The following is a 71433-nucleotide window of genomic DNA, read 5'->3' on the forward strand; positions in this document are numbered from 1 at the left end:
TGGCTCGTGCTTGTCTTCTACCCTCATGGTGTAAGGGGTGCATGTTTTTGGGGAGTGGTTTGATTAGTAGGGCCGTCCTATAGGCGCGGGGTAAGTCTACTTTAGCATCGTTATTCGTAGGTTGAAAGTTAATTCCGAGCCTGGTAAGAATACTCCTGCCAGTTCTGGAATTGGCTAATCGCGCTGTTTGAGCCATTAAATGGGCTTCTTTCAGTTCATTGTAGGTGTTATGTATTCCTAACCTCATAAGCCTTTCGGTTGAGGCATTTAGTGGGAGTCCTAACGCAGCCTTATAGGCCTGCCGTATCATGCTATCCAATTTGTCCTTTTCTGCTTTCGAAAATTTCAGATAAGGGGTGGGTGGCATAGAGTATCCTGCTCAGCGCAAAGGCCTGCACTAGGCGGCATAAATCTCTTTCCCTCACCCCTTGTCTGCGGTTAGCTATGCGGCGGAGTAATCGCGCCGTCGCTTCTACCGTGCGTTTTAGCTTAGTGAGTGTGTCAGTATTTTTTCCATTTGTTTGTAAATACAACCCCAGTTCTCATGGTCTGTACCTCTTTGACAGATCGTCCATTAACATAGACGTTTATATGCGGGGGGGATGTCGTGGTACGCCTACCTCTTTGTTTACGACGGATCACGAAGAGTTCAGATTTTTGCTCAGAACAAGTGAGGCCGGAATCCCATGCGCATGCCTCGATGATGTCCACTGCTGCTTGGAGTGTGTCTTCTATGTAGCCTTCGCATCCTTTGGTTACCCAAAGTGTGATGTCATCTGCATAGAACGTGTGATGTAGGTCTGGTATTTGTGCCAGTTTGGGGGGAATTTTGATGAGGGAGAGGTTAAAAAGGAAAGGGGACAGGACGGAGCCCTGTGGTGTTCCTTTACTTCCTAGTTTGATTGGGGCAGACTCTATTGTTCCGACCGTTATCACTGCTGTTCTGTTAGTGAGGAAGGATCGGATGTAGTTGTACGTCCTTTCTCCGGGGTTGATTTCTGACAAGTTTGTCAAGATGGCTTTGTGGGTGACGTTGTCGAAAGCTTTAACAAGGTCTAAACCCAATATTGCTTTCGTTCCTGTTCCCTCGTCAGCTTCAATTATGTCCTTGTTAAGCTGCAAGAGAATGTCCTGGGTAGATAGTTGGGCCCTGAATCCTAACATTGTTTCAGGTAGGAGGTTCATGTCCTCCGCATAGTTTTGGAGCCTATTGAGGATGACATGCTCCATGAGTTTGCCTAGGCATGATGTTAATGAAATTGGGCGTAGATTCTCAGTGCTGAGTTTCTTACCCGCTTTAGGAATAAAAGTGATTTTCGCGTGTTTCCACTCTGGTGGTATGTTGCCTGCATGCCAGTATTTGTTCATAAGGTCAGTAACCGCCGCGATCGACGTTGCGTCTAAGTTCCTGAGAGTCTTATTTGTTACTTTGTCTGGTCCTGCCGCAGATGTTGTCCGCAGTTTTCCAATTGCGTACCAGACCTCTGCGTCTGTGATGTCTGCGTCTAAATTTGGATTAGGAGTCCCCCGGTAGGCTGGTTGTGTGGTACTATCATCCGTGTTTAGTTAACGTTCTGCTAGCTCTTTGATTAGGTCTTCAGTTGTACCCTCATATTTATGTATGAGTCTGTACAGTTGACTTTGTTGCACGGGACGTGTTTGTTCTGGATCGAGCAGGTGTCTTAGAAGATGCCATGTCTTCTTATTTCCGAGCTGTCCATTGACGCTTTCACATATTTGGTTCCATTGTTGTGTTTGGAGAGTAAGTGTATGTTCCTCGATTCGCCTCTCGATTTCAGCGATCTTTTTGCGTAGTCGCTTGTTGTGTTTTTGCTGTTTCCAGCGTTTTTGGAGGCCTTTTTGTGCCTGCCACAGGTGTAACAGTTTTGAGTCTGCAATCTGCTCCTCCTTTTCAACTGGCACCACAACGCTAGTGGAGCTGACATCCTCATTCAGGGAGATAACGCAGTCGCTAAGGTTAGAGATCTCCTTTGGAGCTGTTTTGTCGCGAAGTTGCCTGAACTTGTCCCAATCCGTGGTTCGTATTTCTTTTGCTTTGTTTTTAAGTTTTGTCGTGGGGAAGGTGATGCTAAGGATGAAGTGATCACTACCAAGGTTTTGCCCGGTGTTGACCCACTTTGCGTCCCTGACGTTTTTAGAGAGGGTAAGTCTGGAGATGTGTCTACACATACACTGTTACCCATGCGTGTGTGGTCGCTCGGGTTGTTTAGCGTCGTGAGCCCTAGTGACTGTATGATTTACCAGAGCAGGTTCCCTTTCGGAGTTGCTTTGGTATATCCCCATGCTTGGTGTTGAGCGTTGAAGTCTCCCACAATTAATAGTTGAGCCCTAGCAGCCAGCTTTACTGTGTTTATCAACAAGTGTGGGAGTCCATTGCGTTTGTTTCTGGGAGGGTTGTATACATTAAGGATGAAGAGATTTGAGCCTCCTTTTTGCCTTGGTACTATTTCAAGTAGGGTGTAATCTTCTTCCGAATCATTTATAAAATGTTGAATTGCGGTGATATTTATATGCACCAGAGTGGCTGTGAAGGAGCCGGCTGCGTTACTAGTATCATAATGAGGTGGCAGATATGCTTTATAGCCTGGCAGTGTAGCCCTGCCGCTAGCTTCTTGCAATGCAATCACGTCTTGGGTTGGAACAGATGATTGATTGTAAAACATTTTATTCGCCGGGAAGAGCTTGGCAAGAAGTCGCGTTAAGTGGTCGAGAGTACATAGCCCTCGACGACTTTGTCAGCCCACTCCACCGCCAAAACTTGCGTTCTGGGGTCAGAGCTAGCCAGCACGGTCTCCCACCGCTCGAGAGAAGGGGCTGTAACTAGATCACCCGGAGGTGGCTCTATTTTGCAGTCCCACAGGATGTGATCGTAGGTAGCACGTTGGCCACAGTGTTGGCAGTTTGGGTTGTAAAGATCTGGATAAATGTGCGCGAGGAGTGATGGGGTGCGTATCGATCTCGTCTGTAGACGACGCCACGTAACCTCTTGTTCTTTAGTAAGGCTTTTGTCTGGAGGGGGGAAAATTCTCCTCTCTAGTTTAAAATGATTGGTGAGATCATGATATGTGATCATTGAGTCCTTCGTGAAATTCAGGGAGCCAGACTCATCCACTGCCCGGTCGACGAAACCTCGGGCTTTATTGTGGGCTGCCTCGTTCCCCGGATTCCCCGAATGGGCTGGGATTCCCCGAATGAAGCAAATGCCGAACGGCATATTCAAACGGCCCGCGCTCCTTGCAACGCTCGCCACGGCGGCCTAGTCGTGACGCTTTCCGCTGCCGAAAACAGATGGCGCCACTGCCGGTTCTCAGCGAAAAAGCGTCGTCTGCGGGTTCAGGTGTCCAACGATATATGAGACAGATACTGCGCCATTTCCTTCCCCCCCCCCCCCCCCAAGAAAAAAAACAATCGCCGATCTCTCGTAGACGCTTACGTTTTCGCATCATGTGCACCTGAACTAAGTAAGTACCATTGTCAAACTTGCTACGATACAAAAGTTACCATAATACGCAAGCTCTGTGTGCAGTTTCACCCCAAAAGAGCAAGCGGTTGAGGCGGGAAAATTTTTGAATGTGTCAGCGATAAAAACGCACAGCACTGTATAAGACATACGGCGCCATTTCCTTTCCCCCAAAAACCAATTGTTATTATTATTATTATCCCAGGCGGAGGAGACGTTGGTTGGCTGTTGCAATGGGTAGGTCGAGAGCTCTAATAGATTCTGCGGAGAATCACTTCGAGAGCTTTCTCGTAGCATTTGCAGCCGAATACAGGATTCGGCTGGTTACGAATGCATTGGCCAGCCGCCGGGCGTCATTGCATCGCAGCCCCCCCCCCCCCCCCCCCCCCGGCGTTTGTTTGATACCCGGCGGACCATTCGGCCCACCTGATCTTCCACCTTGTGGAGATTTTTCAGCGTGGTGTCAATCTTGCGGTTCCTCTATATGTAGGGTCCCAATACTCTGATTTCCTCGTGTTCAAGTATCGGGCCGCTAAGCATGGAGAGGGCATTTTTGGTTGTGCACTTTGGATTGGGGCGTATGTGCACGAATTCCGATTTTCTCGCGGAGCAATCAAGGCCGCAGCGGCGTGCATAATCGTCCACAATATCCGCCGCTTGCTGCAGGTTGGCCTCGATTTCTCCAACCGATCCGTGCGTTGCCCAGAGGGGGATGTCGTCTGCGTACAGGGCATGCTACACACCAGGGACTTTACCCACCAGGGTAGGGTGTATCATCATGCCCAGATTGAGGACAAGAGGCGAGAGGACTGCCACATGTGGAATCCCTCGCGTACCAAGTTGATGCGAGCCATTTTCAGTCTTGGAGGCGGATATATGAATGCCGATCTGTGAGGAATTGCTTAACGTATTGGAATGTGTTGCACTCACAGTCCACTTGGAACAGGTGGAAGAGGATGATATGCGTCACATTGTCGAAAGCACCCCGCAAGCCCAGTACGAGGACCACCTTGTCGTCGCTAGGGTGCTCGACAGGATCAAGAATCTGTCTATGAAGTTGCAGCAGCTCATCTTGTGCGGACCGGTGCAGGCGGAACCCATACGTGGTGTCTGCAAAGGCGTTGGGCTTTTCTAGGTCGGTGGACAGTCTTTCACGGATCATGGCCTCCACAACTTCCCCACACAAGTGAGAGAGATGAGCCGGAGGTTGTCGGTGTTGAGAGCTTTGCCTAGTTTAGGTATCAATGTGACGAGAGCAGTCTTCCAATCCACCGGGAAGGCGTACCTCTCGTCCAGATGGTAGTGAAATATTCGAGCAGCCGCTCGTAGGCCGGTTCGTGGAGGTTAGCGAGAAGTTTCACCGTCACCTTGTCCCTGCTCGGGCCTGTCCGTCGTTTCATTTTGGCCAGGGCCGCTTTGAGGTCGTGAAACTGGAACGTTTGATCCAGCTCTGCGTTCTCAGAACCTGCATACGAGTACGCCAGACCACGCGAATCCTGATCTGTATACAGATATTTATCTCGAAGCGCGTCAGCCAGCTTGGCTGTGTCTTCGTTGAAGGTGTGAATTGTTCGTTGCAGATGTTTTTGGGTTTCGGTGCGGGTTTGGGTCGGACCAATGCACGTTCTCCGGTTCGAAATTTGTCGAGCAGCGGTCTACAAAGTTCGAGTCGGCAGTTGGGCCGCGTATCTGCCGCTTGTTGGGTGAGTCCCGCGAAGCGGATTTTGAGTTGCCGATTATGCTTCGGCCGGCGTCATCACGGACGAGGCTGTACTGGGCCTCTCAGAGGTGAAGAAGGTGGTTCTCTACCGCCTGGTTCTCCTCAGAGAGCTGAACGTGCTGTTCGGTAATCTTTGAGTTGGCAGATGAGGTGTTGTGACCAGGTAGCGTAACGTTGATCCACTATAGGGGTAGGGTAAGTGTAGTTTGATCTGAATTTGGGCCAGTCAGGAAGGGTTGCTTTATTGCGAGGTCCTAGGGGTTTGGTGCGGATTGTGGCCGCAAGAATGCAGTGGTCGCTGCCCAAGGTTTCCTCGCTGTTGTGCCTTCTGCATATCTAATACTTTTGGCAAAGGTGAGATCTCGGCACGTGTCGCGTGCCACGGGGCTCCCAATGCGAGTGCGCTGTGCAGGGCCCATGGGAGAGTAAGGCCCAACGTTGACGCAAGTTCCGACAGTTTGCGTCCTCGTTTTTCTTCACGTATGTACCCCCCTAAGGGGCTGGATCATTAAAGTCCCCAATGATTATGAGCGGGTCCCTGTTCGCCGCCTTTACGCGCGACTGAATAAGTCTGCAAGTGTGACGCTTGGAAGTTTGGGAGAGCTGTAAAGGTTGAGTACGTGTGATGGGGGGTCCTGTTTGAATAGCGGAAGGACCGTCACCATCACATGCGAGAAAATCGCTTTGTAATCCAGGGCCGCGATTACGGATCAGTCTCAATCGAAACTGTCTCAAAAAGTGTATCATTTGCCTCTCTCCTATTGGTCGGTGGCCATTTTGATTTTTTTCGTCACTGACTGACGTCGTAAATGGCGCAGAAGTGGTGACGTTGGCCATCTAATTATGCGGGCAGATTGAGACGATTTTTTGAGACTGGAAAAGGTAGTATCAACACGCTTGAGACAGAAAATGGCGGCTGTTTACATCGTCGTATACGCGGGTGACCGCGCGAGCAACGGTGTCGGAGGGTGCATGAAGACGACTTTGACGCGCGGGAGAGTTATTTCGAGGAGACTGCGCAGTGTCTGTGCGACGAACTCGCCGTTGAACTGGGAAGTGCGCGAGTGAGTGCGCTGTCAGTGGAGCGGCAGGTGCTGTGCGCGCTGCGCTTCTTCGCCTCCGGTGGGTTTCAAGGCGCCGTTGGAAATGAAGAAAACGTCGGCGCAGCCCAACCGACTGTGAACGAGCCTTTGCGGCGGGCAGCGGAGACCAATGTCAACGTTGGGTCAGAGAAGGGGTGTGTTCGCTTTCCAAGGAGACCCGAGGAGAAGGCGGCGGCGAAGGAGGGTGTCCTTTGCCTAAACGTTCGCCGCGGCAGCATCTCCGGCGTCGTCGGGTGTGTCGATTGGGCACTCATCACTATCAAGGAGTCTGGAGGCAGTGCTGCGAACGAGCCGCAAGCGGTTCTACGCTGCGGACGTAATAGTGAGTATACCTCGGCCACTGTTTTTGACCGCATGAGTTCAAGTGCTACAATTGCATGAGCTACAAGTGCGGGCCTCGGCAGCGAGAGTGAGTACGGGCTGTGCTTGTTTTTTCTCAGATCTGTGGCGTGAACATGTGCATCCTGGCCGTGGACTAGCGCTGACCCGGATCCTTCCGCGACGCGTTTGTCTGGCGGCATTCCGAGGCGGAGGAAGGCCTGCTGGACGACGGTGATTTTTTTTCTGGGTAAGCAGTAAAATAGCCGTGTCACACGTCGGGCGAACTCAGTGACATCTATTGAGCTCCAGCACTATGCATTTGGCCGGATCTGCTAAAGCTACAAGAATCAGTCTGGACAGTTACACAAATGCAGACACTTTACAGTATGATACAGTGTATTGCCACCCTTTGCTTTTGTTAAATATAATTGCAGCAGAAACACAGGACACATATTACATTGTTGAAATGCATATCCTTTCCTGTTGAAGAAACCAAAGCAAAATGCACCTGACAGCGCTTGTGTTTTGTAGGCAATCATAGCGCATCATTTATATGAATATGGTGGTGAAAGACTGACCTTACAGTAGTGCTCACTTATACATATAAATCCTGCATGTATGTATGCTCTTGAATGTCATATTCAGCAAAGCCTGGATGTGGGCTACTTGGCGTGAGTCTTCTACTGTATAGCAGAGTGTCCTGTAATGCTGTTGAGATCACTGAGAAAGGACATGCTTAGCTGCATCATTTTTTGTTATGCAGGAGACTATGTCTACCCACTGGAGCCATGGCTGCCTGCACCAGTTGCATGACATTACAGACCTGACTCAGCAGAAGGCCTGTACAACACGCCACATGCTTTCACACAATTTGTGGCTGAGCGCTGTATTGGTGTGCCGAAGAGCTGCTTCCGTTGCTTTCAAGGGCACCGGATGCACCAGTGCCAGTGGAAGTGGACAGTGCGCATCATCACCGCACGTGCCGCACTTCACAGCCTCTGTTTGGATGTGCCCATATCAGCAGAGGGTGCAGGCGACACTGCCTCTGACCCAGATAACAACGGGCCACCTCTAAATGGTGGCTGCCTCGTACATACAGGATCCCTCCTCACCTGCCTCCTGAGAAGAGCATGCGGTGCTGTACTTTTGGCCTCTCTAGGACGACCCGTCTCCAGAGGAAGGTGTACCGAGGGATGGTGCAGCGGCAGTTGCGATGGAAAATCTAGCGTCCAGAGACGACTCACCGTGCTGGCATAGAGAGTCATATCAGGCACTCTTCCCCTGTTGCCACTGTCATTTCCTTGTGTCATTGCACAACACACATCTGCAAGTGTGTGAGCAATTGTGTGATGTGGTTGTGCCCTAGGCCAACCTGTGTGCAGCGAGAAGCCAGCAGTGACAAACAAGTGCCCCCCACCGGCTGCCACTTCATTTTCAGTGTGTTTGCTAGCATATCTTCCAGTCCCTCAGCAGCGTGTTGCACAGTCTCTTCCTGAAGACGGAAAAGGTGTTGAAGCAACTCGCCCAATTTCTGAAAAGCATCATTTTGAACTCTCTTTTGTCAATGCTTATGTCAGCCCACGTGCCCCTTCTCTGCTGTCTCCTTCCAGCTTGGTGGAGTGCCTGTGGTCATTACCTGTGTGATGAACATGCATGAACCAAACGTGTAGTGCTGGAATAAGGCATGAAATATTTGTGGTGCTTGTTGGAATCAAAAAGCTGTTTTTTATTGCATCATACATTCAGTAAGCGTGTTTATTTTTTTAGGCACAGAATTTGACACGAGTGTTTCTATTGCAGAAAAGGCAGTGTACATACAAGCATACTTTACCTTGATGTACAATTACCGTATGGCATTTCTGAGTGCAGTTAAGAAAAAAAATCTGAAAAATTGAGTTCAAAGTGGATGTTTTCTTTCATACAGAGGCTACCTGTACAATAAATATGGCATAGTACAGTGTACATGATGCATTTCCCGGACTACAAAACATTTTGGCACATATAAGTAGTGTAAATACCAAAGCTAAGCTTTTAGCGTAATGGTGTGTGGCTAGGGGTTTCGCTCTGTGCTAAAAGCTGTACCTACTGCAAGGAAACCGCTGTACAACAATGCATAATAAAGATTGTAAGGTGCAGTGGCTACAATGACTGCTGAATGACTAGAACATCTTCACTGATAGACAAAGATGTGTGACAGACACATCATCAAGGAGATGGTCTGTGATTAGAGGTTAGTTTACAATCACAAATCATGCAACACCGTTACTGGAAATGCTCTACAGCTCTAAGAATATACAGGCAGCTCCATTGTGGGAAATTTTGAGCACTCGGTTATTGCCCCATAACTGACACCTAGCTTGGTTTGCGTAACACAGGGCTATGAAGTCTTGTCCATGATGACACGAAACGGTGACAATGCCGAATGGCCGGACAAGCTCCTTGTGCTATCATATATGTGTGATAAGTGCAACTGCTTTCAAGCTACTGGAGTGGCCTGTATACAGGGTGTCTCAGATATGATGGACCATAATTTAAAAAAAAAAAACAAGTGGTCTTCCGACCTGAAAGGAAGTGCATGTTAGAAGCTATGCAAAGTATTTAAAGCCCTTCAAACACTGCCCTCACCAAACCCAGTTATACCAACATCACTCCGCCTGCTGAGCAAAATACAATATTACACATCACTGCCCTGTCCTACCTACCTCACTGCCCTGGATCATATGCAATTCTAGCGCTGTGTACCAGCAAACATGAACAAACTTGCTCAACTTTCTGCCCAGTTGCAATTAGCCTCTATACAAGCAAACTACTTCTTTCCTGGTTGACCCTGGATCTACTACATGATCAGTAAATAACGTTAATAGAACAAGCTCGTTCTCTCCTCGGTGACAATAGCAAAGTTATCAAGTCAAGTGCTTCCTTTCTCTCTAAACAAAGTGGAGCATAAACATCACAATTTCTGCATCTTGCACAGGAAAAAAAAGAAACTACGGCAACAACTGAACATAAACCGAACGGAGCTACAAAAATACAAACGGAACATCAAGTGCTTAGCCCGATGTGGGCGGCAACACTTGGTTACGAGGCAGAAGAGTGCTGCCACAGAGGCAGGCCGTGTCGGCTCTCATTTCCCGCACCGAGATTGCAAGCTATCAGCAGCTGCACCTGTCTGTCGGCAGTTGCTTCTATGTGATGATTCATGGTTTTCTGGTATTTTCTAAAGAAAATAAACAGAACCACACGTCACTCGGTGATCGATAGGCGCCGACCGAGAACACAGACTAAAGTTGTCTTCGTCGATTTTCGAGCCGAGCGCTGCTTGTAAGTTGATCTCGGCAGGCCCGTAGCATTCACTGCCTTCAATTAGATTTTTCTGCGCACTTAAGACATCCGCAAAGTACCTTGATTTTAGACGACACGCGAAAAAACAGGAACTATCCATGGAATCAGCTGTTTTCTTGCAGGCCGCCATGTTCATGTTATGCCACTGCCAGCGCGCCCTCATGGCAAGAGAAGTTAACCTGCAGCAAATTTAATTGCAAAACTGAGAATGCTTCTAATTTTCCCTCGTGTTGTTGAAATTGCAACGCAGTTTACTACCAAAATAAAACATTACTTGTTTTCTTCATTGCGTTTTTGTTCATTTTCAGACTAACATGTTCACGCTATACCGCTGACAGCACACCTTCGCGGCAAAAAAAGTGACTGAACAGCAAACTTAATTGCAAAAATGAAAACACTGCTTCTTTTTCTTGGTGCTGTTGGGTTTGAAATACAGTTTCTTAGCAAAATAAAACATTACTCGTTTTTATTCACTGCGTCTTTAATGCAAAACATTAGTCTACGGTCCCTTGTCGTGCGAATAGTGGTTTGGAGGCGGAGCCCACCGCCTCCTTGCTCCGCATTGGCCGATTCGGCGGTCGGCATTTCTCGGTGTCGTCATTTTGACGTCACTGTCTCAATATTGAGACAGTTTTTTGAGACTGATCCGTAATCGCGCCCCAGGTCCACGGAGGAGGCCGTATAATTTTATGTACGCAGAGGCAGCTCTGCGCATCCTGCTGATATACTGAGTAATTTTTTAGAGTGGCTGCGTCCCCTGCTCTTGGAAGGCCACGACAGCAGGAAGAGTTAGGAACGTTGTTAGGAAAAGCCGGAGGTCAGACCGCTTAGTGCGGGCCTTGAAACCTTTGCAGCTCCAATGTAAAGTTTGTACGAGGGCCGAATTGCTGCGTGAGTACCATCGCGGTTCAGGAGTACCCGCCATGATTATAACTAGATTTTATGCTTACTAGGAAGGGGCCTAGCTCTGACTCGGGTGCCCCAATGACAGCAGGTTCCGTCACGCTGGGCAGGTTGAGGGCAGGCTCCTGTTCCTTATGTGCGACTTTTGGTCTACCAGCCTTAATATTGTGGCTCCTTATACGATTGAGTGGGCCAGTGCACCTGGTAGTTAGAGTTTGCTTGGTCATGTGTGCGGCTATAAAGGTCAGAATTATGTCTAGAGCCGCCATGATGGTGGCTTTGATTTGATTTGAATTTCTAAGGCGCAGGATGCGGAGTTCATCTGGGGCTCCAGTGCGGGAGCCCTCGCCTCAAGCGCACACTGCACCGTTGCAGTCTGCGCGTTCGCCGGTGTGTCGTTGTGCATTTCCTCCGCCGCGGGGGGAGTGGGCCTCAAGCAGAAAAATTTTTGGCGCGCCTCAGTCAGGGCAAGACGCTTCTGTAGGCTAGTGATTTCGTCTTTGAAGGTGGAACTTTCGGCTTGCTCGGCCGCTTCCATCGACGGTTTGGAACGGGGGTTGGATGAGGAGGATCTGCCCTGCTCTTGCCGCTCACCTGGGATCCCTGGATCATGGTTCCGCCCACGTCCGCGAAGACCCTCGTGGGGGAGCACCCGTTCGTTTCTCCACGTCGGCTCGGGGTGGCGGCGGTACTGTCTGAAGCAACTCCGTCTTACCTGTAGATGGACCGCCTGGCTTGTTCGGGGGCTGGACAGCTGGCTCCCTTGTCGTTCGTTTGGCGGGGTCGCTGGTTCCGACATTTACGGCGGCCCTTCATTGGCCTCGGTGCCTGCTCCGGGCGCAGGGGCTGAGGGTTTGGTACTTTGCAACGCACGCGCTGGCCCTCGTAGGATGGGCTCCACCGCACAGAGAGCATTTCGGAACACACTCGTGAGGGACCCGTACCGCCTCAGCGAGCTGGGCTTGCTGGCCGCACACTCCACCTGTGTCCGGTCTTGGGCCGGGGCAGGAGTCCATGCGGTGACCGACAACACCGCAATGACCGCAGGCCGGGATGGTGCGCTGATATTCATGGACATGAACGAGCATCAACTCGTAGTGGACGTAGCGCGGCTTCTGCTTCCCAGAAAAGGTGATTTGCGCTTAATTCAACGTCCCGAACTTATGTACCTCCAGAATTTCGCCATGGCGCCGCTAGAGAGTTCAGCGGAGGGATTCCGCTGTGTCTGAGTTGCGTACGGTGATTACGCCGCAGCAGACGTTGCCTCCGCTTGCCCCAGGTGGCCCGTAAGTGGCACTATATTATTCTGTATACTGGTGTCGAAGTTCCCGATAATCTTGTCTGCAATTTCGACTTTTGTGTTTGGATGAGAATCAAGTTCTGCTCCCGTACCGGGAGAACTGTGTTGAATTGCGAAGAGTGCGGTCCGAGGTAGACTATGAACGCCGGCCCATATCCGTTCTCCTGAAATACCTCGTGCAAGGATACTCGAGTTCTCGGTTTGATGACAACCGCTAAGTCTTCGGGTGCCGGTTTGGGTAATGACCGAGGCATCCGCGTCGTAAGAGGCCGGTCTGTGCGGCCCGCTGTGCGTTGAGAGGACGCCGGCGATTTGGCGGACCGAGCGCCGGCGGCGGGAGCGGCAGAGGAGGCCGCGTCGACGGACGCCGTTGTTAGGGCATAGCCCTGCGCTCGGCGACCTAACGCGGCAGCGAGCGCGGCGCTCTTGAAGCTTACTGCTATCGGCTCACTCACATTCTAGGGATGAACGGTGCCATCGCCTCCGGGTCATATCCCTGGCGGGCCGCAAGGCCATATCGTCGCAGAGCTGGAGGGGCTCCGCCGCCCAGCGTGGTCGAAACTTCGTAAAAGGGTGATCCCAACTCTTAAAAAGTTATCCGCTGATCCCCCGTGACATCCGGCGCACGGTGGTGCCGGTCTTGTTGGCCTGGGGTGGAAAAAATCCGCGGCTCCAGCACACAATCGGCAGAGCCGATGCGCACCTGCTGAACGCTCCCCAGGAACTTTTCCACTCGCGCGCGCTGCAGCAATAGGCCGCAGCGCTCATTGGGTGACCTACCACTCGCAATCAACCATTAACTGCCAGGGAAAACGCGCTGCCTAGCCAGTGTGCGGAATGCACTCAACTTTAGAGACGCCAATTCGCCTCTACATGCCCCATACACCACAGCTATCGCTCTCTATCTACGTTCAGCAGTAAACTCGCAGTGTGTCACCTAATCTGTTTTTTTTTTGGTCAATAGCGAAGTGGGTGTCCCGGCTGGCACCCGTTGTGGTGGGTAAGTGGTGAGAGCTCTCGGCTACTGATGCGGAGCTCCCAGGTTTGCCTGCATTTCTGTGGAGGGGAAACGCAAAGGAGCCTGTTTGTTGTGCAGTGTCAGTGCACGTTAAAGACCTTCAGGTGGCCGAAATTTTTCCGGAGCCCTCCACTACGGCACCTCTTTCTTCCTTTATCCCTTCCCTTAGGGCGCGGTTCAGATGTCCCTCGAGATGTGATGCGGATACTGCGCTATTTCCTTTCATCAAAAACCAATTTCCTTATTTTTCTGCCCGGTGAGAACGTGTTGCGCGACCGCAGTAATGACGAACTGCTTGCTGACATATCATCTTTCATTGTTCATAGGCTCGATATGGCTGGTCGTAGAGGTGGTGGGTTTCTCGTGCTTACAAAATCGGGTTCACCTTCCCTCCCTCTTGATATAGGCGATCACCGTGAAATCCTGTGTGTAAATTTTCGCCTCCCGCAAGCAAAAATATACTGACTGCCCGGTACCGCCCACCGGATTGTGATACCTCTTTTACCCGCGATCTGCACTAGGTCCCTCTTGAATTTAATTTTCGCCTTCCCCACACCGATTATAAAATTTGTGGCGATTTTAGCTTTCCTGATGTTGATTGGACCAGCTTATCTGCATCCTCCTGCCCCTCCAAAGAATTTATTGACCTGTCTGTGATGCTTAACATGCCAACACAGTCAGCATGCCAACTCGCAATTATCACAAACTGAATTCATTTTTTTCCACCGATGCATATTTGATACAGTCAGTGCAAATGGTCAGTAGTGTGAGCGATCACAAAATGCTGTTATCCGACTTTTCTTTCCCCACCCCTGTTCGAACACCATCCATCAAATATATACGAGACTGCAAACCGGCAGGCATTTTGGTTTCAACAAACAGAAATATTTTATTATTCCTTTCGCGAATCTCGCACTTCAAAATCTGTGAACAAAAACTGGTTTTATATGCACAAACTTTTATCTCTGATTAAGAAGTAGGTTCCTCTGGTTTCTTTCGTGGCAATACTGGAAAACACTGGTATTCAAACGCTTTGAGAAAGCTATCTCGAAAGAAAAAAATGCCTTTTTCTTGCATCTAGGACATCACATTCTGAACTTAAATGGAAAAAATACTTTACTTGCCTGAGGCAGTACACAAAACTTTTGAGACGCTCAAAGAAAAAGTTTCATCAGCAGGACCTACTCTGCATCCTCCGTGCCAACCCCCAAAAATTTTAGAATATATTTACTCCTCGCGAAGTAAAATCCACAAAATTTCCTTATTTAATTTGGACAGGTCCCCTGTGCCGACTGATCAGCGTTCCGATGTCATGAATTCATATTTTTATTCTATTTTCACATGTGTACCTGCCTTCAGCACACATACCCTGCCTCCTGTAAACATGTCCAGATGCCCCCCATTCATATCAGTTCTGAAGCAGTCGTAAAACTCATTTAGAACCTTAAACTCTCAAGAAGCCCTGGCCCCGACAATATCCCTGCAAAGGTACTTCAGTCCACTAATATTATTTCCAGCCTTATCTTAAAGATCATATCCACCCTGTCCTTGCCTAGCAGTTCGTTTCCGGATTACTGGAAAATAGGCAGGGTAGGCTCAGTGTTCTAATCTGGACACCACTCCAATCCATCCAATCATCACTCTGTTTCATTAAATTGTCTGTAATATCATGGAACACGTCATTTACTCCGAAGTTGCAAGCCACCTTGATAGTTTTTTAACGAGTCAGCATGGTTTCAATCCTGGCCTTTTATGCGAGACCCAACTTATTAAATTCACTTCTGACCTTCGCTTTAACCTTGACTCGTCTTTCCAGCATGGCGTCATTTTTCTCGATTTCTCCAAAGCATTCGATCACGTCCTCCACCAAAGAATAATGTTTAAATTGCCTGTGTATTATTTAAATGTCTGTGTATTGGTCCGCTGATTTTATCCTGGATTAACTGTTTCCTCACAAGCTACTTTCAATACACAGTCATCCAAGGGTATCATTCCGCCACTCACCAAGTAATCTCGGGCCGTGGATTTTCCTAATCTTCGTAAATGACCCTTCTGGCATAGCATCATCCAGTAGTCTGTTCGCCGAAAGCTGCATGCTATAGTGCCGCATTTCTTCTCACGTTCACCAGCTAACCCTTTAGAACGATTTACGCAGAATTGAAAATTGGTGCTCAGATTGGATGATGAAACAGAGCATAACTAAATGCAAATTCATGCACGTCTCAAGTAAAGGTTCCAACATTTCCAATGCATATTCCCTCAACTCAACTATCATATCACAACTTGAGTCCAGGCGAAGTGCTGATTAGTTAACTAACATGGCATTAATGTGCATGTTACACGCTAGCTGCTGACACTTCAAGAACGCTGGGCTTCATTAGAACGTCACTTTCACTATCACCCCATCCATTGGTAAACTTGCGTACGAAACTCTCATTCTCCCGAAGCTCGAATACGCATCGGCAATTTCGTCCCCTCATCAGGCGCACCTAGTTAACGAATTTGAATCCATACAGATACCCGCTGTCTGTTTTATGTTTTCAAATTATGACTTTCGCTACAGCATCAGCAGTATTAAGACATCTCTCGGTATCAGCCCACTAGCCCTTAGATGCATAATTTCCTGCCTTTGTCTGTTCCATAAACATTACCAGACTGCGCAAATCTCCATGATTCTGTACTGTAGTGCCACCAGTTCACACATCATCTTGTCTGTTCAACTTGAACACCATCCGGCGCTTACATGGATCTACTAATGCATTTAACGGATATTTTTAACAGCCGCAATTGGCGAGTGGAAAGAGATTTCTGAAAATGTAATCGAGCATGACCCTGATAGATTTAAACAATGTCTGACATGTCGTCTGACTTCATAGTTTGTTACTTCCTCTTTCTTTTCATCGTGGCGCCTGTATCATTCAGTGTGATTTTGTACAGACAAGAAGATGGTCACTTCGATGACCAGGTTTCCGCTGTAGGCGAAAAGCTGGGCCATGCTGCTGTCAAAGACGAGGCAGTCGCTGTTCACGATGACAGCCTGGACACCCGTTCGGATGATGCGTGGCGGGGCCTCCCAGGTGAGCCGCCGTTTGTGGCCGTTGAGCTCGAGCCGGTAGATGAATTTGTCTGCCTGTGCTTGGGACCCCATGAGCTGGACCATGGCGAAGAACTGCTGGTAGCCGTCGTACTTCTGCTTCTTCAGCACCACCATGAAGTGGTGGCCAAAGCAAGACTGTACCATTACCCAGTTGAGGGCGTCCGGCACGTTGATGTCTGTCGCCTGGAGCACAATGTGCTCACCTGGCAGAAAGATGGACAGGAGAACACATTGTGGTGCATCATATTCTCTTAATTTCTGACTTGCTAGCACATGCTTCAGATCTTATGGGTGTTCGCAGACTGAAGCCCAACTTCTAGAGCAAGACATTTGTCAATGTCCACATTAGAGCACTGCACGGGCCACATTGCGAGGCCCGAGGTCGCGACTAAAAGCTTGAGCCCTGCCCGAGCCCGTGGCATCAAGCCCGGGCCCGGGACGGGCCCGCTACATTAACACTTTACTGAGCCTAGGCCCGGGTCGCCAGGCTCGATGCAAAGCCTGGGCCAACCCGGTCCCGTTCCCTGAGCAATCGTAAATTGTTCACCTAGTGGGGATAGTAGACAGTGGTAGCGTAGTTAGACAGCCGTCCGGTGAATTCAGCAAAGCGTTGACGTTGCCCAGCCACAATTTGCGTACGGCAGCAGTTGCCGTGTTTACGGTACGGTGGTGTTAAACTTCGCCTATCTCAGGCTTCGCGAGTAAAAAAGCGGCGAGCAAGGGCGCTAAAAACGCTGTGACCCTGAATAATAATGTCTAGGCAAATACAAAAAGAGAACATAAAGGCGGGCTCGCCCGCTTTGTCTTGTGAACAGTAGTTTTTTTTTCTGTGGATAGCGCCGAACTTAAGAGAGTCAAATGAAAAAGTTTGCATAAACGCGCAGTTAATTTTGCATTATGTCCACATTTTTCATCAGTCATTTTTAATTGCCCGGAACGTCTAAATAATAAAACGATCTCAAAGTCGTAGCAATGACATTTCCTTTTTAATGAGCACGATTTCGTGTGCTGAATAAAGACCACGCTGGGCGCTTTTCTATCATGAAGAAAAAGTAATAAAATCGCCTCTTTATTGGGTAGTAGGTTTGTATAGCCGATGTTCCCTAAACCAATATACTCTCCTCAATGGCGTTTCTCGTAGGCTAGAGATGTGGTTTTTGGGAGGCGACAATCGAAGATCATCTTGGGACAGCCACCCGTCGACTGTCGAACGAAAGCCCTTTCCAGCGCTTCTTATGAGACTTGAATTGCTCAAACGTGAGCAATAACACAAAAATGAACCGACGGAGAGCACCTTCTGACAGATCTGATGGCGTCTGGTACTGGTAGCTGAAAGAGCCAAGTCAGCGGTATTCGGAACTTCAGTAGGCGAGCGCATTCGTGCGATGAGCTGTCAGTCACGCGTTAGAAAGCTTCGACAAGAACGCCGCTTAGTGCAGCCCACTGCTGGGTTTTGTAATTTGTATTCTTATCTTTTGTATCGTTCAATGTGGCAAGACATGCGCGTCCGAAATTCTTTAGGCATAGCACAGTGAGTGACGCTGATAAAAGTCTACATACGAGCTGAGCTTTCTCTCCTTCCGCGTGGGCAAAAGAAAAAAGGAATAGCAATAGAACAGCACTCGGCAGCTTGATATATCCGTTTTACGGCAAAACCGCGTCCGATATATAAAGAAAGAATTGAATATGTTTGTTACATCGAGGTTTGACTATACCTGGCGGCTGCTTTTATTGGAAAAGAAGGAAAGGCTACAGGGGTGAAGCATCCGAACTGTGTCATTCCATCCAACAGTTCGGCCACAGAAAGGTGCGTGTAGCTGCCTGGCGCGTTGTTCTCTCCTCCACACAACTTTAGCATTATCGGTGGGGCAGCTGGCGCCATCAACGGAGGCTTTTTGTAACTATTGTGCGTAGCAAAATTCCTAAGATATCAAAAACATCTTTCTTCCTTGGCTTTCAGCATTGAAAGCTGGCAGTTGCATAAGCAATATTGTAGAAACGCATGTAAAGGCCGGAACCTGTATTCCCGAAGGAAATATTTAAAAAAAATATCCCTGTAAGCGCCACACCCAAACTTTTCACAACCCACACGGAAATAGCCTTTGAATTGCACAGGCAATGGCTTCAGCGATCAGCTCCGGCTGCGAGGAACGGTCCGCCCGCATTCTGGCCGCGAGCTCCCCCTATCTACAATGGCATTGGTATCACCAGATCAAGCTTTTTGTGGTTGCCAAAGGCACGGGAGTTGTGGTAACATGTTAGTTCAACGTAGTTGCGCCTTTTGCATGCTGCCGCCGAGCGTCACAATTTAACATAAAAGGCAAGCCCATCAATAGCTACACGGCTGGAAATTTGCTCTCGAAGACGGCAAGCGTGAGGCGGGCAGAAAATTTGACGTGGCCGAGAAGTGCGTCCGACGATGGTGCAATCAAAAGGATGCATTGAGGAACACAAAATGCTAAGAATGCACGTTCCGAGGCAAGCCGTGCAAGTTTCCCTAAATGGAAGAAACAGCTACGCGTTGACAACAGACATGCTGCGCGACTTCTCGTGGGATGAGCGTACACCAGAGTTCAGCGCCAGCTCAGGGTCTGAAGACTCCGCGAGCGACGACTGAACGTATAATAAATGCCGCTCATTCCCCGAGTGGTGTGTTTTTACTTTAAAAAAGTTCTGAACATCGCGTGTATGGTTCGCGCCTCGAAATTGGCCCTCGAATCTGGGGAAAAAAATTGCGGCCCTTACACTCCTTTGTACGGCAAGCCTTAAATAATGAACATTGAAAATACAAAGCAATCCACTTATAACGATACCAGATATAACTATATATCACTTCAAGAGAAAAGTAGCGCGAACACAAGACGATGGACGAAGACAGAACACACTGCACGAGCGCTCGCGGTGTGTGTTCTGTGCTCATCCATCGTCTTGTGCTCGCGCTCTTTTTCTCATGAATCGATACCGCCTCGCCCAACTTTCCGCCCTTTTTCAGATATACCACCTATAGCGATCAAATTCTTTAGATTTATCAATTCTCCCATTGCGCTGGTGTAAAAATAAATCTATATAAAGATACAATTACTGGCGACATAATGGATACAAAGATAGGATTCTGGCCGCACGGATAGTGTTTACCGGCAAAATTTGTCTGAATTAATGCTTGATAAAAATCGTCTACAGTGAAGCAAATGAGGTAAAAACTGCCCGTAGGAACCGGCGTGGCGAAATCCGTGCGGGAGGGTTAAAAACAGCCTTGGGTACCAAGCGCTGTCGTAGTCACAATTGCTTTAGGGAGCAGCTTGCTTGGCCACTGCTGAGCAGCCGTCTAACACAAACGTACTAGTTTATGACCGACATGGCTGAGAATTTACTTTCTTTTAAGTGTTCGCTTTTGCGCGTTCCCGCGTTTCGCTCAGTCCGCATCGCAGTCCTTGGCAGCGCGCCAAGATGCTCTAGGCCGATAACATCGCGGCCTATTTATCTGTTGATGGGAGCTTCGGGGGAGGTGGAGGTGGCTCGCTCACCGAACTTGGCAGAGCGCCAAGACGCTGTGCGCCCTTGACAGGAGCACAGGGGGTGGTGGCTACATGCATGGGCCAATGTCTACATGCATGGGCGAATACAAGGGTGTGTTCCTTTTGCTTTTTTTCTGCTGGTCCAGATAAAACGATAATCGGTTACAACGATCGGATTTTCCGGTTTTCTCAATATCGTTACAAGTGTATTGCACTATATACCGTGTTTTAAGAGGAGAGCAATAAGCAAGGATTATATTTCGCTCCGTAGGAAGAGAAAATGAATTTTGTGCTCAGTGGTTCCCACTTCACAACCAAAAAAAGTTGTCGTGGAGCATAGCTGCCGATGATTTCCACTAAAGTGACAAACCTAGTCAACAGTTTCTAGCCATGCAGGCATGATGAATGTAGCTGGTTCTACTCACTCACCTTCACATATCGTGGCCTCGTGCCAGTGGACGAGGTGTGACGTCACTTGGTCGAGCGAGCCTTGCCACTTACATGATCCACCGGGGAAAGGGCACACGTACGGCCTGCGTCCGCATAAGGACAGAAACAGTAGAAGAAAGAACATGATCAGTTTAATGTCAAAGATGAGCCTTTGCAAGTTGTGACTGGTTCGTCATGTGCTGCTTCATGGTCATATGCAGCTCAGCCATAGTGATGCAGAGAAAGCAGACTATAAAACGAATTCCGCAGAGAAGGAAACAGAAGTGCCTTGCCTTTAGGCAAATTTTATTTTGTGTGTTCAACAGTGAAATAGTATGAGGCCACTAATGAATTCAAAAAGTCTGACATTTCAAATTACATACCGGTACCTACTTTGCAATAACAAAAAATGAAAAAAACTCAATCCTCAATGTTGACAAAGTAGAAAATGTAAACGTTCTCCTCTGTGAACATATAAAAAAACATATGCAGGTTTACAAACATCAAGCAAATTGCTGGCTTCGTGATGTCAGATTTTACTAGCATGTTAGCATCTGACCAGGCTGAAAAAGAGAAGGATAATCAAAATACATTTGAGTGATGTGATTGGATGAGGTCCCTTTGCAGCAGCTTTTGGAGCAAGCAAAAGTGCCTTTTGGAGCAGAAAATTGAGCATTTGGTGCAGATATATGCAGAATTTTCTGGTGTATAAGTTGCGTTATTTGTTAGCTATTGCATCGGTGCGACTCACGTACAGAGAAAAATAACACGCACAGTTTTTCGCCGTTCAGTATCTGTGTTTGAAAAGAAAATCGGTCTGTACAAGAGAAGAAGCTTGTTTAGGTTTAAGGGGGTTTAACGCCCCAAAGCGAATCAGGCTATGAGGGACGCCGTAGTGAAGGGCTCCGGAAATATCGACCGCCTGGGGTTCTTTAACGTGCACTGCCATCGCACGGTACACGGGCCTCTAGAATTTCGCCTCCATCGAAATTCGACCGCCGCGGCCGAGATCGAGCTCGCGTCTTTCAGGTCAGCAGCCGAGCGCCATAACCACTGAGCCACCGCGGCGGCTAAAAAAGAGAAGCATCGAGTTAGTTTTAGCACAGCGTAATCCGTTACCGTGATCCGAATCGACGGTGAGTTGAGGACCCAACTACGTTTGTGCAATGGTCGGTGTGTGTTCCTCAGCGCCATCTGCGCATGTGCATATAGCTAACCGTGGATGCTGTTAACAGTAGTGGAACGTATATTGCGCTATGCTAAAAGATTTTTAGGTATTATCCTTCGGCTAGAATCACATAATTTCGCAAACTCCGGGCGGAATTTGGCAGCGTAACAAAGTGCAAGGCAGTAATTACTCATGGGTATCTACCGAAGTGCAGCCTTACGGCTACAAAGGAAAGCTAGGCAGCTTTCTCAGGAACTTATAGTTAAAAAAATTTGTCCTGGTCCAGGATTCGAACCTGGGGCCACCATTTCACCGGAGCATTCGCTCTACCAACTGAGCTAACCGGGACAGCAAGCCTATGGTAGGGCGAGAGAGAATTGATCAATAACTCGAATTCGGAACAGAGTTACAAATCTACTCCACCTAGGGGTATTTCCTTAAACAATTGACCAGAACAAAGTGTGTGCTGCTGCTGTATCTAGTCCAGTTAGAGTCTCAAAAGTTTCGAATTCAGCGTCGCATCCGTATGGCTTCGCGCACATTAGGAGTTGTTCTTACTAACACGATGCTGCCTGTGAGGCAAGGAAACTCCGATGTAAAACTGAAGTTGAGTGCCGTTGATTAAGAGAACAACGCAGCAGGGATACAGTTTGAGGTGAGTGAGAAAAAACTTACCCGGACTATCCACCTCTATTTTATAGAGCAACAAAGCGAACCCCAGAATCGGCGCCCACTGACAACTCCGCGGTAGCGTGCTGTTTCCCCACTTCAGCCAAGCGTGGAAGTCAAGACCGGCGCTGTTTGTACATGTCTCTGGAATGCGCATTTTGAGCACGGCCTCCACAACAGAGGATAACCATACTAAATTCTTGCGAGCAGCAAGCCTATTTCACTTCTCTGTTGGTCTGGCCAGCATGACATGCAGCATGAGTACGTACGTTCACGTAGGGTCACACGTGGCGCCCGATAAGTTTGTTCTTAAGGAAATACAGAACATTGGCAAAGGCAACGCGCAGATTACTCGTAGTTTGTCATAATGTAGAAGCATGTAGCAGGCTTTGTCTTCCAGCACAATGGGCACAGCAATAACGGCACTGAAGGCATGCCTACCAGCTGTTGGCTACCTGAGCTCTTTAACAGATGCCGTGAAGCCTGGCAGCTGTTTGCGCCACTCGAACCCTGACCAGCCACCTGGTTGCACCATGAGAGCACAAGTCAAGGCAAACATCTACTGGAGAACAATGGCGGCCACAAGAACAAAAAGTTGGAGGTGAAACAGACCTGAACTCGCAGGCCTGCTCGTGTTCGGGCTTGTCGACGTATGAGAGCAGGGCAGCGCAGCCCTTCAGGGAGAATTTGCAAGGAAAGACCTCTCTTGCCAATCTGTCCATGGCCAGGTTGGGAATGTTGCCTGCACAGAAAACAGTTATACAGAAAAAGGGGGACAATTTTATTTTATTTATTTATTTTCGGCCCTCGTCACGAGGGTATTACATAGGGGGCGGTAAAACTTCGAACATGAAGATACACGAAGGAACATATAACATGAGGAACAGAACAAAAAACGAAAAACGCAATACCTGATAGTCAGAAAGTACCAAAATTTGGCAGAACAACAAAACGAAAAATGGCCGACCCCAATGGCCGACAAATGATGCTAGTGACAAGTCACGGCGAAGCACTTGCTTTTCTCCTGCAATAACAACGGTGCGCACACAGCAAAACATACACCATGTGCAGTCTTTGTCAAAAGTAAACGGGCAATGATGTAAAAAAGAACCAACCGTTTCAGCATGTTACAATGGGCCTCCTACTGCATTTCAGTGGGTCTCCTGTTACAGTGGGTCTCGTACTTCTCCACGCACACAAATGGCGGCCACCAAAAGTAGACAGGGCACATGGTATACGAGCAAAATCAATGCTATCACTATGCCTAGCAGTGGGTGTGCGGCTGCGTTTCTGCACTGCACAGACAGCGAACAGTCCCTGTATATAGCGCTGCAGCATGCAAGCAGCAACACTTCCCAGCTGAACAATCCTGCCATGCTTACTAAACATGCATGCTGTTTATGTGGCGGCCAGAGTGGCTGTAGTTCTCGTCGCCATGCTTTCAGCCGAGAAGCAGCAGTAAGACCACACTGGTTTGTAATGCAGAGCATTACCTGACAACTTTCAAAGCACTGCTACATGACTGAAAAAGGCAGTCAGTGTCTCCTGCACGATTCCATACTTTAAAAGGCATCAGAAAAGGAGGCCATAATTGCGTATCTACTGCTTATGGTCATTAAACCCATCGTTACTAAGAAAAACACATTTCCACGCACAGTTTCCAGTTGACATCTATCAATAAATACAATTACTGGCGTTCTCTGTGGCAGGCAGCGTAGGTAAAAATGCGATTGGATTGGTATATTAGCACCTTCAGTCGAACGGATGTTTAGCCTTTACTAAAGCACTACACATCATCACGTGCAGATGAAACTAGTCAGAAGAAGTAAATGCAGAACTATTTTTGACATACAAGCTCACAAAAAAAAAAACCAGCTTCGCCAACATTTCAAGACATTAACATAAGTAACAAAGAAAAAGATGACTTGGCACCACGGACTATATTTTTGAAGTTGTTTCTCAGCTGCTTGTGAGGATTTATACATAAAAAAAGTTAATACGAAACATAATCTAGTCACTTTACAAGAAATATTTTATAGTCGTAGCGGTATTAGGGACTGTCTTTGGGGTTGGAAACGATGTAGCGAGTATTAACTGAAAACACAAATGCTGCGTTTCACCCAGGGGCATTATTGTGCAGGCTAGAGACAGATACAGATTACTGATAGAAGTGCCTAGAGATAGATACAAGACTAGAGATAGAAGAAAGATCGACCCGACAGCGGCGGCCACCTGTGCGTCTGGACTTGTAAGAGGGGGAGAGTTGATATATCTACAACTTCATCAACTCCTTCGTGCCTTCATCGGCAATATCACTGTGCCACGTCAGTGGCCGGGTAGTATAAAATCCAGCCCGCAATAAGGCGTTCGTTCTGTAGTCAGGCTGATGATGATTTCCTGATAATCTGCCCAAGCATTTCAATGTATTCATGAAAAATGCTCCTACTTTTAGGTCAGCTGACGTCTTTTTATTGACTTCACGTGTAAGAGCAGTAAGCTCAATGTCAATACCTGCAAACATATTTGAGTCTACTGAATCATGTCAACTTGAATGCTAATAGCGTCTCAGGCCCTTTCGCAAAGGAATGAATCGTCATCTGCAGTTGTGTTCAGTAATGTGGCTTACCAAAGCTAATGTTCGGTTATGAGGCTTACCAAAGTGAATCTGGCTATGTGAGACGCGGATAGGGCCTCTGATAATTATTATCCAAGGGGTTTTTGACGTGCACGCGCATCGCACAGCCCTTAGGCATAACGGCATTGCATCATCCATCGAAATGCAGTACCCTCTCGCCGATCAGCAACCTCAGTTTCGGGGACTGCTGGCTTCGCTCTTTTATATTATCCGGAATCAGAGCGGATCCAGCACCAGAAAATGCGACCAGCCTGGCAGGCTATTACAACGCTCTACGAATAGGGTCCTGTGAGTGATCGCATGAGCTTCCAAATGCACCGTCACACAGCCCGCTTAATGCTGGAGTCAATGACATCGATATAAACCAAAATTTCGTGATGAGTTAAACATATTCTGATTTCTTTCTAACTTATGTCAAGTGTTGATGATGTTTATCGGTTTTTTAATAAAAATGGATGTAGAGTGGCGCAGTCTGCGAACAGTTTCGCGCGAGGCTCATTATGAGAGAACTGTGGCCAAGAAGAATGACATTGAATTTATCGGTCTCCGCATAGATTAGCAGCTGCAGCAAAGTATCTCATCCGCCTCACACCGCACGCACATAAAATGAAGTCGTTCTCCGCTATCCACGTCAGTTACATGGTGTCATTGCATGCCAAACATCCCTGACTTTGCGCTCGACCATCTCCAATTTGTTCAAAAAAATCATGGATACTTATCCTAATGTGCGTAATGAAACTATGAAACACTTTTGCCGAAAAAAAATTTTCTTGAGGTGAGGGCGGTGTGAATATTTAGAAAAGGCGACAAACCAGGCACTGCTCAATAATTACTAAAAAATTGAAATTTTTATAAAACACTTCACAATTGTTTTCATTGACATTTGCACAGATCCTGGCTTTCGAAGTTCGAACAGACCTGTTTTTGTACGGGGCTGTCAAGAAAAAAAAATGCTGGTAGTTCAGGTCCGGTTAACCCTGGTCGAAAGCGCAAAGCTGCATCTCCCTGGCTACGTTTGTGGACGAGCGATTGGCGGTTTCCACATTTTTTTTTATTTGTTAAGCATCTTCTTTTCATCCAAACGACATTGAAGGCGCTCACACAAGACAGCATAAATATTTAATATAGCTTCGGTGATATTTACAACTGTATTAGTGCTCGTTGTATGCGGAGATATGGAACCAAATCTGATTGCAAACGACGCCCAAAGCCTGCCGAAAATTTCAGAAAGCTAAATTGAAAAATTCGCTTTTTTTTGGTGGGGGGAGGGGGGGGAGACGTGGCGCAATGTGAGGCAGGCGTCATTTTCTTTTCTTAAAACCAACCTTGATTTTACTTCGCTTACGGCGCAGTTCGCGTGCCCACCAGGATAAGTGAAACAGGCGTAAATTCCTTGTTTGACCTCAAGCTACAATCAAGGTCATGTTTTCGGCCCCGCTGGCGTCTCAAAAATCGGGCTTAGTGAAGCTTTTCGCTTCAAAACAGGGATATTCCGCGTGCTGTTTCGCATGGAAAACGTGGAGGGATGGCCAGCTGGCATTGCAGCCGTATCACAAGTCCTTTAGTTATACCCGAAAAATATCGCCAAGAGCGCGCTCCTCGGTCGGCACGTGAAGGAGCGAAGTGCAAAGCTGTGGCGAGTAAAGCCCCCACTCGATGCACGCATCCTAGGCGTACGGCCTAGCGCCTGCGCGCCCTGCGCCGCTCCGCGACGGACGTCGAAGAAGGCATGCACCTCCATGCTCCCTCTGCTGGCGCGTTCACCATCTCGAGCCGACCGAAGGAGTTTAAAGCGTGAAGAAAGGGGATTTGGGGGGCGATGAAGGGAGCACTTAAACCGCGAAGAAAAGTTCGGCGAACCTGGAAGAGCTTCAAGCCATGAAGAAAAGAGTCACCGAGAGCCTCGCTATCCTCCTTTTGCTGTAAAAATTGAAAATTTGTTTTTGTGGAACCCGCCGCGGTGGCTCAGTGGTTAGTGTGCTCGACTACTGATCCGGAGTTCCCGGGTTCGAACCCGACCGCGGCGGCTGCGTTTTTATGGAGGAAAAACTCTAAGGCGCCCGTGTTCTGTGCGATGTCAGTGCACGTTAAAGATCCCCAGGTGGTCGAAATTGTTCCGGAGCCCTCTAATACGGCACGTCTTCCTTTCTTCTTTCACTCCCTCCTTTATCCCTTCCCTTACGGCGCGGTTCAGGTGTCCAACGATATATGAGAGAGATACTGCGCCATTTCCTTTCTCCAAAAAACCAATTATTATTATTATTATTATTTTGTGGAATGGAAATGGCGCAGTATCTGTCTCTGATAACTCGGTGGACACTGGAACCGCGCCGTAAGAGAAGGGATAAAGGAGGGAGTGAAAGAAGAAAGGAAAAAAGAGGTACCGCAATAGAGGGCTCCGTAATAATTTCAACCTCCCGGGGATCCTCAACATCCACTGACATTGCACAGCACACGCGCGCCTTAGCGTTTGGCCTGCATCGAAATGCTGCCGCGTTCCACTACTACCTTTTCGCTTGCTCACCTCATGCTCCGCCTCAATTTGTCTCCCCTTTGTAGACGGAGAGAGGGAATAACTTTTATCGAAGAAAAAAAGAAAGTGGGGGAAGCGGGGGCTAACCCTAAAAGGGAGGGAGACAAAGCTCACTGGTCGAGTGGTAGAAAAGAGAACGCTTATTAGGCGAAGGCACCCATATTTTTAGCATTTAGTCTCATGAAACCTATATAGGCCAATTACAAAGTGCACACCTAAAAAGGCAAAACAATCCACTCAACTTAATCAAGAATGGAAACCATCTAAACCACACATACTGATTTGGTTGCAGTTGTTCTGTTGCCTTGACTATGTCTGCTGACTTCTCGCCAGACGCACTTCTGATGCGGACGGCGTTGCATATGTCCTCTCAACAAGATTGTACTACTGAGTCAAACACCGGAGCGTCCGCCACTGTTTATACTGCGTCGCAATGCGGACACCCGTCTATAACATCACTGATTATCCCGGTACCAATAGTGTTTCACGGACTCTCAAAGACGCCACTCCCATAATGAACTGGTCGCAAGGTCAGACGCGGCATAGTATCACGCGTTCACTAAGTCCCGCAGAGCTGTAACATACTCAGAAATTGCCCCCCCCCCCCCGGTTCTTGCCATCTGCGTTGAAAACGGTGGCACTCATGATGAAATGTGACGATAGGGAACATATCTGCTTCAGTATGGTGATCGTAGCTCTTCGTCTGTGGCGTCCGGGCTTGTTGCGTTAGTCGTCGTTACAGGTGGCTGAGTAGCTTTTCGTGCATAATAATTGACACCACCCTAATCATTGAGGGGATAAATGAGGAGTGCACCTTAGTGCTCTGCTGGCAGTCGTGACCCTCCTTACAGCGACGTTTGGTACCAAATGATGAGAAGGCCGGTCCCGCTTCAGTATGAACGCAGGTGGCGGCTACTTGTTGAGTTTCGGTTTTACCGCGTGGTGAAACATTTCCAGGAAACTCTGGAGTATTCCTCGAAGAAAAAAAAAGTGAAAAGTTACGGTTTTTATGAACGCTGACTTCCCAGTCTACTATGAAGCGTAAAACTCTTCTGGTTCCGTTAGGCCTCGCGTCTGACCGTTGCCGAAATGCGCTCTCTGCCCGTCGGGGAAGTGGACGCCGCTGTCGTGGACTTGCGATTCATGTCACTAAAGATATTTTTTGTTCCCCACATAACTACTACGTTCTTGGCCCTATCCTTCTACTTGTCCCTCCATTATGCCACGAATTAAGACCGCTTGGCTGTATTTTGTGTCGATGAGAATGGATTGTAGAACTGGGATATCGCAAGCCCGTTCTAATGAGACACCATATTGTGCGCAGTGAAGAAAACGTGTCCACGGACGACAGCTATTGGAATGAAGCACTCAACATTAATTTCGAGGTTTTCATTCAAAATACTCGTAGCTAGACAGTATAGGCTTTCTATATATTCATTAGATTATTCAATTTATGCTGTAATTCGGATCTACTTCCCGATGTTCATCGATTTCGAAGTGATGCCTTCGCACCGTGGTTATCACCGAGTACGAACTGTGCTCGCCAAGGCAACCATGAAAATTTGAAGACAAAAAAACTCCATCAAAAGAACAATGCCGATGAGCATGCCACATGAAACGGAACATCGCTGTAATGAATCATTTTGATTCCTGCTGGAGGGCGACGCTCAGTCCAGTCGAACAAAGGAAATAGACGTTAAGGACTCACATTTGCTGGAGTTGTGTCGACGAAGCTTGAAGTGGCACCCCAAGACTACGGACCCAAGGAATACGTTGCCATTATTTTGCAGCGGCTTGTGCAGTACGACCAAATTATATAATTCGGGGCCAACGACGAGATTTTGAACGCAGGCCTTCGTGGTTAACGCGCTTTAGATGTGCGCTGCGTTGTTCGCCACTCACTGCCTGATTACTGCGTGCCCCGCCATCCGCAGACAAAATTTAATTTCAAAATTGGTTTTTGTGGAAAGGAAATGACGCAGTAACTGTCTCTCATAACTCAGTGGACACCGGAACCGCGCCGTAATGGAAGGGATAAAGGAGGGACTAATAAAGGAAGAAAGGTGCCGTGGTGGAGGGCTCCGGGATAATTTCAACCACCTGGGGATCATTAAAGTGCATTGAAATCGCACAGCACGTGGCGCATTTGCGTTTCGCCTATATCGAAATGCGCCCGCCGCGGTCGGGTTTAAACCCGGGTACTCCGGCTCAGTATAGCCGCGCCTTAACCACTGAGCTACCGCGGCGGGTGGCAAAATTTAGAAACTAATAAAAAATAAGTGCTAAGCGTTCTACAGCGGTCATCGAATATGATGAGCTGAGCCGCGTCCGCGTGTATTTTTCGAGCGGCGCGTTTCTCCAACGGCCGCTCCTCAAGAACACGTTAAGCATTCGCGGAAAGCGTTTGTAACTGAACAAACCTTGAGCGCTTCTGCTATAAACGCCGAACCAGCGCCTCCTTTATCCTTTCAGAGGAGGCGCTGGCCGAGCACGATAAGGTTAACAGACAAGAGAAACGGCGATAAAATCCACAGCACGCGTTGCTTTTGCTCAACACGCTCACCGGAAGCGTTCCCTAGAGCAACAACATCGTTGGAAAAGAAAAACACTGTGAATTCAATCATGGGGTTTTAAGGTTTTAATATCCCCAGCGACACATGGGCTACAAAGGATCCACGTGAAAGGCTCCGGATTAATTTAGACCATGCACCTAGGGTTACGTGCACCGACATACGTGCCTTGCGCGTTTCGGCCACCACGGCACGTAGTGACCCTGTTCCTCCAGCTAAAAAAATAACAAGTAAAAAATTCATGTGGATTAGCTCAGCTAATCCAGGATATACGAAGCGAAAGATGTCTGCGTTCACTGTGTTCATTGGCGTTGACAATGTTCTAGACGGCGATGTCTTTGAGGAAAGGAAGGGCGCATAACTGGCTCACTGGATATGCGGACTCCTCATTCGTGCTTTGATACAAGGTCGAGCTCACTCACCAGTAGTAGTTGTCTATCAGCGGCAGACTAACATCCCTGCGGGAAGAATATGAACCTAGGAAGGGACGCATTGAAGGACCCGAGCCAATGGCACAATGACGGGACACGCGCGGGCTGTGGCTCCTATTTTTGCGGGAAAATATTACAAGAAGCCGATAAATAAACCTGGAACTGATTTCGCAGCAATCGCTGTAGCAGAAAGTCAATCTGTTAATTTGCGGGTGAAATGTGCTAATAGTTATCGAGGCAAACAGGTCAAGCTCACTCACCAGTAGTTGCTGTCTGTCGGCGGGACACCAGCATGGCTGCCGGGAGAACCCGAACGTAAGACAGATGGATGCATTCGAAGGACCCAAGACGGCACGGTTCGGGTGTGCACCGAGGTATGTGAGACAGTTACTGTGCCATTTCCTTTCCTCAAAAACCAAACAAAACAAGTGACCCGACGGCGTTCATTGGCGTTGACAACTATGCAAAGGCCGTTAATTTTCACGAAAGGATAGGCGCACAACCGGCACCGTGAGTACGTGAAAACCTCAATCACGCTTTTATGTACATGGCGTTGGTGTCCACCTGCAACAGCCTGCTTTGATTGCTTTCCGTACACATTGGACAGGCAGCGCGCCCTCCCTGCCACCCTGGGAGTAGGCTTGCAGTTAATGGTTGATCGCGAGAGATTGATCACTAAATGAACGCCGCGGCCTAGCTATTGCTGCAGTGCCGTATGTCAGCCACAACGCAGTCAGTGCTAATGTATTCAGGCCACAGCTCGCTCTCACCACCGCCACATGTTTCAAAGCACGAATGGGGCGTCCGCATATCCAGGGTACAGCTATGTGCCTTTCCTTTCCTCAAAGACATCGCCGTCTAGAACATTGTCAACGCCAACGCCAATGAACACAGTGAACGCTGACATCTTTCGCTTTGTATATCCTGGATTGGGTGAGCTAATACACATTATTTTTTTTATTTTTGCCGATGTGACCAGGGACGCAAGCTGCATGGTAGCTCCCGAACGCAGCCATCGAAGGCAAGCCGCTAGCACTTTGACGTCGTTTTTTTTGCGAGGAGCAATATTGGCGCTTGGTAATATTGTTTAAACTAAGGTTATACAGCTAGTGGATTTTCGCCTCGCTATCGGTGAAGTACCTATCTGTCCATCACCAAAACAGTGCAGGTCTGGTAGTGGTGACGGAGATTGACTTGATGACGCGCACGCTGACAAAGCCATCAGTGTACGTAGCAGCAATTAATTCCTGGAGTTGACAAGCATACAGATGGTTTTGACCACTTTCTGGAAAAAATGGTTGACACCATCTAGAAAGCTAGGTGTTGCAGGCTGCCAGGAAACTTGTGAGGAAGTCGCACGCGCTGTATCGCTGTCTGACAAGCGATAGCAATTGCTTTAAAGCTTTCCATACCAGAGTTTAGGGGGTGCAAATTCGCATGCACTCATTTCTTTTACTGTACTGCAAGTCGTACTAATAAGAGCCCAGACCACACATATGTGTGGGTTCAGGTTGAACATAACGAAGTAAATATTTTCATTCTTTGATCATGGAGGTTAGTTCCGAGGCCCACACAAAAAAAATACTCCCAGGAAAAAAATGTCATTTCTCCGGCTGTTTTTGCACCAGCAGGAAAGGGTTATAAGTTTCCAGCAACACATATATTTCACCAGCATCGTGGCACTGAGAAAACAGGCCACTGAGTTGCAGGCCGAAGCGAAGACAACGCGCTGCAATGAGATAAGTGCGCTTTCCCTCAACGCCGTATCGGTGGGCTCGGACGCTGTCTCCACACAGTCTGGTGCGCTTCACTGCAATGCAAGCACAGTGCTCTTCTTCACCGTCGCAGACGACACGAAGCACTCATCAGGGCCACTGAGCGCCTGCACCGCTTTGTTTAGATGCTCTGACGCTCCGCAGAGCGCGGCCACGCGGGGCCGCATTCGCAAATATGTTTGACGACCCTGTGCAACACATGCACACCTTGTGCCGGCTTCTCTACTACCGCACATTATTACAACCTCTTGACACAAAACCCTTAGGGCCTTTTTGCACAAGATGAAAATTACGTTGATTATAGCTTACCTTCTAGAAGGAGGGAACTTGAGCTTGATGACGTGTATCCTCGGCCACGTTGTGACAGCTCGCACACAGATCGAGGGGTCGGACAGTACTAACACCAAACGCTACCTTCACGGCCTTTTTATAAGCACGGGCAAGGGGGGAGAAGGTTGCACCGAACGCCATCAGCAACGCGGTCTGAAACGCGAGCGCTGCAACCGGCGTCGCATAGAACGCTCAGTAGCGTTCCACCGAAAGCGTGTACACCGCAAAGCGCGGAGGCAGCATATGTACCTCAGCACAAACTCGTGGGGCAGCTCGTGGTTCTGCAATAGGCCACCACGGTGGAGAAGCGGAACATTAGAGCACACGCCATATCCCAGTAAACCTTGAATATTCAGAGGATATCAACAAATGGTCCTAACGTCCATTGTCCATGTATCGCTATCCTCTGCAACTTAAGGCGACTATTGGACTCAAATATCCTCTGCATGCTAAGTGGAGAGGATATTCAAATATGCATGATGTTCTTACAGCCCATTGCAAGTTTGGGAAATGTGCTAACAAATTACCAGAAACAGATATGTTTGTTTTTGAGGGTATGAACAAACTGAAATTCTTACCTTTGGATTTTATTTATTCCTGCGTTCGCAGTCCTGCATTTTCAGGAAGGAATTATTTCAAGCAGTCAACTATTACACGCTTTCATCCCATTTTATATGTGTGCGAATGCATGTAAGACACGATTATTTGAATAATTTTCTTAATTTAGACCCACAGCCACAAGCGCGGCGATTTCAAAGCCAGAACAATAAAACACTAGAACATCTGCTCCTTCGCTGTTCAGCGTTCGCCGATGCTCGTCGCGATATGCTCGCGGCCTATAGGGCGCAGGGCATACTACCAGACTCCATCAAGACGCTATTGTGGCCGCAGGGCAGTGCGCGCACTCGTGAGCGAACTTTGGTGAGCCTCTGTGCATTCCTCGAACACACGGGCTTGACGTCCCGTCTGTTCTCCGTCAGGTAGTTACACGCAGTGACCGAACGCTCCGCGACTTCTACCTTGAACGATTAATAACTGGACGCCCCACTCTAGTTGTAACCAACACAGTGCTGTGTGCGTGTGTGATTTAATTCCTCTAAAATGAACTAATCACGCGCACAACCTGGACACATTTCTTATTGTGTAAATAGTTTGTACATATTACTTCTCCCCTTATCCTCTATTCCTGTCCCCTCACCTTATTCATTTCATTTCTCCATTCAGCCTGCTGTCCTTTATTTCCGCTGCCCCAGCTCAGGTGCTTCAGTATCGATGGCAGATGCAGGGGCTAGCAAAACTCTTTTCCTTCCTTTTTACTATTATATTTAATAAAACCACTACCACCACCGCCAGAACAATAATTAGAACTCTCTTGACTCTGGGCAGCCTAACGGCCACTAGCATCGCCATTACTCGCGTCATGAATCGTTAGTCCTACATCCAAATCAATCCAAGCGCCGCTACCAGGGGCCCTATTCTCGATATACGCCGATCCGCCCTGAGCGAGGCGTACCCGTGACGCGTACATCGCGGAGGTGGCAAGGTTCGTAAACGCAGAATCGCATGACGAAAGTGGAAAAGAAAGAAAAAAATGTGTATTAGCTCAGCTAATCGAGGATATACAAAGCAAAGGATGTCGGCGTTCACTGTGTTGTTTGGCGTTGGTGTTGACAATGTTCTAAACGGCGGTGATTTTGAGCAAAGTAAAGGCGCAAAACTGGCTCTCTGGATATGCGGACGCCTCATTCTTTGATACATGTGGCGGTGGTGAGAGAGAGAGAGATGTGGCCTGAGTGCATTAGCGCTGACAGCATTCCGGCTGACATGCGGCACTGCAGCAATAGCTAGGCCGGAGCGTTCGTTTGGTGAATCTCTAGCGATCAACCATTAACTGCATGCCCCCTCGCAGGGTGGCAGGGAGGGAGCGCTGCCTATCCATTGTGCGGAACGCAATCAAAGCAGGCTTGTGCAGTTGGGCACCAACGCCACGTACATGAAAGCGATATTGAGCTCTGCACTGACCCACGGAGCCGGTTGTGCGCTTTTCCTTTCGAGAAAATGAACGGCCCTTGCAAAGTTGTCAACGGCAATGAACTCTATAAACGTCGTCGGCTAACTTGTTTCGTTTGGGTTTTGGGGAAATGAAATGGCACAGTAACCGTGGCACATATATCGATGGATACCCGAAACGCGCCGTAAAGGAAGAGATAAAGGAGGGAGGGAAAGAAGAAAGAGAAAATTGAAAATTGAAAGTTGGATTTTGAGGAAAGTCGCGCAGCGGCAGAACACCTTTGGCTTGTTGCTACTAGTGGCGCCTGCGCAGTAAGGTGCAGGGAGCGAGAGAGAGAAACAGCAGCGAAAGGTCAGGCGACGGAGTCGGCGGGGGTCACCTGCACCGTGCGCAACGTCACTCGTGCTCCGACATACGCCGGCTCGCGCTAAGCGCGGTGTTGACTAGCGTAGTGAAGCTTTTCGCTTCAAAAGTATGACAACAATCTCTACTTTCGTCTGCTACTTGGCGCCAAGTTGAAAAACACCGATGCCATAAAGCGTGCATGAAACCGAGCATCTCCGGCGCGTACGCGTCGTGCGTTACAGCCACTGAGCGAATCAGTGAAATGCGCTGCGGTCTCAGCGTATCAGCCCATACGGTTGCGTTGGCCAGCGAAGGAATATATGGATCTGGCGTTGGTTCTTAACGCGACGCGAATAGTCGCTAAAATGATGAGGATAGTTGAGCAGCAACTGCGTGAAGCGATGTTCTTCGCGACGCTGCCGCTGCTATACCCGCAGGAAGTGACGAAACTTGGCGGCAGAGCGCGAAAAACGCTATGACTGAGAATTATTTGGCGGTCCCTGACTGTCGCTTCGCCAGCACATGCGGCGACTAGGGGGAGAGTCTTCGTGCGCCCATAAAATGAAGGCAAAACAAGTATATATATTGAAAATTTACCCCTTTATAACTTAACTTCGTCGCATAAAAAAACTGTAATAAAGACAACTTAACTGAAAATTCTGTACCTCTGTCCATTCACAGAAGCACGAAATCGCGCCAGAATGAAAATGGACTCTCCAGACGGAAGCAGTGAAGGCGATAGCGGCACGGCGCTGCGGCGCTCTTCAACTGGAAGCTCTGTTCAACTTTATGCTGAATCACCGAGCGTTGGCCCTCACGCCCGATGATAGTATATCGGCCGAGAAAAAGCGGGCGCTGTAGGTGCAGCTGGCAAAGGAGAAGTTTAATGGATACACATGGTAGAGGCCCTTGCCCTGCATTGGGCGTATTCAGGCTGATGATGATGATGACTGGTCGTTTTGATGGAAGTTAACACCACAATGCAGAATGAGAAACAAAACTTCTCACGCAGAGCCCAGTGATTCATTTATTATAAGGATACCGTTATGCACCTGCTGCAGCAACAGCAAGCTCCTTTTAATGCAGCAACATTCCTAGTAAGAGAGAAAAGTTTAATGTCTGGAAAGGTGAAGAGGTCACATGGAAAAAAAGTATTCACATATGCTACTCAACCGTAGAAAACGGGACGAATACAGAGGTGGAGAGTGAAGGTGGAGGGCTGTGCCATATTACAAACAGCTTCATGCAGTGTGCAAGACACTTGCTTTATTCGCTTCATACTAGTTGATATCTTAATGTGCACATACACACGCATTATCTAGTGCACGTGGCACATTAAGCATGAAAATGTGTCAGGGTGAGGCGAAGGAATCAAAGCAGAATAAAGAGAACTGTGAAGTTGCAAGCACCACAATTAAGAAGGAAGAAGAGCAACACGACAATAAAAAAGCACAAGCATGACAGCCGCAAGATAACACACAAAGAATGCAAGAAATGCAAGGCTAACGTGGCCTTTAGCACAATATTTCAGAGAGGCATCATCACACACAAGCAGTGGTATTCTGGCAAAAGGTTCATAAATGCTGCATGATAACACTGGATGTGTATTGGTTTTGGCAAGCCCTGTGCACTCCACTGTGAACAGGGCGGCAGTCAGTGAAGAACAGCGTTTTCTGCCGATAGAAAACGTGTTTGTGAAGAGACTGGAGGGTGACGTAATAGGTGACAATGCTAGGTCGCTGTCAGCGTGACGTCAGAGTCACTCAGCTCTGCTACATCTTTGTTTTCCTAAACAAATAGTTTAACGTCTCTCCGGCAGAGGGTAACGGCATGGCTGTAGACGTTGTCGTGTACTTCGCCGTAGCTCTGAGGGGTCGAGTGCGACGTCTCGGTCGCCAGACTCTGGAGGATCGTCTGGCCGAGGGGTTACGTCGCGTATGTGCTTCCGGGTCCTCCTGATCTCCCGGCCGTCTTCCGTTTTCAGGATTGCGGAACGCGGTGTCTCCGCTGGCCTCAGGAAGATAGCAGGTGCCCAGGTCCGATGAAGCGTGTCGTACGCAGTTACCTGCTGTCCCTGCGATAGGGGAGGCAAGTGTCTGGAGCCACGGTTGCAGTAGCTTCTCTGGCATTGGCGAGTTTCCTGGAGTCTGCTGTGCACGGTTCTGCTGGGCACCATCTCTGGAACCATGTGTTGTGCCGGTACCGGGAGCAGAGTTATCGTCTGCCTTCCCATAAGCCTCTGCACAGGAGACTTCACCACAGTATCCCTGGCGGCATTGCGCCACTCGAATAAAGGCATTTGGAAGTCTGGCATCCCACACGAGCACTTATTCAGCACCTTCTTAGCTTCTTGGACTGCCCTCTCAGCCATTCCGTTAGAGCGCGGATGATAAGAGCTCGAGGTGACGTGTGCAACACCTAGCGTGGCTAGAAATGCTTGGAATTCTGCGCTGTTGAACGGTGGGTCGTTATCACTGCAAAGCTTTAAGGGCAGTCCATGAACAGCGAAAATTTCCGCACACCATGATTTGAGCAGTTTCGCTGTCACATGTTGGAATTCGCGTATTTCAAAGAAGAATGCATAGAAGTCAACGACTATGGCATACTGCCTGCCACCGTAAAAGAACAAGTCCATTCCCACGGCTTCCCACGGCAAGATAAGTACTTCGTGGCTCAAAAGTGGCATCCGCGCAATGCGTGGTTGATGCGTTTGGCAGATTTTGGAAGCTTTGGAGTACTGGTCGATATCTGCATAGATGCTTGACCAAAACATGACACTTCTCGCCCGCTCTTTCATTTTATCCGCTCCCGAATGTGCGGCGTGAAGAGGACACAAAATTTCTGCTCTCTTCAAATGTGGTATGATTACCTTGTTACTGCGAAATAAGAGGCCGTCCTGGGTGTGTATCTCCTCCCGGTATGACCAGTATGGGCGGACGGCTTCGGGGACATCACGCTTGTCGTCCAGCCAGCTTGTTTCCGCATATACACGTAGCTGGAGCAGAGAAGGATCGCCATCGGTTGCAGTAAGGAGGTCCCCGAGACGTTCATTTGAAACAGAAACGAAATCTAGCACATTCACTTGAATTTGCTCTTTCTCTTCCGCCATGCACTCTTTGCTGGGAAACTGCGACAAACCTTCTGCGAGAAATAGTTATTTGCCCGGTTTGTAGATAACATTGATAGGATAGCGTTGCAGGGTTACTCTCGTGCGTTGCAATCGAAGAGGACACTGATGCCACTGCTTCTTGAATATCGGCATCAAAGGGCGGTGATTGGTCTCAACGGTTACTCCTGGCTGGCCGTTAATATAATCGTGGAATTTCGTGCAACCGTGCACAATATCAAGCGTCTCTTTTTCAATTTGCGCACAGCACTGTTGTGCGCCTGTGAGCGACCGAGGCGAAAAAGCGACAGGGCGGCCTTCTTGAATAAGAAGCGCGCCAACTCGCAGTTCGCTGGCATCGACTGAGAGGATGGTAGATTTACTCCGGTTGAAGTACGATAGTACAGGTGCTTCTACCAAAGACTGCCGCTACCTCTTAAAACATCTTTCCTCCTCTTCGGTCCACACCCACGCAATGTTTTGCGGAATGTTCGGAACGGGGCAGTCACATCAGACATGCTAGGAATGAACCGCTGCACAAAAATAATCATGGCAAGAAATACTTGTACCTCCTTACTGTTCTTGGGCGCTGGCATTAGTAGTACATCTTGAACTCGTTGTGGGTCTACTCACAGGCTTTCTGCAGTGAAGATGTGGCCCAGGTAACGCACTTGGGGCTGCAAAAACGCGCATTTCTTCAGGCCCAGCCTAAGATTGTTCTCTTGACAGCGTGTCAACAGGAGTGCCAAGTGGTAGTTGTGTTCCTCTTTTGTTCTCCCCCAGAGCAATATGTCGTCCATAATTACCACCACGCATGGTAATCCTTCTAACAAGCGGTGTATTGCTGCTTTGAAAATCTCTGGAGCAGAGGCGATACCAAACGGCATGCGAAGAAACCGGTAGCGGCCGCACGGCGTGCTCATTGTGCAGAGTTTTGAGCTTGCCTCGACCAATTTAATCTGCCAAAATTCTGATTCGGCATCTAAAGTAGAGAAAAACACAACCCCGGAAAGCCGCAAAACTACGTCCTCGATTGTCGGCATAGGATAGTTTTCTCGCAAAAGCGACTTGTTTAGCTCTGTTGGACTGAGGCAAATGCGTACTTTGACCCCTTTTCACTACTGTGCGCATAGAACTAGACCAATCAGTAGGCACGGTTAATTTTGGTAACACGCGTTGCTCTTCCATGCGCTGTAGTTCCGCTTTCATCTTGTCTTGACGGGCCACCGGAACTCTTCTAGCTGGCACGAGGACACCAGCAGCACCAGGCTTCAGCTTCATGTTGTACTCGCCGTCTTTTAGCTGCAGAAGCAGAAGCCTTTGAAGACGTCTGCAAAAGGCTGTGCTGGTGGGTAGAGTTGGTCATGCTGAATGCTCTGCAAGCGGCTGATAAACCCCAAACGTTGGGCTGCTGTACCACTCAGTGTTACCGGCAGGTCCTGCTCCACAATGAAAAATGTTTCTTCGTGAGCTTTGCCGTTTGCAGAAACAACAGTACTTTCCCACGGGAAGTAGTTTTGTGTCGAAAAAATGCCGTAAGCGTGACGAGGCAGCTCTGTTCTGGCTTATCTGGCAGTTTCCTAATGTTCTTTCTTGAAATAACGCAGCAGTTTGCTCCCGTGTCATATTTGCACTTCATTGATGTCCCTTCAATGTCCACAATCGCACTCCAGTTGTCTGCCGTCAGTGTGTGCACTGTCAAAGCTTCTAAGAAATAATCCTCGTCTTCTACCTGCAGCTCCTGCAAATATATTCTTCTCTGAATTGCTCCTCGTGAATGCGGCAACGACTTGCATACTTGTGCGGAGTGGTTCCGCCTGCCGAATTTTTTGCAAGTTTTACTGTTCGCGGGGCATATTTCGCTACGGTGCGTCTTATAATCGCACCTATTGCAGACGTCGTTTTTAGCAGCTACTGCATCAGCTCTCATTTCATGGGTGCTTCCTGCCGCATCGCTTATTTTGCGGAACTCTTCTTTCCCTTGTTCTAGGGCGCGACAGATTTCGACAGTCTTCTGATAGGACGGGTTCTCAGAGATCAACTTTTGCTGCAAGTTTCTGTCTAGAATGCCCAAAATAATGCGGCTGCGCAGCATACGGTCTTCTAGCTATCCAAATTTGCAGTTTTTTTTCCAGTATTTGTATTCCTGCACCGACGTCATTTTTGTCTTCTCCTGCTTCAAACTTGAACGTGATGTACGCTTTTCTATCTTGTTCACCAACCGCCACTAGCAGTGTGGCTGCCTGCACCTCTTTGCTCTGCTTGTTCGGCTGAGTAGCGGTAGAAAACAACGTGAGCTCACTCATCCACGTTTGCCATCCTAGTCAAGCGTTGTCTGATGTGTTCAAGGGTTTCGATGGCGGAAGAAGGGAAGCTGGAAGGGACGCTGGCGTCGACATGCCGACTAGGGACCGCTGCCATCACGTGAGCAGGGCGCCAGCCGGTGAAGAACAGCGTTTATTGCCGATACGAAACGGGTTTATGGAGAGACAGGAGGGTGAAGTAATAGGTGACGATGCTAAGTCGCTGTCAGCGTGACGTCTGAGTGACCCAGCACTGCTACAACAAGGAACCTACAACAGTCTTCAGCAATGTTTTTTGCCTCGTGTGCAAGTGTATAACCTTCCCTGTGTACACTCCTCATCAGATATATATTAGGGCTGTTTTTTTTCAAGCGGTATATTACAATGTGGTTAGGCAACATTTACACCATACACTGATGCAATGAAAACCATTTGATGGCACTAATGTGCACTGCAGGAGAGTAATGCTTCATGAATTGCGTTCACTTTCGAAGTAGTTTACTTTACTGTGCATTAAAATAAACAACCTAAACTCTCTATCCACGCTAAAAACACGATGTCTTCAGTTCAGTGAAGGCCATCGTGCCATGTGTAGGCGTTGCAATGTGGGCAGAAGTCTTAAAGGATGCTGAGGACAAATCTAAGTTGCTCTGTAACAATACATTACCACATTCTAATAAGAAAAGGCCTGCCTGTAATGAAAAGCTCGTGTGCGTCTCATATGTTATTTGATCAAAGAAGCACTTGAAGTGCAAAAGATTATCGTGGTGAACTGCATTGGCAAGAATGCTAGTACAGTCCTTGACTACGTGAAAAAAAATGGAACACTTAAGATGTGCAGTGGGGTGTGCACATAGAAAGTAAATTGTGTTTTTCAGCACGATTAAGGCAGTGTGAAACATGGTAAGCAGGTTTGACCCTTAGTTTCGAAGAGGCATGAACAGAAAGTATTCATCTACGAATATAATGGTAGAACAGGTTGCATAATGAGGAAATTAAAGTCACTGAAACTGCTTGTGCATAAAATTCAGGCTTCCTGAAAAATTACCTTGTTCTACAGCTTTGCTGGCTATTTTCTCTTTGAGTTCAAGCAGAAGTATGAAACCAAACCAAGTAAGGTGGAAATGGGCTGCTATTTTGTTTTGGACTCCCACAAAAAATTTATTTTTTTGGCGATTGCTACCAGGCAATACCTTTAGTGCTGTGTGGCATGTGATGGCACTGTAATTAGTGTCAACATGTTATTGGGCGATATGTGCAACCAGAAAAGAAAGGTATCGAAAGCCTGCACATACCACTGTCAATGAGAGGTTTATAACACGACATCGTTAAGGCTGCCATTCAGCAAAAACCCAGCGTTAGCCAGCCGGCATTGTGTGAAAAAACCGCGCCACGCGGGTATATCTGCAATAAAAGTAACTGAAAACAGAATTTGTAATTTAAATGAAATGTCCGTATATGTCTCAAACTATTTCACCTAATAAAACAAAAGATTTTACGTACAAAAAATATGATTATATTTCAGTCTGGCTACAAAAACCCTTGGGTCACCAGCCAGGCACACTCTACCAACCAGACCGTGCTGGCACATTGACTGTACTGAGGTGCAAATGGGGGAGGGGGGTTACGTGTGTGTGCTGTTCGATTCATTTGAAGCTTAATAATGTAATTACTGCAGTGAACTAGAGATGTGCTAATCAGTGAGAAACCAGTTAAAATAATATGTAGGTGAAGTGCAGTGTGCAAGATTTTATAGACAAGAGTGTGCAACCTGTGTTGAGATAATTGTGATACATGTGCGAACATGAATGAAGAACAGTGACTGCGTGTGAAGAGGAACCGCTGCAGGGAGCCATTAACACTGTCATATAATGCCTTTAAATGCTGAACTTACGCGTCCTCCTACTATATTGGGAAGCGAGACAAGTTGCTACGCCTTTTAGGTGTTGCAACTTGTCTGAGTAAGGTGTGTTTTACATGTACAGTTAAAAGTTACTGGAAGCCTGTATTGCCAAAATAATTTATTTTCATCACTGTCCTTCATGAATCCTAGAATTGATTATGCAGCCAAATTGCGAATCATTACCTAGTTCAACATTACATATTGAACAATATGCCTCGTGTAAAAGATAATATTTTTTAACAAACCCTCTTTTCATAAACGTTCAACAGTGGTGTGCACGCACCTTATTGTTGCATAACATGCAAAGAGGAGTACCCAGTAGTCACCTTTGCTAAACAAAAAGGTGAAATCACGTACACTGACGGTCCAGTCACACTAAGGGTGTAGAGGGTAAACAGGTAGTCTGGGATTTTTCTTAAAGCCACCGAAAAATATCCCGAATTAAAATGAAGCAATAAGGAAATGGCTGAGTCAATGAAAATGAGATCTCGCACAGTTTGACTGGGAGGTTGATATTCCAACACACAAATTTATCCCGGACCCCAAATCACGGAAGGGGAAAAAGATCCCGGACCTGGGAACATCACCCGCGTGGCATCGGAGATTAGGGCGATAGTCGCAGGGCGCAATATTTTGCACGTAACTACGTGGAGAACCGGCTCGGACGCGGCGTGGATCGGACGCTCGCGCGAACGCTCCTCGCTTCACCCATTCCCACCGCTGAATTCAGCGACGGTCAACACCGCTCTTGCCTGGATTTCGTCTTCGAAGCTCGGATAACGCCGTCAGACGCATCGGCAAGTCCCTTTTTGCCTGTTTCTGCGGACTTTTCTGCGTTTCGGCTCTCGCCGGTACGCACGGCCCGCTAGGCCCACGCCAGGCCTAGCGACTCCGCTCTGACGGGGCTGTGCCGCATTATCTGAGTGGGATCTTCCTCCAACATTGGTCATGGAAGTAACTGTGGAGGGGATTGACACTAGCCCCGAAGAAGTTTCGCACCTATATGGTTGGTTCACCGTCGGTGAATCGAAACTCTCCGGTCACGAACGCCAAAGGAATAACCCCGCGGCACACAATGGAACCGATCGCGCCCAGGGACAGGGCAGCATGCGGCACTCTGCCGACTCCTCTGCGAAAAAGCTTGGCCGACGACTTGCCCGACAATCGGTGGCGTCGAACCTACCTCGCCTACCCAAGGGCCTAACCAAGGTGATATTCCGGCCATCGGGCGGCCTCCGTATACTCGAGAGCTGTGGCCAACTCGGCATCTTTCAACTCATCCGGGACGCCGCGGGCCTCACCTTGGCAGAATCATCTGAACACTGCATGCTACTCAATTTCAAGCAACACACCATTCTGGTGGCCACCCATTCCGCGGTACGAGTGGAACGCTACTTAAACATCAAGGAGCTCATCTACGGCGCGAACAAGATCGCCATCACCTCGTATGTCGCCACGCCGGATGGCAGTGGTAAAGGAGTGATCCAAGGCGTTCCGAAACATCTATCGGACGCTGACATCCTTGCGAACCTTCAGCATCCAAGGAATCCTCCAATATGTGGAGTCCGGCGCATGGGTGCGCAGTCGCAGACGGTCCTCATTCTCTTCAACGGTGAGCGAGTTCCCCGTTGGATCAGCTTCGGTGGTGGCATGATTCGCTGCTGCCTCTACAAAAAAAATACGAAGTGTGTTCTTTGTGCGGACAACTCGGACATCGCAGAGACGTTTGCCCGGACCCGAAAAACGCTCGCTGCCGCGGATGCGGCGTGGCCAATCCTCCTGAGACACATAGCTGCGAGCCTGAGTGTGCCTTGTGCGGTAAGGGCCATGAACTGGGCAGCAACAAATGCCGCGAAATCTACCGTACTCCATACATTGTCAGCAAACGCCGCTGGGAACAGGAACGCCAACATCTGACCCGGCATAGCCAAGAGTCGCCGCAGTCTAAAGAGCGACGCAGCCGCTCCAAAAGCAGGGGACGAACAAATTATAGACATCGATCCAGCTCCTTTCCACGACTGGAACCGAGAGGCCGGTCCACCTCCAAATCCAGGACTCCCTCACACCAGCCACGGAACCCCGGTTTGAACCAGGACGCCGTCGGCACGCAAAAGGTAGGCTGGGCAGATAAAGCCTCCCAGAAATCTAACTCCAACCCCTCTGAGCTAGCAGACCTGAAAGTGCTGGTAGGGAAATTACTTCGTGAGGTCGAGGACCTAAAGAAAGAAAATGCCGCTCTAAAACAGCAACAAATGCAGGCTGGGTCACCGCCTACGACCGATGGCGCCAATAACCCTACCCCCTCTACCTCCGCGGGAGCGGACATGCATGCTGAATCAACGCGGGCACCCCCGCCTAAGCGAAAAGCAGGCGATTCCCTGTCCGAAGGCCAAACACTAGCCGACACCATTCACAAAATTGAAGAAGCGCAAACGCAGACTAACAGCACCCTCATTCAAGTGCAACTTACAAAGACTTCTATCATGGAATAATTATGCAGACACCGGCAGGAATTAATTAACTTAGGCAGCTGGCAGCAGGAAGCAGAGAGCAGGCTCCTTCCTCACAAAATTCGCAAACCCGCTTCTTCTGAAGCGGTATCCGACTAGCAACAACATGGCGCCACAATCCAATTACACCATCTGGCAGTGGAACTGCCGAGGATTTAGCCGCAAACGAGCTGTACTCCAACAATTCCTCAACAATAGGGACGGACCGGACTTAATCACACTACAAGAGACACAAACTAATAGCAAGCTAGCTGGGTATCAATAATTTTCATCGGGGGGTGGAACGCTTGGAGTCACGACTCTTGTCAAACGAAATATTACGGTAGTACAGCACGATACCCCAGTCACAAATGTCACACACGTGCTAGTCGTATTAATTCCGCCTAGGAAACCCGACCACAGTCTGTTTGTGCTGAATGTCTATAGCAGCCCAAAGTTACGGAAAGCAAGCTTCGGCCCGCTTTTTCAGGCAACTCTGAAGCTCGCAGGCAATCCCCCCGTCATTTTCACGGGAGACTTTAATGCCCAACACCCGGCTTGGGGTTACGCACAGGAGGACATTAAAGGTAGAAAACTGTGGCTCACCGCACAACAGTGTGGGTTGACTCTTCTTACAGATCCACTAGTCCTCACCCGCTGCGGTAACAGTGTTTCCAGGGATACGTCTCCCGATCTGACTTTTGCTAAAAATTCGGGCACTCCAACATTGATAAACACTCAATAAAATTTCGGCAGCGATCACTACATATTGGAAATAGTGACCTCAACTGGCCCCAAACGTCGTAGCGCTCGAGCCCCCACCCTTGTCGATTGGGACACGTTCCGCGCTAAAAGAGCCGCCCGAGAAGCTGATACCCCCAAAATACTAGACATAGATATCTGGGTACAGTATCTTTGTCAAGATGCCAAAGCAGTCACCCATACGTTAGACCAGGCTGACCACCTGGAGATTGCGGACAGCCGGCTTCTTCACCTATGGGAGGCAAAGAGAGGACTCGAGAACCGACTCAAACGACAGCGGTGGAACCGCAATCTGCGCAGAAGAATAGCTAGGCTAAACAAGGAGATCGAGGATCATGGAGCTAAACTTACTCAACAAAACTGGGATGACATATGCAACCAAATGGATCGCAATATGGGAGTCTCTAAGATTTGGCACTTGCTCCGTCATCAACTTGACCCTACAGGTAGCAGAACCACCCAGAGGCAGAACCTGCAGAAGCTTGTGCATGAGTATGCAGGCCCACCAGAGGACCTTTTCCTTGAACTTAAAGATAGATATATTGGCAATGCTCCTATCCAAGCCTTCCCAGATTATGCTGGTCCGGAAAACACGCAGCTCGACTCCCCCATTACTGTGGATGAGGTTAGGGCAGAGATTGCCAGGCTAAACTGCAAATCCGCCACTGGCCCAGATGCAGTATCCAACAAGATCCTCCGCAACCTGGATGAAGTGTCGCTACAATCACTAACTGAGTATATGCAGAAATGCTGGTCGGAGGGCTCCATCCCACAAGTATGGAAAACGGCAGAGATCATTCTCATCCCAAAGCCAGGGAAGGCACTCAGCCTTGAGAACCTCAGGCCGATTTCGCTCACGTCTTGTGTAGGCAAGCTCATGGAGCACGTAGTTCATACCCGGCTCAACCGGTTTATGGAGGAGAACGAGCTGTACCCTCCAACCATGATTGGATTTCGACCAAAACTTTCTACGCAGGATGTAATGCTTCTGCTCAAACATCAGATTATTGAGGCAAAAACGCGGGACACCAGAATATTTCTTGGACTTGACCTGGAAAAGGCCTTTGACAATGTCAGACATGATGCGATCTTGGAGAGCCTTCATGAACTCGGGGTGGGAGCCCGCACCTTCAACTATATCCGCGACTTTCTCTCAGGTAGAAAGGCGCATTTTCAAGTAGGTCTCAACTTGCATGACTTCCCCCTCGGCAACAAGGGCACCCCGCAGGGATCGGTCCTATCACCATTTCTCTTCAACGTTGCAATGTTGAAACTTCCACACCAATTAGCGCAGGTTCCGCAACTCCACCACAGCCTCTATGCTGACGATAGCACCTTGTGGACCGCCGAGGGCAATGATGCCGAAATCCAGGAGAGACTACAGCATGCAATAGATATCGTGGGGAACTATGTAGACCCTAGGTGGCTGCGGTGCTCTCCAGCCAAATCTGAATTTCTCATATTCCGCAACATCAGATCCTTTGCGCAAACCCCACCGGCCATCGAACTCAGTATTCGCGGAGTCCTCATTCCTCGAGTGCCCAAAATTAAAATCTTGGGCCTAATTCTACAAGAACACGGCTTCAATTGTGACGTAATTCGGAAGCTTCAGGGAACTTCGCAGCAAATTATGCGACTCATTCGCCGCATTAGCAACCGCCACTCGGGCTTGAAGGAAAGCAATACTCTCCGTTTAGTACAAGCCTTTGTGATAAGCCGCATAGCTTACGTATGCCCTTACCTACATCTCAAGTCAGCTGAAAAAGAAAAAGTGGAGGCCATAATCAGAAAATGCGTCATACAGGCAGTTGGGCTACCCATGCACACAGCGACTGAGAAAGTGTTAGGTCTCGGTCTTCATAACACCCTAAGCGAGATTATTGAAGCGGTAACCGTCTCGCAGTACGAACGACTATCGGCCACACCAACTGGCAGACACATTCTGTCCACACTAGGCATAACATACAAACGACAAGGCGGACCCACAACTGACCTTCCCAAACATATACGCCAGCTTCTGGTCATTCCTCCACTACCTCGGAACATGCACCCAGATTTCTACGCTGAACTTCGTACAGAGAGAGCCAAATCATTAGGCAAACGCTTTCTTAATAATACCTCTGTGGTATATGTAGATGCGGCAGATTCTTCGGCTGACAAGATGGTAGCTGTGGTCACCACGGAACGTGGTACACTCATAACTGGGGGCACTATACGCACTCAGCACACACATGTTGGAGAAGAAACAGCCATTGCTCTAGCCATTGTGGGATCCTCGGCAGAAACCATTGTCAGCGACTCAAAATTGGCTATACGTAACTACACGTTTGGAAGAATCTCCCCACAAGCAGCACGGATTCTGCTAAATTATCAGCCCACGCGGCGCATTCGCCTTATCTGGACGCCTGCTCATGCTTCCCTTGCTGGTAATGAGGCGGCTCATAACCTAGCTCGAGAACTGTCACGCCGAGCTGGGTCGAGCAGCCCACCCGCCCTATACTCTGGCAAGGACGGGTTGTTTTCTTACAGAGAAATCCTGCAGCACTACAGGCTTGCAAGACTCAGATCCCCCCAGCAGATAAAACGCTCTCCAAGCAACAGGCCAAAGCCTGGCGTAAACTTCAAACTAACACCTATCCAAATCCCCAATTGTGTAGCTTCTATTCGGAAGGATTCTACTCAAACAAATGCAAAAATTGTGATGCGAAAGCCGATCTAAATCATATGATCTGGAACTGCCCGCAGTCCCTACCCGCGAGTCACTTCATTACCGACTCTGCTCATTGGGAGGCTCTATTGCTCAGCCCCGACCCGGGGATACAGATCAAGCTCCTCTAGCTGGCTGAAGACGCCGCCGCTGCCCAAGGGATAGCGGCCGCCGTTTAAGCGGGGGGCGACTTCGTGTCGCTCCTCTATATCCGCTGGAAAGAAAGTTTCACAACCAACCAACAACCACCCGCGTAACCCAGAAAAATCAATAAGTTCCGTACTAGTAGTATTACTGTCAATTTCCAGCTGGATTACTGAACTCGATCAAACCCTTCCAGCTGCAAAATGCCATTTGGAGCTTTATTTTGAAATTACGTCCAGGTGCATAATTTATACTTCCAGTTACGATCACCTGAATTAATGTAGAATTTATTGGTTTTTCGTCACGGGTACAAATTTCAGTTCGAAGATGGCAATGGGTAGCCTGACAAAACTCTGCCCAAGCCTTGCATTGTCATCTCGAAGATAATGACCATGAAACAATCGCCTGACTTTTCCGTCAAGAAAAACACTTCATTTCTGTATAACCACATGCAGCATGTGAAAATGACAGTTGGGCGAAGGGAAGGTTCAGCGGGCCAGGCAGAGCGCCTTGGTAATTTCATTGTAGCTGGTCAAACAATCTTTGGTGCTGTCCCATGGACGACGGTTGCCGGCGCGGTTCGCGAGCTTGCGCTTCTTGGCGTGTGCAGTCTCGTTTCGGGTGCGATATGTTTTCGATACTTCTCCCATGTGCGCCGGGAGCCACTGGATTCTGGTTTGAAAAACTTCCTCCCACTGGGCTTTTCGATTGCTCAGGATTCGGGCCACTGTCTGTGAGATACATCCTTTGGCGAATTTTTTGACCGTTTGTCGCGAGTCGCAGAGAACTGTGGTGCACGTCGGATCCGTGAGGGCGAGGGCCACCGCCGCTTCCTCCGCTTCTGCGCGCTCGCACGCTACACTTGCCGTTATGCGCGTTTCGCCACTCGAATCGACGACCGCGACCGCGAATCGAGAGCGTTCTGCGTATTCCGCGGCGTCAACGAACCTTGTCACCGTTTCGTCTCCGTGGCTGTATAGGAGAGCTCTGGCCCTGGCCACTCTTCTTCCCCGGTTGTGTTATGGGTGGATGTTCGTAGAATCGGGTCGACTCTTAGAGTTTGTCTGATCGCGTCCGGAACAGCGACTTTCTGGCCTTGTTGTGCATGGTAGCGGATGCCGACACTTTCCATGATCTGGCGTCCTGCTCTCGTGCCCGCTAATTTTTCTAGTTGTGAAGTGCACTGCGCCTCAGCGATTTCGGTAAGCGCGTTGTGAAGCCCGAGCTGGAGCAAGCATTGCGTGCTGGTGGGCTCGGGTAGACCCAGTGCTATCTCGTACACCCTGCGGATGAGGACGTTGATTTTGGCTTCTTCTCCCTTGTACCAGTTGTGGAATGCCGCGACGTACGCAATATGGCTCATGACGAATGAGTGTATGAGTCGTGTGAGACTCGCATCCCTCATTCCGTTTCTTCTGCTGGTGACCCTCTTGAGGATTCGCATTGCATTAGCCGTCTTGTGCTGTAATTTAGTGATCGTTTCGCCGTTGACGCCATTGGCTTCGATTATCATGCCAAGGACCCTAATTCTGTGCCCTATCGGGATGGTTGCTCCGTTGCTCGTGCGTAGTCTGATCTCTTCGTATTCTCGTCTGTTCGTTGCCGCATTCCGACCACACCCGGGTGGTGTTCCCCTCTGCGTAGGGCGGTAGAGTAGGAGTTCCGACTTTGTAGGTGAACATCGTAATCCCGTACCCACAAGGTATTCCTCTATTGTATTGATTGCTAGTTGCAGTGCCGTTTCGATGTGACCGTCGCTGCCTTCGTGCACCCAGAGTGTTATGTCGGCGGCGTATATAGTGTGCCGGACGTCTTCGAGTTCTAGTAGCTTTTCTGATAGCCCGATCATGAAGAGGTTGAAAAGCATGGGCGAGATGACGGAGCCGTGCCGGGTGCCGGTGCTTCCCAGCGTTTGCTCTTCTAGCTGGATATCCCCTGCCGCTAAAAAAGCTCGCCTGTCTGTCAAAAAAATATCTTTAACGTAGTTGTACGAGCGTACATCTAGGTTTTGCCGCGATATCTGGTGTAGAATCGCCCAGTGCGCGATTCTATCGAACGCGCTTTCAAGGACGAGGCCGAGAATTGCTCTGGTGCCTCTCGTCTTGCCGTCAAGCACCTGGTGCTTCAGTTGTAACATTGCGTCTTGCGTGGATACTTGGGGGCGGAATCCTATAATGGATGGTGGCTATGCCCCTCTCTGCTCTAAGTGGGCTTGTCAGCGGTTAAACAGTGCGTGCTCCATGGTATTGCCGATGCACGACGTTAGGGATATAGGGTGAAGGTTTTCGAGGCTCGGCGGTTTTCCGGGTTTTAGGATTAGTGTCATTCTCGCAGTTGTCCACTATTGCGGGAGGCTGCCGCGCTGCCAGCACTCATTGATGAATGCCGTTAACTGTTCCATGGATCGGTCGTCGAGATTCTTTAGGGCGCGATTCGACACCCCGTCGGGGCCCGGCGCCGATCTGCTGCGGAGGTTGTGCAGCGCCGTCCTGATCTCATCTACGTTAAAGTCGTTATCCAATTCTGCGTTCGTATCCCCCTCATATGGGCCGTGTTGTGCGGTCGAAGTGTGCGGCAAGTACTTCGCTCGTTACCGGACGGTCACTGCATCTTCACCGTGCTTCTCGAGCTCCTTGCGTAATAGACGTGCGATGCAGTTCCTCTGGTGGGACTTGGCCTTCGTTTCGTCCAACAGATGCCTGAGCAGGTTCCAGGATTTCCCGTTCTGTAGTTGATCTTCGACTGCATTGCATAACTCATCGGATTGCTGGCGGTTGAGCGTTCGGCAGTGCTCCTCAATGTTGCGGTTGATCTCCTCTATTTTCTTTTTGAGTCTCCGATTGAGTCTCTGTTCCTTCCACCTGGCCAGGACAGAGTTCTTCGTCTCGATGAGATGCGCCAGGGGGCTGTCCATCTTGTAAGTTTCAACCTGCGTTTCGGCGGTCTTGGTTGACACTTTGGCGTCTGCAACCAGCCAGCGGGCCTAGGCTTCGATGTCCGTGATCGTATCTCCTGAAGACTCTTGTCGGCCTCGTTTATTTCTGAAATCTTCCCAATCGGCCCATTTGAAATTTCGCTTTCTTCCCTGCGCCTTGTCCGGAGTCTGTACGTGTATTTCGACGATCATGTGGTCACTCCCCAGGTCGGTCGACGTGTTTTTCCACGTGGTAGCCGTCGTCCCGGCATTTCGGACGAACGTCAGGTCCGGCGTCGTGTCTCTGGTAGTGGAGTTACCGATTCTCGTCGGGAGCCCCGGATCCGTAAGTAAAGTGAAGTCGAGTTCCCGCGCATCTTGCCCGAGTTGTCTTCCCTTGGTTGTGCTGTAGCCGTTCCCCCATGCCGTATCTGCCGCGTTAAAATCTCGCCCTGCAATCAGCGTCCGGGACCCGGCAATCTTGAGCGTCTTCTGAACCAGCGCTCGGAAGCGTTGGCGGCGTTTCGACGGGCCGCTCTATATACACGTTCAGTGTGAATATACTTTGTTTCCTCTGCTTTGTGGGTATCAGTTCGATGAGAGCGTGTTCCATCTGGACGCCGCTTAGTTCGTGGTCAACGAATGTGAGACGCTTCCTAACGAGCGTGCATACACCCCTCCCCTCGATTTTGCTGCCTTGCGTTTTGTAGCCTGTTAAGGTAGCCGTGTTGGTGAGCGTTTCTTGGAGTAATATTACGTCCGGTTTACGTGTTGCGTGCCTGATGTGTTGCTATAGAACGTCCTTTTTGCCGACGAAGCCGCGGCAGTTCCACTGCCATATTACTATCCCTTGGTTATCGTTGGCCATGTTGATGCTGATGCAAGCTACCCGGCTGCCCTTGTTGGTGGCTCGGTCCCGCATCACTGCTCGCCGGTGCGTGTCCGTGTTGGGTGAATACGGAGTGATTCAGTATTATCTGCATGTTTCCTTCAAGGTTAGTGGTCCTGTTTGCGAGGCCGAAGAGTGTTGCTGCTGTCATCTGAAAACTATGTCATGATTCATTTACATTATTTTGACTAGCAGTTCTAGTTACACTGTCCTTCCTTGCTGAATAAGCGATGTATAAATGCAATCAGACATCACTAGCTGTACGCAACCTTACTCCATGTAAACACGTTAACCCTTCACGCCTGACACAACACAGTAAGCACGTGCTCACCAGTCTGACGATTGCCATTCGAGCAGTACAGGATAATGGAGATATTCCACACAAATGGGTCATGGATGGATCCCACACAGGCTTCCTGTGTGCTGGTACCTTCACCGGCAGGAACAGCACACCTGTATGAAAAATGTACAAGACTCATATATTTTTGTTTTCCGCATGCCTTTACAGAAATAATATATAAAAAAAATTTCGCCCTCCTGCGGACATTTCCACGTGAATGCTATTAACTGATGCTATAACACTGCTAAGAAAATTTCAGCTTGAGTAGCGAGATCACCTTTATGTACATCATTAGCAATGCTTTAGCCGGGCTATAGTATTCGTTTAAGCTTTCACGCTTTTTTTTCACACTTAAGGGAACGACTGCGCGCTGCGCATACTCTTTCGCCTGCTTTGAAATTATTTTCAGTCTGCATGCAAACGGAATTATAATGATGCTGCACAAGTTGTCACCGCTATATATTTCGTTTAAATTACCTCAATCATACTGGAGGCATCACGTTGTACGTTTCCAGACAGACGTTTACATTGTCTTGCTGTCTTGCTGACACCGCTGTGATCAAATTGTCGCATAGTGGTGACGGCAGTAGAAGCAGCGATGAAGACGGACTAAAGAGGTCTTCTAAAAGCAAACTGTTTATTGGGCTGACTTGCGTCCAAAATGAACTGAATCACTCGGAAGCGGCGAAGAGACAAGCGTGCTCGGCGGTCGTCGAGCAGAATGCCCGACGCTGTCGGCCGTGGTCAATTTAAAGTTGATAGCGAAGTTTTGAGATAAAGCGTGCAAAGCTACTAGAACATTCCGGAACAACGTAGAATCAGCTCTGCCTGGCTGAGATCAATCGAGATAATTCTAGTCGCGTCTTGTGTCGCAAACAAAGCGATAAAGTTGTGTGGCGGCAGATTTGAAGAATTAACAAACACTGCAAATGTCCGCGGCATTACTCCCCTCTCAAAGAAACATCGACCCGATGCATTAAACCAAATAATGCGACTACTAAAGAATCAAACGGATCTTGCGAAAATAGAGTATGGAAATACAGCGTTGTTTAACGCGCATAATGCGGCTTCAGACGGACTACATGAACAACTTCTGGTCGTACGCGGCGTCGCTGGGATGCAGTCATTGCGTCAGGGATGACTTCATAATCCAGTTCACCTAGCCTACGAAGAACCTTGTAACGGCCGAAATAGCGGCGCAAAAGCCTTTCACTCAATCCCCGGCGGCGAATGGGCGTCCAACCCCAAACTTGGTCTCCTGGCTTGTATTCCGCGTCGCGTCTTCGTAGGTGGTAGCGTCTGGCGTCGGACCGCTGCTGATCTTTGATCCGTAATCGGGCAAGCCTTCGAGCTTCTTCTGCGCGTTAAAGGTAGGCGGCAACGTCGACGTTCTCTTCTTCTGTAACGTTGGGCAGCATGGCGTCCAGCGTGGACGTGGCCTCCCTGCCATGGACGAGCCTAAAAGGCGTCATCTGAGTGGTCTCCTGCACTGCGGTGTTGTAGGCGAAGACGACGTAAGGCAGGATGACATCCCAGGTTTTGTGTTCGGCATCGACATACATGGCGAGCATATCGGCGATGCATTTGTTCAGGAGCTCGGTCAGTCCGTTGGCCTGCGGATGGTATGCAGTTGTCCTCCGGTGGCTGGTTGGCTGTAACGTAGGATGGCTTGCGCGCCGTGAATGCTATTCCTCTGTCCGTGATGAGCACATCGGGGGCGCCGTGCCGAAGAAGAATGCACTCCACAAAAAATTTGGCGACTTCTGCTGCTGTTCCGTTCGGTAGGGCTTTCGCCTTGGCTTGGCGGGTCAGGTAGTCGGTCGCTATGATGATCTATTTATTTCCAGACGTTGACGTTAGAAAAGGGCCAAGCAAGTCCATGCCGATCTGCTGAAAGTGCCTTGAGGGAGGTTCAATGGGGTCCAGAAATACTGCACGTCGTGTGGGAGAGGTCTTTTGTCGCTGACAATGTCGGAAGGTTTTCACATAATGTGCAACATCGGCAGACAGTCGGTGGGTGGTGAAAACATTTAATTGCTGCAATAGAGTTTGGGAGCCACAGAGTGGCCCCGCTACATGGTCGGCGTCCCTAGTCCGGGACATCGCATGACAATGCCCCGTCTCTCGCCTGTTTCACCAGAGCCTTTGGGACTCAAGCGAGGAGCAGTTGAGGAGGGCAGTCTCCTATGTATCTCTGGAAGGTATAGGGGAAGGGGGAGGTGAGGGTTTTGAGTACATGCCCACACCATGTGGAAGATATCACAGGTCTCCCCACAGTGCGGGCATCGCCCATCCGTGTTAGGATCGTAATGCTTTAAGATTGCAGGACAGAGCGGAGTACCTGTCTGCAGGCGCCTTAAAGTTCGCTCCTCCGTCTTACTCAGCCCCTTGGCAGGGGCCGGGAAAAGGTGGTGGTTGTCGCTATAATGCGTTATTATTTCCCTGAATCGCAGCAGGGGCTGGTTAGTCTCCGAGCCCGAAGAGCTCGGATGAGGAGCCGGGTAAATAAGCGCTCGGGCAGCCGCGTCAGCGGCCTCATTACCTCGTACGCCCTGATGGCCAGGAGCCCAAATGATTCTTTTCGGTGTTGGATCAGTGGCAGTCCGTCTTAGAATGCAAGCAGCTAAGTGGGAGATCTCCCCAGCCAAGTAATGATCACATGCTTTTCGGGAGTCCGTAATGATGATTCTCGAGTTGGCGTGGGCGGCAGCAGCAAGCGCTATCGCTACTTCCTCGCCTCGCATTGAATTCGGGGCTCGAAAAGAGAGTCCATCGACGTGCATTTCCTGGTGAACAGCGGCCGTGTAAAATCCCGTCGGCGACGGCCCTGCTACGTCTACATAATATACACCGGGTCGGCAGCCGTGTTGTCTCTCAAGAGCCCGAGCCCGCGCTTGTCGTCTGTTTTCATGCATGTCGGTGTCCATGTTACGGGGGAGCGGGGAGACCCAGAGCATATGGCGCCACAGTACCGGGATACGCTCCGTCCCCTCTGGAGTGCATTCATTTTGGATGTGTAAGCGGTTTAGCAGGCGGCGCCCAGGGGCCGTCTGCATGAGCCGCGTGTATTGGTTCACGAGGTGGGCCTCCCGCAGCTCCTGGTAGGAGTTTAGCACCCCCAATGCCTTCAGTTTGGCATTAGAGGTAGCCACCGGGAGATCCAGGGCTCGTTTAGTTGCCTTGCGGATGATGGCGTCTATTAGCGCCTCGTCTTGCTTAGTAGTGCAGAGATATGGCACGGCGTAGAGAATCCGGCTATTCACGAAGGCATAGACGAGCCGAAGCGCGTCCCTGCCCCGCCGACCGCCCCGCTTGTTGGAAACGCGGCGGATCATACGCCCTACCTGTTCGCCTACTCTCTTGAGTTTCACAATGGTGGAGTCCGGTCTGAGTCCGTGGTGAATGAAAAGGCCCAGAATACGGAGCTCCTCCACCTCTCTAATAGGACCTCCTGACAGAGAGATGTGTATTGCTGTCCTATTCTTTGGGTTCGCTCTGACATGCAGAAGCTCTGATTTCGCTGGAGCACATTGGAGCCCACAGTCCACAGCATACGCATCGACTATGGAAGCGGCCTGCTGAAGACGGGCCTCCATGTCCCCAAGGCTCCCCTCAGTGGTCCAAATTGTAATGTCATCTGCAAAAAACGCGTGTTGAATGCCTTCCACCCGGGCCAGTTGGCTTGGTAGGCGCATCATAGCTATGTTGAACAGGAGCGGTGATAACACCGCTCCCTGAGCGGTACCCCGTGTTCCCATCATGTAAGGGCCGTATTCCTCGCCCTCAATCCGAAGGAAGGCCTGGCGATTAGTCAAGAAATCTCTTACATACGCGTAGGCCCTAGCCCCACAATCGGTAGAACTCAAGTTAGCCAGGATGCTTCCGTGTTTAACATTGTCGAAAGCCCCATTCAGGTCAAGGGCGAGGATGGCTTTGTCATTGTGTTGCATAGTTGTGGATCGTATTACATCCCTGTGCAGCTGGAGAAGGACATCCTGTGCAGACATGTGAGGGCGAAACCCGAACAGGGTGACTGCAAAGACGCCCTTACTCTCCAGGTATGGAGAGAGGCGATCCCGAACCATCGTCTCCATAAGCTTGCCCGCACATGAGGTCAGTGATATGGGCCTCAGGTTGTCCGTATCCACGGCCTTACCTGTTTTAGGGATAAACGTCACAAGTGACGTTTTCCACTCGGGAGGGAGTGGACGCCCGTCCCAGATCTGGTTAAAGTATTCTAATAAATGGAGGTAAGCTGGGTCCGATAGGTTCGCCAACAGGTTCACTGTTATGTGATCCCGTCCCTGAGCCGTACCCCGGCGCATTTTTGCTAAAGCCGCCTTAAGGTCGTGCAACTCAAAAGGGGCATCAAGTGTTTCATTAGGCCTGCCAGAGTACATGTACTCAGGCCCAGGCGGGTCCTTCGTACGACAGAGATATCTGGTGCACAGAGTGTCCGCAAGTTGCGCCGTCGTACCTTGATACCCTTGCGGAGCCCGCCGGAGCTGCTTTTGCGTCTCCCCTCTCGTTTGGGAGTGGTCGATTAGACTGCGAAAGAGACGCCACGTCCCCTTCGAGCTCATCTGATGAGCTGCGGCGTCGCAGCGTGCTATCCAATTTGAATCTGAGAGTTCGGCAGCATACGCTGCAGCCTGCTCTGTGAGTTTGGCTATGCGGCCGCGGAATTTGCGATTAGTTTTCTGCTTTTTCCACCGTTTAGTTAAGCTCCGGCGCGCCTCCCACAAATGCAGGAGGTGGGTGTCCCCTGCGGGGATCTCTTCGGTGGTTTGTAGTGTTGTGACGTGTTGTTTCTGAATGTTGTATATGTGGTCAGCCCACTCCGCGTAGCCGCCGGAAAATATTACGGGAGGGATAGAGTGATTTCGGAATTTGTGCCAATCGGTCAGCTTGGCCTGACCCCATTTTTTGCGCGCTGCCTTCGCCATGAGTGTAATCCGGAAAAGGTGATCGCTGCCTAGAGAATCTCCCAAGTTCTCCCAAGCAGCCGCTCTAGCATTTTTAACGAGAGAAAGGTCGGGACACGTGTCGCGGGTTACCGAATTCCCCACTCGGGTGGGATACGCCGGGTGCGTGAGCAACGTGAGGCTTAGGGTGGAGATGAGCTCCGCCAGCTTACGTCCTCTTGCCTGTTCGAAGTGGTAGCCCCAATGAAGGCTGGGGGCATTGAAGTCTCCAACGATCACTAGAGGCTCTTTGGCTGCCATTTTTATCGCGCGAAGGAAGATTTCATTAAACGTTATGCGCGGCTTATGCGAAGGGCAGTATATGTTGAGGATATGTATTGACGGGTCGCGGCGTCTGAGAGGCAGCACCCGGACCATTGTATATTCTTGCTCGGTACTCAAGTCTAAGTCGACTTGAACCACGGTGTAAGCTTTATACACCAAGATGCACGTAGAGGCGCCCCCCTGAAAGGTGCTGTAGCCTGATAATTTAGCGTCTATGCCGGGCTTCTGCAGGGCAATGAGTGCCGGCATGTCTCCTAGGGACTGTAGGTAGAGCTGGAGGTGTGACCGTTTTTTCCAAGCTCTGAAACCCCTGCAGTTCCATTGGATGATCTGGAATTTTTCAAGGTTTTTATCATTCCTATTAGATCTGTTAGCCATTTTGTTCTATTTATTTACGGGCGAGCGGACTAGCTCTGGCCGGGAGCCAGCGCAACCCCAGCGATTGGCCGCACCGACCCACCAGGTGCAGAGCCTGAACCATGTTCCTCCGCTGCCTGCGGGAGACTGTCTTACGTTTGAGGTGAGGGGATTCGCAGCAAGTGGCGTTCTTAATTTGGGTGCTAACCCAGGGCTGCACGGCTTTAAGGACCGAGTCAGGGACCTGGGCCATAAGGTCGGGAAGTGCTTGCGTTAAAGCTGCCTTGAACACGTCGTGGAAGGACTCGCAGACTGCTGACATGACTTGATTCGGGAGGGCCGCCACTTGCTCCTCCAGTTGCTCGGTTTGGCGCTGCAGTGCCTCTAGGCCGGCGGCGCGACCAGCAGATCCAACTACCGTGTCCCCGCACTGCCGCGAGACGCTAGTGAGGCAAGATGTTACGGATGATCCGTCATCCTCGTCATCTGGCTCAGCTTCTTGCATTGGTTCGGATGACCCGGCCTTTTTGGCCTCTAATTCTTGAATTTTGCGCGCTAGAATTTGGTTCTGGCGCCTGAGCTCCTCTACCTGCTGCTGTAGGGCGGTCTCGGTAGGGGAGGGACGGGTAGGGGGCCCGGAGACTGCCCTACTCCAACTGCTCACCTGTGGTTGGACGGGTGCCAAGGGCGGGAAGTCCCTGGCGTTGAGGACCGTGGGCACCGCCTGAGTCGCCGACTTGACAGGTTTCGATGTGCCGGGTTTGGCCTTGGTTTCCTGATCGGCTGGCGCTTTCTTGGCCTTGGGCGGAGGAGCCTGCTTAGGCCCCGTCTTTGTCTTCGGTTTGGATCCGGATGGGGAGCTCGGTTTGATGGCTTTCCGGAACCGCCCGGCACAGCCAGGAGCTCCAGTAGGGTGGCCGCCCCCGCAGATGAGGCAGCTCGGAACACAGTCATGTTCTGCCGGGCCGTCAGGAGTGGCATCGGGAACCTGGACTCCGCAGCGTTTGCAGCGGCCCGGCTGCGGTCGCGGGCACGCATCGGCCCGATGGCCCACTGTGCCACAGCGGTGGCATGCTGGCACTCTTTTCTTGTACAGGCGAACAGCGAGCCGTTCGTAGCTGTACAACACCGTTCGTGGCACCTTGGTACCCGCGAAGGTGATCACCGCAACCGGGGTTCCCCCTAGCTTGCACACAGACACCACATTTTGTTCCGCACAGAGTTTTCGTTTAACGCTTTCAGACGTTTCGTCTGGCGAAACAGTCACGACGCCTCGACAGAACGCACCGGAGAGTTTAGGGTGTCCCCGGAACGGTAGCTCGCGTTCCCCTACCGGCAGCACAATATCCCGGAGTAGCTTCTCCGCGGCGTAGACATATTTCAGTGCACATACAAGGACGTTTTGGTCCCAAACGGGCCACACCTCAAGTCCAGCATTTGCGTCATCCCCGAGGATGCTGCGGACTGCAGCGCCGGCTCGTCCAGGACAAAAAGTTGCCTTGAGGTCGACCGTGTTTCTTCGTTTCAGCACCACGACGATGTCCACTTTTTCAAGGCGCGGCGTGTTCTGCGGCCGCCACCGGAGTTGCTTGGAGACAGTCGGGGCCAGTAATACTTGTCTTGAATGCGTCGGAGGGTGCGAGTAAACCCTAGATGTCCAGCTGTCGGCTTGTCGTGTGAAATGTGCAGAACTTCTTCGCGGAGACAAGCAGGTACAGCAAGGAGGTAGGCTGTTTTGCTCGCTGCAAAGTTCTTCACAAGGACCTCATTCTGCACACAGAAGGAAGACAGTCCACGCTTGAATGAAGCGGGGGATGAAGAAACCTTGCCTTTCAGGTACTCGATGAGGCGTTTTAGGTCGGAGTCCGAGCGTTGCTGCTAAGCAAAAGAGCTGGGGATGGTGGGTCCCAGGAAGGCGTACTCATCGTCGTCTTGCGGCGGTGTATCTACAGGGGCCCGTGAGAGGCAATCAGCGTCAGAATGCTTGCGTCCGGACTTGTAAACGACGGTGACGTCAAACTCCTTGAGACGAAGACTCCATCGAGCGAGTCGGCTAGAGGGTCCTTCAAATTGGCAAGCCAGCACAGCGCGTGGTGATCGGTGAGCACCTTGAACGGTCGTCCGTACAGGTAGGGGCGGAATTTGGACGTAGCCCAGATGGTGGCAAGGCACTCCTCAGTTGTCTAACAGTTAGCGTCCGCCTTGGACAGGAAACGGCTAGCGTATGCGGTGACTTTCTCCAGCCAGTCGCTTTTTTGAACTAGAACGGCACCATGGCCCACGCTGCTTGCGTCGGTATGAACTTCAGTATCGTCGTTTTAATCAAAATGCGCGAGGATCGGTGGGGGCTATAAACGATGCTGAAGTTCCTTGAAGGCTTCTGCTTGCTGCGCTTCCCATTTAAACGGCACGTCTGCTTTCGTCAGTTCAGTCAGGGGTTCCGCGATGCGCGAAAAGTTTTTTCACAAATCGTCAGTAATATGCGCACTGTCCGAGAAATCTGCGCACTGCTTTCTTATCTGCCAGCGGTGGAAACTATTCAATAGCCGCTGTTTTCTGTGGGTCCGGGCGTACTACCTCCTTGCTAACGATTTGGCCTAGAAACAGCAGCTCTTCGCAGGGAAAGTGGCACTTCTCTGCTTTCAAGGTTAGGCCAGAAGACTTGATGGCGTCTAGTACTCTTTGGAGTCTTTTGAGGCGTTCTTCAAGGGTCAAGGTGAAGACAACGACTTTATCTAAATATACCGGACAATTTTGCCACTTCAGGCCGGCCAGCACTGTATCCATTACTCGCTTAAACGTCGCTGGTGCAGAAAAGAGACCAAATGACATCCCCTTGAACTCAAGCAGCCCATCCGGAGTGATGAATGCTCTCTTCTCGCGATCTCTTCCGTCGACCTCAATTTGCCAGTAGCCGCTCTTGAGGTCCATCGACGAGAAATATTTGGCGTTGCTGAGACGGTCCAGTGTGTCGTCGATGCGAGGGAGCTGGTAGACGTCCTTCTTTGTTATCTTGTTCAAGCGGCGCTAATCAACGCAGAATCGAAGTGCGCCGTCTTCCTTTCTCACTAGAACAACCGGTGCCGCCCATGGGCTGTTTGAAGGCAGTATTTGTCGTCGCCACGAATTTTTTCGACTTCGTCTCGGATGGCTTGTCGTTCTCGCGGTGACACACGGTAGGGGCATTGACGGAGAGGCCGGACGTGTTGGTCCGTTAAAATGCGATACTTGGCAATTGGCGTTTGTCGGACCTTCGGCGATGTCGAAAAGCACTCACTGTAGCTTCGAAGCAGATTGCGGATCTGGTGTTTTCTGTTCCAGGGCAGGGCTGGGCTAATGTCGAAAGTGGGCGAGTTCTCTAGGTCAGGCGCATCTTCTGCGGAGGGGTCGGAGAGGGCGAAGGAGTCTCGTACGTCGGATATTTCGTCGAAGAAAGCAATCGTCGCTCCTCTGTTAATGTGCCGGTATTCTTCGCTGAAGTTAGTCAGCAGTACTTCGGCCTGGCCATTGTGGAAATGTGCTATGCCTCTTGCGATGCTGATTCCTCGGTCTAGAAGCAACTACATGCTCCTCTCGATAATGGCATCAGCGTTAATGGCTTTCCTGACGCCTACGGTCACGATAACGCTTGAACAGTGTGTGACGCTCACTTCTTCCTCTAGGATACTCAGGGCAACGTGATTTTTCCGAGTTTTCATCGAAGCGATGGCTTCGTCCGTCGGAAACGTGATCAGCTTGGATTGCAGGCCGATGATCGCCTGATGCTCATTAAGGAAATCCGTACCCAAGATCACTTCGCAGAAGCATTGCGCTAGCACAACAAAGGTCGAAAGATAGGTATGTCCGTTGACAGTCACTCGCGCTGTGCATCGTCCTGATGGCGTAATAAGGCGGCCCCCCGCGGTACGAATTTGTGGACCATCCCAAGCCGTTGTGTCGTTTCTCAGATGCGCAGCGAATGCTCCATTCAACACCGAGTAATCGGATCGAGTGTCGGCTAGAGCGGTAACTTTCCGGCCGTCGATAGTCACTTCTAAGTCGGAGGTCCTGACTCTTGCACTGCATGTCGCTCTCGGCGTCGGGTCACGGCTTCGTTGCGTATGCGAGTCGCGGGTGGGGCGTGTGGTGGAAGCTTTTATGGGTGGCGGCGTCGTTTTGAAGGCGGTTTGCGTCGTGGTCGGGGTTGTCATTTTGTGCGGCGTAGGTGCAGCGAGTGTAGGTTCTTCATGCGGCGTCGTGGGTGCAGCGTCTTAATGGGGGGTGGTCGGTGGAGGATCTTCAGCGTTTCGCTCGTCAACAACCTCACCTCCAGAGGTTGCTGCCTTTAGTTTCCCCTACGGGGGATTGGCGACCTTCCTCGTACCGCGGCAGCGTAGCTGCGGCGTGGCGACGCAAAGTGCGAGGTTGACGGGGATGGTGAGCACGAAAAGCGGTTCGGCGTGTGCTCCTCTCGACGCAGGTACTCGTCGATTTCCTGCGGACGTTGGCAGAAGCGTGGTCGTGGGGCGTTAAAGGCAAATCCTCGGAGACCGATACGTCGGTACGGGCAGTGACGAAGAAAATTGCTGGCCTCTCCGCAATGGAAGCACAACGGCCGGTTGTGGGAAGTCCTCCAGGCGTCGCATTTCCTGGGGCTTGAGCGTTGAACGTAGGCTGCGTGGGTGGGGGCAGGGAAATGGCATTCGGGAACAAGCTGTTCATGTCGGACAGAATGCATGGGTGGTCGTTGGGGCTGAAGAGTCATTAGTGGAGCGGCGTAGGTCATGGCCTGGGCTTCTTTGGCCGTCGGGGTGCCAAGTGCCCGTTCCACTTCTTCCCGTACCACATCCATCAGAGTCGCTGCTTGTGGCTGTGGGGAGGATGGCAGTAATCGGCGTGGCTCCTCTCGGACAATTTCGCGGATAACGTCTCGCAAGCTGTCGCTGGTGGTGGCCGTCGTGTCCGAACGGACTGCACAGGCAGAGGAAGGGCAATTGTACTGCCGAGCTCGGACGTCGAGGGTCTTCTGAATCGTGCAGACTTCTTGCCTGAATTCCTCGACTATTTTTGGCGGCTGGCGGACGAGGCTGCGAAAGAGTTGTTCTTTTACGTCGCGCATTAAAAACTGAACTTTCTTTTCCTCGGAAAAACTGAACTTTCTTTTCCTCGGTCCTCTCAGGGTCGGCGCGACGAAATAGGCGCTTCATCTCCTCGACGTAACCGCGGACGGGCTCATTCAGAGCTGGATCCTGGACTCGAGGAGTCGCTCGGCTCTTTCTTTCCTCATGACACTGGGGAATACCTTCAATAGTTCTCTCTTGAATAGCTCCCATGTCGTAAGGGACGACTCGTAGTTTTCGTACCACGTGCGTGCGGAGCCATCCAATGAGAAAAACACGTGTCCAATTTTTGCCGCATCATCCCACTTGTTGAATGACGACACGTGCTCAAATCGGTCCAACCATTCCTCAGGATCTTCGCCTAGGGATCCATTGAAAGTTGGCTGCGCCCGCGGCTGCTGCAGTATGATCGGGGTCGACATCTTTGGGGAGGTAGTGGTGCTCGCAGCGGCGTCCTTTCGCTGTCTGGTGCAATCCGGCAGGGTCCCCAACTCAGGCTGCTCTCCCTGGAGACGTCGGCTGGCTAGGATTACTGCTGGCCCGTCCTGCGGTGCTAAGCACAGGGGGCAGGCGTCCCGACTTGAAGGGGCCATCCGGAACATGGAAGGGTTCCCAGCACCTCCACCAGATGTCACGTAGTGGTGACGGCAGTCGAAGGAGCGATGAAGACGGACAAAAAATCTTCTAAAAGAAAACTGTTTATTGCCAATGGCTGACTTGCGCCTACAATGGACTGTATCCCTCGGCGGCGGCAAAGCGACAAGCGTGCTCGGCGGTCGTCGAACAGAATGCCCGCCGCTGTAAGCCGTGCTCAATTTAAAGCTGATAGCGAACTTTCGAGATCAATCGAGATAATTCTAGTCGCGTCTTGCGTCGCAAACAAAACGATAAAGTTGTGTGCTGGCAGAATTGAAGAATGAACAAACACTACAAATGTTCACGGTAATATGTGCGCCAGTGCACATGGATGTCTCGTTGAGAAGCCAGACAATTCTTGGAGTTTGTTGCTGGGCCACGTGAACATCTATCGTGCCATCCACTCATCACGCGCGCAAAGTCCATCCGTTCAGCGACGTTCACTGCTGGTGATCGCACCTCAGAGCTCGACAGTTTGGGACTGCCTCTCACCGCAATGCAACCTTGAATAGCGACGACACCATACGCATCGTCTGGTGATTGCGCAGACGAGCTGTCAGTCAGAGACAACTCGAAAGCGTCGTGGTGCCATCAAAAGTCGCTCCCGTCTCGCATTTCTAGGGTTTAACAAACGATGAATAAATGCAACAATCAGCAAAACGCATCAAAACCCACGGCCGGCGCCGCCATGACCACGTTACATTAACTGCACAGACCTATAATCTCTCACTGCGAGCGAAGGGTTTGCAACGGTAGAGCAGATAGCGCCTCGATGCGGCTGCAGATTTAAGCTTTGGGTAATAACGCTCTGATCTCTTGCTTATTTCACATGTGCCCCTATGACGCCGTTTCATTGCATTGTGCAAACAAAATAAGACTTTTATAAGCTTAGTTTTGGCTTCAAATAAATACATGTTAAACTGCGGCGACCAAACATCGTATAAATAAGCGTTGCTTTCACTCATTTATATAATTCGGGTACCTTTGGCCGGGCGAAATTATGGCGGCGAATTGCAGCCATTTTTAGCAATGGCGGCATATCGTAAAACTGATGAAACTTCAATTTGACTTCTCTGCAAATTGTGTCTGTATCACGTGTTACACGTGACATTGTTCCAAGCAATCAGATTTCAGGAAGCGGCCAATCTCAGTGTGCATATATTTTCTCTAAATTGGCAAGTCGAGCGCATGTGTTCTCATACGTACCAGTTGTACCTTCTTTTGCTCTTTACAATCACTTATATTTACTGGCCGGGCACCAAGAATAGCGCTGCTGAAAATGTTTTTTCAATGTTACGTCAATTTGACGTCAGCGCGAAAAGTGCGTATGTAACAGACGATGATTGACACCCACTTTGACCTGCCTTGTCGCTGAGTGACCCTTCTGACAGCCAATCAGAGAGGCACCATGGCGCCGACCGGCGAATATGAATATCGAGAATAGACCCCCTGGTTTCGCGCTGTAGCACGCTGGTTGATGGTGAGCGCAGCACCGAAATCAAATGAAACAATATGCAGATGCTTAAGGGCGTATCTGCAACGCAGTCCACATGAGTACAGATTCATCGTCACAAACTTTTCTCGATGAAAACATTTAAAATTGAGAATCACTCTGCCATTCGTCAGAACAATGTCGAACATTTGTGGTTTTAAATCCAGAAGGAAATACCCTGATCACTTCCTCTCGCATAGATCATGGTCCGTGATTAAATTTAAAGTTAACGCTAAAGGGAAGATAATGAAAACTCGGAGAACGAAAGTTTTTTGCTCGTCCCAGAAAAATGTACTATATCGTGGAGAAAATTCTCTACTACGTGTGAGCTGTAAATCCGAGACCGCCATAGCTGGTGGCTTGAGACGATACTTGAGTTCATTTTAAAGGAAAATACAGCGCTGAGACGACTGATGAAGAAGAGGTGCTTGTGTTGTGCACCTCTTCTTCATCCATCGTCTCTGTTTGCGCTGTATTTTCCTTTAAAATGAACGTAACCCAAGTAGCCCAACTTTCCATTCTAATACTTGAGTTTTTGAACTGTCAAATAAATAGTTGGCTGGGAGGTGTAATAGTACCTAATTACGTCGATATCGCTTTTCGCACGTCCTGAATGAACTAATTTTCACTCTTATATATAACACAACTTCCTTAAACGTGAGGCCTGTATCGACATCTCAAAATAATGCTACTTACTAATGTGCGAGCATGTAAGAATTATTGTAATGCATTGTTCTGTGCTCGAGGCCAATGGCGCGCGGCCTTTACTCTTTTCTTGTCAAACGATAGGCCACCAGATTTCTCTGGAATGACTGCAGCCGCGTTCAAGTCTCTCTTCATGTTCAAAACTGTCGTAGGCGCATTAGGCTTGTTTCAAGTTCCTTGTCACCTTCAAATTTTGTAAGGCCGACAGCGACCGTCATTCTGACATCCGTTGACCGAGCACTTGTTTTATCGCTGCGCCGCTTTAAGTCTAGGTACATGAGCTAGCCCAATAAACAATTTTCTAGTTGGACGCGAGCTTGCTTTTCGTCATTCTGGCCTGACTAAAGTTAACAGAACGTAACCGAAGTAACCAGTACAAGCTGCGTATGCTGCCACAGATATTGACGCTTACTGAGTATTGCAGTTTCAGAAGGTATGTATGTCCAACGAGTGACTTCACCTACTATAAAGAGCGCCATTTTTTGTTGTCCAAGTATATTCAACCTGCGGCGAGTCCTGAAACTGCCTAAAATATTTGGTTTAAATATCTTTGTAAAAGACCTCAGATTATGCACTTGAATGTCCAATGCCCTCTATTATTTTAAATTCAGGGACATTTACTGACACGTAAGGATTGCAGATGTTCATTTTTAGTTCCTTACATTGTAAGCTAAGCCAGCTGGTATGACGCCAATTGCTGTGAGGTTTAGTGGAGCTCCGTTAAGTTGCGCAAAACTCCTTTTTATGGTGGTACTTTGTTTCCTGAATGACGTGAGGAAAGCTTATGCTCACGGGAGGCTTATCGAAAGCCATGACGAGGCTACAGAAATACAGGAAATTAATGCAGAGCTGGTAGTCACCGCTTCTCAGATAAGTCTGCTCACTCGTAAAGGCCGATTTTATTAAGACAGAGCGCAGTTCCTAACTAATTTTGCTTGGATGGCAGTTAGTTCATGCTTGCAGTTACTGTAAACAAGTGACTTAATTTTTGCACTGCAATGGTGTACGACGGGCGGTCGTGATACGCCACGAAACTTCAAAATGCCTTTCCAAGAGGAAATCTTAGACGTAGCGTGCTTGCAACGTGCTGTGCTCCTTCATGCCGCATATCACACTACACACTCTTAAAGAATCTGCCGGAAGACGAACTATAGAAGCTGAAAGCGTTGTTTTTTAGCCAAATATAAGGGCAGAACGTGTTGACGTCTGTGCTCGAAGCATACGTTCGACTATACACAGTCGGGCTCAAGGAGAGAGCGCGCTAACGTTAATCCGTTGTTTCAAATTTCTCCAAATGCAAAGGGGCTGACTACGCGGTCTTTGAGTAAAGCGTAAGAGGCAAAATATAAAGGCTTGACGGTTACCACTGACGCGGGCCGCACTAGGTGCGAGCGCGCGTTCTCCTTCGGAGTGAACGGCGGTCGCAACGCCGGAGCGGTTAGGGTGCCTCGATGCCCGCTCGCCTCGCCTCCGCTTTCAGGGTGAGGACACGCTTTGTAGCACTCCGCGCCGCCGTTTCCCCCTCGCAGCGGCATGTTGTGTCACACGCGCCGGTCGCGTATACTGCGCGCTATGCATGTCGCGTCGTTATTGTGCGGTTACATGGCGACTGCAATGATAAGAATAAACTGGAAATTGACGCTGCATGGTGGTTTCTCTCGTGGCAGGAATGTTCTGCCAGTTTTGAATGTTTTTTTTACATTATGCAGTCGCTGCGACTGCACGCCGATCGAAAAGATATGACTGGCTGCTGCGTTCCCCACTTACTGGCTACAATGAAAAAGAGCAAGCGGTTATTGGCGCCTCCTTCGTAGACATTATTTACAGTATCAGTGTCGCCGAATGCTGTTGGATTATGCTGCAGTTGCTGTGTTAACGTAAAAACTGTTGACTATATCCCAAGTTTCTCAGGTATGCCAGCAGCGTGGAGGATGATCTGCCGAACATAACTAAGTTTTCGCGTGGTTAACACGCGCTTGTCCAAACTTAACTAGGATGACTTTGTCTTATTACTCCGCCATATGTAAAGGATTCCAAGCAGTAATAGGAAATATCTTTCCAACCGATCCGTCGCCACACTCTTCTGGGGCGGACAACTGAGGACATGTCTGAAACAATACGTTCATATTTTCTCGTTTGCTAAAGGCTTGTTCCGTAAAAAAAATTATGCAAATGGTCAGAGTTTTCCTCTGAATAGTGTTGAATAGACGTTTATCGATAGTACGATGCCACACCTTGCTGATTATTCAGCAAGGCATCTGTCGTTTTTATTGGTTTTTCTTGGAAAGAATTAAAAATAAAGGGTTCAGTGAAATTTGCCATTGAATAAGGCAACATAGCAACAACAAATTTCAGTTGCTAAGTGTACAAAAACGTTAGTTCTTCCTTGTGTTCAAAGCATGAAGGAAAAACAATAAGAGCGACCAATTCACAAAGAAACCTGAAAAATTCAACTCTTTATTACGGCTTCATTTTAATGCCACTGTTCACGCCAAACTCAACTAAGGGGAGTCGGAGCAACACACGCCGCCTTTCTCGCTTCAGCGGAATTCTCTGCTCCAGTTACCAAAAGACGCTGGCTTGCCGCCTTACTCCGTAGTCGCTGGCCAAGGCAGTAGACATCTCATTAGGTACTGGTCCGGGCTAGTAGTAGTAAGTGGTTTTACTAAAATAATAAAAAGGAAGGAAAAGATTTCTGCTAGCCACGGCATCTGCAATCGATACGGAAGCACCTGAGCTGGGGCAGTTAATTTAATGCCAAAACATCCTCGAAACTGTCGTTGACAGGAAAGCTTGCTATTCTCATTAGAACTGCCCGAGTGGCAATGTTTGGCGATTATGAAACTCCAGCTCTAAATAGGCAATTCTGACTGTTGGAAAAGCAATCGCGATGTAGAGTATCCGGGCGAACAGATGGCGCTGGAAATGTTACAACCGCTGTTAGAATGTAACGAACGTTGGCAAGGCGCCAAATTTCTCAGAAGATGAGCTGCGAAACATGACATATTTTAGCTTAACGAACTCCGATTCACTGTTTGAAACATCTCTGGTACCACCCTTTCTAGTTAGAACACCAGGTTTGCGGATTTTCACGCGGTAGTGGCAGTTTTGTCTTCCGGACGGCCCGCCGCCGCATTGCGCTCTATATGCCGCTGAACGGGAGAGTGTGACCCAACATGTTGCGTCGCGGGCAGTGTCCTCACCCTGAAAGCGTAGGCGAGCGGGCATCGAGGCACCCTAGAAGCGGTTAAAGTCACTGGAACTCTGAAAGTACTGCAGCTGTTTTCTCTTTGCCGCGGCGCCGCCTATTGGCCAGTGGCGATCACGTGGTTAGGCGCCGCCATGGATGGTCCACCCGCAGCAGAAGGGGCGCAGTCGCGCAGTGCTTCCGAGGTGGTTGTCCGGCGTGGCTTACGAAGTAGCTCTCTCAGTATCGCGTTCGGTGCACAAAACAGGCACAACGGTCTCCAAGGATGCCAGGATGTTGCGCCATCGGATGCAGCAATCGAAGAGAAAGCGGCAAAGCTCTATTTGTGATCCCAAGCGGGAAGTGTGACAGCAAACGAAGGGCTGTATGGCTGCACCGCATTCGGCGCGACAAATTTGTCCCAACAAAGGACACCCAGCTCTGCGAGATAAGCATTGTGCTAACTCATCAGCTGTGACCGCAGCAATTTATTTATTTATCCTGCGTTTCACCAGTTGACATCCCTATTTGGTCTGCATGACAAGGTTCTCTCGATGTTTTTGTGCTCGCCTGCATGAGTGTGCATGTGCGTGTGATGACTGTGTGATCGCGCACGTGTTTGTGCGCTCCCGTATGTGCGTGTGTGCTCGCACATGTGTGTGTGACAGCTATGTTTTCGAAGACGTTGCTGTACGAGATTTTTTCTTTCTCTGCTGGTCATCGATCTTGGTAATGAGGCTCAACTAAAAACAACAAATCGTAGAGTTAACGTCCAGAAACGACACATTAATAATGAGGGACGCCGATGTGGAGGGCTTTGAGTGAATTTAGACCACCTGGAATTCTTTACCGTGCACTAACAATGCACTGCACACAGGCGTTTTTGTATTTCGCCTCCCTCAAAATACGGTCACCGCGGCTGGGATCGAGCCCGAGATCTCGGCATTAGTAGCCGAACGTCAAAGCAACTGAGCCACCGAAGCTGGTTTACCTTGAATGCGTACGCTCAGAGAGTGCTGACGTATTCTAGGAAATGCAACTTTTGAAAAATCTGTAATTTCACCGCAAGACTTTGTACGTCATTCAGCATTTGTTTAGGGGTTTGCAAAACGCCAACATACATTTCCATATTTTGTGGCAACATACTTCAATTGCTGTTCTTTGTTCTTCCTCGTTGGCAGGACCACATTGCTCCAGACCAATTTGAAAAGGCTCGTGTTGATGGGAAAAAAGAGCTGAAGTAGAACGCAGTTCCCGGCATTTTCGCTTATGCACCACCAAAAAGCTAACGGAAACCACCTTTCCCTCGTGTACCTCCTGCCCTGTAATCTACTATTAATGCAACAGCTGAGCAGCAAGATGATCACCTGAGTAGGCATATTATTATTGTCTTATTCAAACAATTTGTATCAAAAAATTCGATGGTTTCTTTTCTTTTTTCTGCAGGCCCCAATTTTAATCACTCCTTACTGGAAGGGAATGAAGCGCAGGCAGGCTGTGAAACCGACACTGGCAGCCAAGGTGACATTCACCTTTTGGAAGAGAAAGGTTTGTGCTGCTGCTGATTGTCTTTTGCAGCGTTTGTTAAAAGAAAAGCATTCTGAACATGTACTAGACTGGCTTGCAAGTTTTCTGGAAAGATTTACAAACTGAACGACAGTGTGCAAAATGATTCTCCTCCAGGTCTCACTGAAGCTTCTTCATCAGAAAGAAATAAGTTGGGTAATTGTCACTGCAATGAAATAGGTGCAATTAAACGCCGTCTAGACTTGGAGGCAAAGAGACGGAGAAAGGCTGAGTTTGAATGGGACCAGCTAACAGAATCCCTCAGACGCCTTCTTGCAGAAGACCAGATCTATATGCTGGAAAGGGGCACCATGAGAGGTTCTTCCTGGACAAAAGCTACGGTGGAAGGCGCACTGAAGCTGCGACTTTCATGTGGCTCTCGTGGTTACGAGTACTTGCGGGAAACTGGCTGGCATCTTCCAGCGGAAAGGACCCTGCAAAGCCACATAGAGGACGTCAAAATGGCTCCAGGTAAAAACGTATTATTTCCGTGACCTTTAAATTACTTAACTGAGTGGTTTTGTGACCCAGGAATCCATGAAGAGGTGTTTTCTACCCTTGCAATGAAAAATGAAAGTGGCTACACTTCAAGTTGAAGAGCGTTATGCAGCAGTGCTGATCAATAAAATTCAGCTGACTCCGGGCCTTGATTATGACAACTCTACTAGGACAGTTATTGGTAAGTTAACAACTTAACGCGGTTGCTGCTTACACTAAATGCTACAATCCGTAGGCCACGCTACAATTGCACCACCAGAACCAAGTACATCTCCTGCCATAGCAGCACGTGGTATTGTTGTGATGCTTGCCGGAGTGACCTCAAGATGGAAGCGACTGTTGCCTACCACTTTATTGGCAAGCTCACGTTATATAGCTTAGAGAATGCACA

The 71433-nt window shown here is 49.4% G+C and overlaps 2 protein-coding genes across 2 annotated transcripts; both read right to left on the reverse strand.

Annotated features, from left to right (window-relative positions):
• Nucleotides 1-14184: 14184 nt before the first annotated feature.
• Nucleotides 14185-32395, reverse strand: LOC144123915 (E3 ubiquitin-protein ligase Siah1-like). The gene is made up of 4 exons (XM_077656627.1): nucleotides 32320-32395; nucleotides 22679-22808; nucleotides 20230-20333; nucleotides 14185-16488 (listed from the first exon to the last, which is right to left on the reverse strand). Exons 2-4 carry the CDS (start codon nucleotides 22786-22788, stop codon nucleotides 16103-16105), a joined length of 600 nt encoding a protein of 199 aa, XP_077512753.1. The 5' UTR covers nucleotides 22789-22808; nucleotides 32320-32395; the 3' UTR covers nucleotides 14185-16102.
• A 4102-nt stretch (nucleotides 32396-36497) lies between these two features.
• LOC144123916 (uncharacterized) lies at nucleotides 36498-37805 on the reverse strand. Its single transcript, XM_077656629.1, has 2 exons — nucleotides 37566-37805; nucleotides 36498-36947 (listed from the first exon to the last, which is right to left on the reverse strand). The coding sequence occupies exons 1-2, from the start codon at nucleotides 37803-37805 to the stop codon at nucleotides 36498-36500; spliced, it is 690 nt and encodes a 229-aa protein (XP_077512755.1).
• Nucleotides 37806-71433: the final 33628 nt, after the last annotated feature.

Source organism: Amblyomma americanum, chromosome 3, assembly GCF_052857255.1.
Source record: "Amblyomma americanum isolate KBUSLIRL-KWMA chromosome 3, ASM5285725v1, whole genome shotgun sequence".
NCBI lineage: Eukaryota > Metazoa > Arthropoda > Arachnida > Ixodida > Ixodidae > Amblyomma > Amblyomma americanum.

What these genes read in the sequence shown, in the direction of transcription:
- LOC144123915 (XM_077656627.1), bottom strand. Translation starts at nt 22,788, where the DNA reads ATGGACAGATTGGCAAGAGAGGTCTTTCCTTGCAAATTCTCCCTGAAG. An exon ending in GAGCAGGCCTGCGAGTTCAG is followed by an intron (nt 20,334 to 22,678) that starts GTCTGTTTCACC and finishes ATGCGGACGCAG; the next exon opens with GCCGTACGTGTGCCCTTTCC. An exon ending in CGAGGCCACGATATGTGAAG is followed by an intron (nt 16,489 to 20,229) that starts GTGAGTGAGTAG and finishes TCTTTCTGCCAG; the next exon opens with GTGAGCACATTGTGCTCCAG.
- LOC144123916 (XM_077656629.1), bottom strand. Translation starts at nt 37,805, where the DNA reads ATGGCGGAAGAGAAAGAGCAAATTCAAGTGAATGTGCTAGATTTCGTT. An exon ending in TCTTATTTCGCAGTAACAAG is followed by an intron (nt 36,948 to 37,565) that starts GTAATCATACCA and finishes ACTGTGGTGAAG; the next exon opens with TCTCCTGTGCAGAGGCTTAT.